This window comes from Dermochelys coriacea, chromosome 20 (genome assembly GCF_009764565.3).
Source record: "Dermochelys coriacea isolate rDerCor1 chromosome 20, rDerCor1.pri.v4, whole genome shotgun sequence".
Classification (NCBI taxonomy): Eukaryota; Metazoa; Chordata; order Testudines; family Dermochelyidae; genus Dermochelys; species Dermochelys coriacea.
Window position 1 is genome coordinate 12,705,090 of NC_050087.2, and position 65,928 is coordinate 12,771,017.

General features: G+C 56.5%; 2 protein-coding genes across 4 annotated transcripts; one reads left to right on the forward strand and one right to left on the reverse strand.

The window, feature by feature from the left end:
• Positions 1-6,836: 6,836 nt before the first annotated feature.
• On the reverse strand, positions 6,837-15,977 carry LOC119846130 (resistin-like). Of its 2 annotated transcripts, none has more exons than XM_038379339.2 (4): positions 15,885-15,977; positions 9,693-9,830; positions 7,641-7,718; positions 6,837-7,217 (listed from the first exon to the last, which is right to left on the reverse strand). In XM_038379339.2, the coding sequence occupies exons 1-4, from the start codon at positions 15,898-15,900 to the stop codon at positions 7,084-7,086; spliced, it is 366 nt and encodes a 121-aa protein (XP_038235267.1). In that variant the 5' UTR covers positions 15,901-15,977; the 3' UTR covers positions 6,837-7,083. The 2 variants fall into 2 exon arrangements, with proteins under 2 accessions (XP_038235267.1, XP_043362233.1); XM_043506298.1 differs by lacking the exon at positions 15,885-15,977 and adding an exon at positions 11,202-11,312.
• Positions 15,978-20,080: 4,103 nt separating this feature from the next.
• On the forward strand, positions 20,081-57,884 carry LOC119846126 (syntaxin-binding protein 2). 2 transcript variants are annotated; one of them, XM_038379332.2, is made up of 19 exons: positions 20,081-20,188; positions 41,198-41,247; positions 42,239-42,320; positions 42,919-42,995; positions 43,966-44,044; positions 44,734-44,837; positions 46,208-46,356; positions 46,637-46,721; positions 49,993-50,123; positions 50,266-50,373; positions 51,157-51,214; positions 51,760-51,825; positions 52,265-52,345; positions 52,669-52,807; positions 54,018-54,124; positions 54,627-54,716; positions 56,539-56,624; positions 57,007-57,164; positions 57,715-57,884. In XM_038379332.2, the coding sequence occupies exons 1-19, from the start codon at positions 20,152-20,154 to the stop codon at positions 57,792-57,794; spliced, it is 1,767 nt and encodes a 588-aa protein (XP_038235260.1). In that variant the 5' UTR covers positions 20,081-20,151; the 3' UTR covers positions 57,795-57,884. The 2 variants fall into 2 exon arrangements, with proteins under 2 accessions (XP_038235260.1, XP_043362225.1); XM_043506290.1 differs by having other exon boundaries at positions 20,098-20,188; positions 42,902-42,995.
• The last annotated feature ends 8,044 nt before the right edge of the window (positions 57,885-65,928 follow it).

Consider the following 65,928-nt stretch of genomic DNA (forward strand, 5'->3'; position numbering starts at 1 on the left):
CTGGCTTCTGCTCCTGGGATTTCCCCTGTGCCAAGGTTCAGAGCAGCTGGGTGCTGGAGAGCCTGGTGGTCAGTGCAGGACTCCTGGGTTCTCTTTCCTAGCTCTGGGATGGGGTTGAGGTCTAGTGCAGCGGTTCTCAAACTTTAGCAATCCAAGGACCCCCATTTTGATTTAAAATTTTTCATGGACTCCCAATTTCCCGTTTAGCCCCAGGCCCTGCCACCACTCCACCCCTTCCCCAAGGCCCGACTCTCCCCCACCTCTTCCTGCCGCTGCTCCACAGCTGTTCTGCGGCATGCAGGAGGCACTGGGAGGGAGGGGCGGAGTTGATCAGTGGGGCCAATGGCCCTGGACATGAGTCACAGACCTCTAGCGTACCCTCACGGACCTCAGTTTGAGAAACCCTGTGCTAGTGCATTAGAGCAGGGACCCAGGAGTCCTGGGTTCTGGCGCTGGTTCTGGGAGGCCACCTGTGTCTGTTGGGTTAGAGCAGGGGGCTGGGAGCCAGGACTCCTGGGTTCCATTCCCAGCTCTGCAAGAAGAGTGGGGATTTGTCATGGGCCAGCCCCCCAGGAGGTCCTGCTCTTCCTCAAGCATAGACCACATATCCTCAGTGCCTTTAGGGCTCCAGTGAATCCAGCTGAGACAGACACCTGGTCAGAGACTTGTCCGCTCCTCAGGGCCCAACACACCTCAGCAAGGATTTGCAGTGACACCAGGAGCCTTTACAATCCATCAGGTTTATTAGCTAGAACCAGCTGAAGAAGTCACCAGGTTAGCGCAGAGAAGCAAAGGCTAAGACACCGTCCATCCGGGCCACGCCAGCGCACCACCCAGCCAATCCACTTTTGGCCCTCTCTCTTTGTCAGTCCCAGGTGAGAGCTCTGCATCTCCCCAGAGGCCAGCTCTTATCCTAGCCTCCTGCCACCCCTCAGTCCATTCACCTCCTCCCCCAGGCCTATGCTGAGTTCACATGTTCTGCCTGCGGAGAGGTGTCAGTTGTTCAGGCTTTGGGGTCCCATTGTCTTTCTGGATCCTCCACTGATACCACTCGGTTTCAGCCAGTCCTCTAACGCCCAATTCATTCCACCCCAGACAGCTACGTGACCCATCACCTCATGGCTTCTGCTATGCCCCAAGAGCAGATTTAACCCTTCTGCACCCACTGAGGAGCAAGGCAAAGTACGGGGGAAAACTGAGGCATGCCTAGGAATTATACAAATATTACAGAAAACTCCCCTTTGTTACAGGGTTAGAGCAGGGGAGGCTGGGAGTCAGGACTCCTGGGTTCTAGTTCCTGCTCTGCTGTAAGCTCACTATTACAACACATCTATATTATCTCTCTGAGGTATTTGTTTAGCAGCCAGAACGGCAGTAACTAGACACCATCTGTTCAGCTTGTCAGGCTGGTGATGTCGCTTAGATTTGTACTGTGTGACCCTTGGAAGGTCCCTGCCTCATCATTCATTTCCCTATGTTTGGAGGCACCGTGGTCTAATGGCTAGAGCATCAGGCTGGGACTCTGGAGCTCTGGATTCAATTCCTTGCTGTGCCACTGCCCTGCTGGGTGACCTTGTGCCCATCATTTCCTCTCCACCCCTTTGACTCTTTAGACTGTGAGCTCTCTGGGGCAGTACCTACCTTGTCTGCACACAGGCCAGTACAGTACATTGGAGCTCAGGCTAATGGCTTCAGTATGCCAGTGGCCCAGCGCTACCATGAGAACAGCTGTGATTCGTGCAGTGGTGGCTTGAGATGCCACCTCAGGACTGGGAGGATGGCGCTCAGGTCTGTGGCTGGTGTCTCTTGTGCCCATGCTCAAGGTCACACTGACCTCAGGTTTGGCAGGGACCTTGGGGTGTTTTTGCAACATGTTGCGTGGATCGCTTGCTGGGAGCAGCTGGGCATCTCCCCTAATCAACTCTCTGTCTTGCAGGGGCCTCAGCTGTTGGCAGCACCTCGATTTCTCCTGTTTTCTGCACTAGTTGAGTTACCCGAGGGCTGAAATGCTTTTGTCTAACAGGAGTCACTAGGCTCAGCATTAGGGACATGTGGGTGAGGTGCAATGGCTGTGCTACACAGACTGGATGGTTTGATGGTCCCTCCTGGCTGAAGCTCTGAGACGGGGCCCACACTAGCAACTAGAGAGAGGTCAGAAAGCTGGGCTCTGATTGCATGTCTGCCTTCCATGCCCAGCCCCCTGCTGGGCTACAATTACTAATGGTCTCAAGTTGCAGTGGGAGAGGTTTAGGTTGGATATTAGGAAAAACTTTTTCACTAGGAGGGTGGTGAAGCACTGGAATGGGTTACCTAGGGAGGTGGTGGAATCTCCTTCCTTTGAGGTTTTTAAGGTCAGGCTTGACAGAGTCCTGGCTGGGATGATTTAGTTGGGGTTGGTCCTGCTTTGAGCAGGGGGTTGGACTAGATACCTCCTGAGGTCCCTTCCAACCCTCAGAGTCTATGACTCCTGCTGTTGCATTGTTAGAATATAGATATTTAGGCCTGCCTGTAAAAGCCTCTACTTTAATAACTTAGGTGTATTTTTATCACTTAGCTAGTTACAGGGGTATAAAAACAAAGACTCAAAATCACAGTCCACCTGTGTATGGGCCTTCTCTCCCTTGGGAGAGTCTGAGGCTTTGTTCTTAGGCTAAGGCCTTTGGCTAGGCAGCAGGGGCAGCTATAAGCTGGGAAGCGTATGGTCACATCTTTACATCCCAAACCAGTCACACTGAAATAAGGTGCTATTGGGCTGTTAGAAAGACGATCCTGTCCTGATAGTGCCTGTCACCACCAGACAAAGAAACAGATCTTAAGCTGGTTGAAGAAAACTTAGTTTGACAGCATCCTGTCTGGCAAGAAATCACTTATCAATGGTTGTGGTTGTGAAACGCTCATTTCTGTGTGTTTTATCTTTATGCCCCCCACTTTTCTATTGTTAATCTGTCTGGTTCTCTAATTGTTTCTGTCTGCTGTATAATTAATTTTGCTAGATGTAAGTTAATTAGGGTAGTAGGATATAATTGGTTAGAGAATTATGTTACAATATGTTAGTTGGTTAGTTAAATTTCAGTAAAATGATTGGTTAAGTATAGCTGAGAATATTACTATATAAACTGGGGTCAAACAGGAAGTGAAAGGGAAATTGGAATCATGTTTGCTAACGGGGGGAACGGGAATAAGGAATGGGGAACAGGGACACAGGCAATGCTATGCGGCATCGGAGCCGGGAAGGGGGACACAGGGTAAAGGCTCTGCGGCGTGGGAGCTGGGAAAGGGAACGTGGGGTAAAGGCTCTGGGGCGTGGGAGCCGGGAAGGGGGACACAGGGTAAAGGCTCTGCAGCGTTGGAGCTGGGAAGGGGGACACGGGGTAAAGGCTTTGCGGCGTGGGAGCTGGGAAGGGGGATGCGGGATAAAGGCTCTGCAGCGTCAGAGCTGGGAAGGGGGACATGGGGAACAGACTCTATCGGCGTATAGAGATAAGCCCGACTGGTGTGAAGGGCTTTGGAATATGCTTGCTTGGAAACTAACCCCAATAAACATCACATTTTCTGTGCTTCGGACTTCTGGTCTTTTGCTGCTTGCTGTCTGCGTGACAAGAACCAGGGAAGTGGGAGGGTTGAGGGAAAGCCCTCTAATATCTTGGTGCCATGACTGGGATGCATCACCCTGGACAGGTAAGTAGCAGCCACGTAAGACCCCCTCCCCAGTTGTCGGCACAGCTGCTTGGAGGGGGCATGGCAGGCTCTCATGATGGTAGTTGCAGGTCTTTGGAAGCTGGGATAATGTCTTTTTGGGTAAGTGGATACGGAAGAATCAGAGCCCATTGGGTCACGGGGGTCAACCTGGGATGAGATTAAGAAGGAAATGGGAGCAGTGTTAGGGGACCCAGAGGGATGGGGGCTGGCTGAGGAGTTCACCCTCTTTGGTAAATGGGTAGCGGAAGAAGGTCCCTGTCAATGGGGACAAGATGCCTTCCAGGGAAAGGAGGCACTTCAGTCCGCTTGTAAGAGCTTTGAAGTAAAGGAAACATTATGGGAAGCTGCCAGTAATCTTTCAAGTTTGGTGCTACTCCAGCGAAGGGGTGGTTACAGATGATTTGGCACAGCAGGGTTTGGAGTCAAAAGCAGAGTTAACAGACCACCTTAAGAGACAGGAGCTGGGACTTGGTGCTAGAGGAGTGGAGAGAAAAAAAGTTTTGAAGTGAAGGCAGGGTTTGCAGGAGTGGGTAACAACCCCACTTTTCTCCCAGAGCCAGGATAAAAACTTGGGGGTAAGGGTCCCAGCTGTTTAAACTTCGGGAGCCCTACCCTTTGCTCAGAGCTAATGATATCCTTTTCTTCTTCTTCTTCTTCTCCTCAGTTTATTCAATTTGGTTGGGAGTTGTGGAAATGTTAAAAGGTAACCGTTGTGAAGACGTTAAAGAGGAACAGTTGTGGTGTTATAAGAAAGAAGTTTTTGATTTGATGATAACACCCAGTTATGTAAATGTAATTATTTGTGCAACTCGGTACAGTCACATTGGGAGGAACCCAGGTAGTTAAACAAATTATACCAGGGGGTCAGGTGGCTACTACCACCACTATGTTTTTGTCCCCAGGAGCCTTTATAGCTATTCTGAAGGAAAATGGGCCCTTTTCTCACAGAAATGGTCTGTAAAGAACTGCTGCAGGCAGTCAGATACTCTGATCTATATTATTTAACAACTGGACGAGTTAATCAAAATCACCAAAGGAAAGTGTCATAAATATAAAGGGAAGGGCTCTCCTTCCCCCCATGTGTTCTGTGGGGAGTTCATCAGCCCCTCAGGGCACCCTATGGGATTGGGCCCCACTCCTGCGAGGCTAGCAGCTGACTGCACAGCTGCTGTGGGTCGGTGGCTCACTAGGAGACAGGCACCGACCTGCAGGCTTAGGCCTGGCCGACACTTCGAAACTCAGCTGACACAGCCCTGGAGCTCAGGGGGTGAAAAATTCATGCCCCAGAGCAGTGGTCCCCAACCTTTCTCGTGGGAATAGCATATTGCCAGACATCCCATCGCTGAAATGCCACCGCAGAGAAGAGGCAGAGGCAATAAGCACCGCCGCCGAAATGCCGCCGGGAAACGGCAACGCTTCTCGGCAGCATTTCGGCGGCGGGGTGTCCTGTGGACGCACCAAAATGCACCAGCGGGCGCCATGGCGCCCATGGGCACCACGTTGGGGACCCCTGCCCCAGAGCAACCCAGTTAAGCCGACTTAAGTCCCAGCCTAGCCGGCTGCTGTCCTCACTCAGGGATGAGCAGTTCCTGCAGCGAGGGAAACAGCACTGCCACCCCCCCAGGAAGTGTCCACACCATGGCGCTTCTCCGCCACTGTGCCTGCAGTGTAGACATGGCCCTGGGCCCTGACCTCCGGGAGACGGGCGGGGCTTAGCACACAGCCTTCTCTCCCACATTTCCCATTAGCTGGCTCCCGCCTAGCTCGCTGGCTCTTGTTACTCCCATTCTCAGGCACCTCTCTCCCCCATCCATCCAGGGGTCAGCCTGGGCGCCTGACTCAGGCCTCGGGGATGACCTCGTTATTCCAGCAAATGTCTAGGTCCTACAACGCTCAGCGTCACCACCCACAGTGCCTCCATGGAGCTGGGCCTCAGTTCCCCTCTGTGCACCGGAGCCAACCGCCCTTCCTCAGCTCCTGTACCGAGTGCAGCCTGTCCCAGCACCACCCAGCGTGCTCTACTGGGGCAGGTGGGTTCTGAGCCGTGTCAGGGCAGAGCCTGTGCTGGCCCAGCATGAATGCTGCTGGCCCGCATGGGCTCTCTGGGGCTGGACTCCTTTTTGTTACATGTTTCACTGGGGCCTGTACAGCACCTGGCGTAATAGGGGCCTGGCCCATGACTGAGGCTCCTGGGTGCTACCATAATACCATTCATAACGTCCCCTCTTGATTGAAGGACCTCAGCTGATGTCACTAAACCCAGACATGCGTCGTTCCAGAGGCCCAGATCCTACTGGCCTCTGCCCTAAAGCAGATACCTGCATGTGCAAATGGGCCAAATCCTGAGGGTTGTTAATTCGGGATGATCCTCTGTTCTACTACAAATACCCTAGCCACTAGACTGGCTCCCAGGGGTTTGTCTGGGCAGGGGGTAGCCTGTCCACAAAGACACCTGATCGAGGTCTGGGATCACCCGGAGAGGCTGAGGCAGGTGACAGCAGGGCTGGAAGGTTACAAAGGGCCGGGGCTGATCTATTTCCGGTCTTCGTACATTTTCACCAGCTAAAGAGGAGGGGCACCCCAGAGCGATCCCCCCGGCTGCTGCAGGATCCTGACGAGGTAAAGGGGACCTTGTGACCTGAACCCAGACAGACCCCGAAGGACTCCCAAGGGAAAGGCAAGCTCACAAGTGACATTGGAGTGGGGGATGGTTGTTTCCTTTATGACCTGGGCTCTCTGGGCTCTATTAAGTGAAGAGCAATGGGGCTAGAACCCTGTGCGCAGTGTCTGTGCGCGCCAAGCTACACTGGCCACACGGTCCCTGGAAGAGGGAACCCAGCTAGCCCATGTCTTCAGAGGGAATTCTGGGAGAAGGGGGGGTTTAAGCTACTGGGCTACTTGGGGTTCAGTGCTGGGTCTGGGGCCTAAGGCAGATGGACCGTGGGGCTCTGTTTCTCTGAAGGGGTAACAGAGTCAATGCCCAGGAAATATGCCCCAGAGCCCACAGGAGACATCAGCGCTGCAGCCAGCCGGCTGAGACCCAGACAAGCTCAGAGCACACGAGGCGGGGGCGTGTTCAGTGTCTGGACCCCCTTAGCGATCTGGTGAGCCACCAGCAGGGGCAACCCAACATCATCTGGGACAGAGGACTGTATGGGGGAAATAGGAGGGAGGCAGAGTTGTGATCCCTGCCCATGCTCTAGCCCTGGGTACCAGAGACCTGGAGTCAGGGGAAGAACTGAGCCAGAGAAGCATCAGCAGACCCAGATCCAAGTTTATTCATTGCACTGAGAACAAGAGGCACAGCATGGTTCTGTGCCAGGGCCCACGGCAGGGGCAGCAGGCCAGATGGGGCTCTCCGGTGCCCCAGGCTGGGTCTGGGCATCACTCCAGCCCTATCTTGCAGCAGCGCGCGGCCGTCCAGTCGATGCCGCTGCACTGGCAGTGGCAGGTGGAGTCGGTGCGAATGTCCCAGGAGCCACAACCCATTCCGCAAGCGCAGCCCGTGGGCTTGTACCCTGTGGGGGGATGGTGGGAGGTGGGGTTAGGGGAGCAGCTGGTGGCAGGATGGGAGTTGTGGGCGGCAGCAAGGTGCCCTGCTCTCTCCTCCTCCCCAGCACCCAGGGCATGGCCCTGTGGCTCCCTTGCAGCCAGGCCATTGCCCAAGCAAGGGAGGTCAGTGAGACGTCCCAGGGGTCTGATCCAGGGGCCCACATTGGTCCCAGCTCCACAGCATCCAGTGCCCCCCAGGGACTCAGGAGTGGTGCGAATGCCATTGCTCCAGGCACCTGGCAATGTAAGTGCAGGGAGGCCCCAGTCAGGCTTGTTGTTCATCGTTGCCCCAGCTCAATACCCCCCCAGGACTGCAGAGCGGGTGGGGTCTTTGCCCCAACGGCCCCTCCCTCCTTGGGCCTGCAGGGCACTCAGGAAAGTGCTCTCACCTGCTGGGCAGGAGACAAGTGCCCCGCGCGCCGAGACGTCCTGGCAGACTAGCTTGGCTTTGGCCAGGGTGGCGGACACTGCAAGGCAAGAGGCAGAGTTGTAGCCAGCAGGACCCTGGGTGCGGAAAGGCTGCCCCGCCCCCCAGGCTCAGGTGGAGAGAAGTTGCCTCTGCCCCAGCTGTTACCTGGGCAGGTGGAAGCCACCCAGCCTCACTCCATGTGGCGCTCTGCTCCCCGGGGTGGTGGCTGGGCTACATACAACCTCCGCCCCCGGAGCAATAGAGGCTCCTGGCCTGAGATCTGGAGGTCTCATGTTTGATGCCAGTTGCCCACAGCCTCCCAGAAGAATGTTACCTGGTAGAAGCTGCTGGGCATTCAGCAAGACCTCCCTGGGCTGTGAACAAAGGGCAGGGATGGAGGTAGCAGAAATAATTCCTGGCTGCTTCCCACAGCCAAGGCACCCTAGGTGCTGGAACTGGGGGCGCTACCATACTCCCTGGCTTGAAGAGGTTTCCATCATATACAGTTTTTACAGTTTGGTTCTCAGCTCCCCCTATACAAATTGTTCCAGCCCCACTGAACGCAGCCATATCCGGGTGAGCAGCAGCCAGCTGAGAGAGATGGGTAGAGCCAGCCCTGAGAGACCTGAACCAGCCCCACTCAGCTCCTGGGTGAGGTGGTGCTAGCTGTGCAGATGGCACCTCATGGACCCAATCTCCAGAAACTCCCATGGGGTGATTGACCAATCCAGCGGGTCTGTGGCTAAGGTATTGGGCTGGGCTGCAGGAGATGTGGGTTTAATTCCTGCCTCTGCCACTGACTCCCTGTGTGACGCTGAGTGAGTCAGTCCCTCTGGGCTTCGGTTCCCCTCTGTGCAATGGGGATGATGATCCATCTCTTGGGCAGCTCTTTGGGGCAGGGAGCATCTCACCATGGTCTGTGCAGCGCTGTCATGACAGGGCGCAGAGCGCAGCCACTGGAACAGAACTAACACAAATGCCGGCTCTGTGCTGTGCTCAGGCCTGAACCCAAGCTGAGGAACAGCAGGAGCCCCAAGGGTTCCAGCTCCCCCTCGCCCCGTTTACACACTGAATGGGGCTTGTGGCACCTTAGAGACTCTAAGGTGCCATAAGTACTCCTTTTCTTTTTGCGAATACAGACTAACAGGGCTGCTACTCTGAAACCTGAATGGGGCTTGTAGCAGATCTGGGATGGGCAGTCAGAGAGCTGCCCTGGCTGGATTGGCAGGAACAGAGATTGAACCTGGGACCCCTGGCGTCTCTGCCTAAGTCAAAGCCCCTATCAGTAGCAGAAACTATGTGGCTCTATCACTAGAGAGCGATAGAAAGCCACCATGTGGGGCACAGATAATGTTGCTTTATATATGGCTGGTTGTCTCTCCCACTCACAGGCTTTTCCAGGAAATTCCACTCAGTGGTTTAGTTGATCCCATTACTCTTGGTTTAAAGAGCAGGAGAAGATTGAATCAGTCACTGATGCTGCCTGTGTCGTATCTAAACAATGCACAGCTGAGCAGGGCACTTGGGCAGGATGGTGCAGTGGTTAAACCATCACCCTTGGTCTCGGGAGGACTAGATTCAAGCCCCTGCTCTGTCACAGACTCCCTGTTTGATCTTGGGTAAGTCACTTAGCTTCTCCGGCCTAGATCTACAAAAGTCCCTTGTTTCTAGACACCGTGAGAACCACGTAACTCCCACTCGGCCGCTGCCAAACACCTCAGACACCTAATGCACCTGGCGCCTAAATATTTGCAGTAAGAATACACTGGAGACGGTGCAGGGGTCAGATGCTGTGTGATGGGCAAGAGTAGAGACAGATACAACAGAGAGTGTAAATGAGCCAGTTTGGGAGGAAAACCACAGTTTTGGCAGCTCCCAGCACATGACGAACTGCAAAACCAGTTCCCTCGCCCAGTCTGGTGGCTCAGACCAGAGACTACCGGAACTTCGCTTTTTGCTGCAAAGTTCCATCTCCCAGCCTCCACTAGCTGTGAGCTCCCATCTCTGGGGGAGGAACCCCTGGATCAGTTACCTATGGAGCTAATTGTTCCCTGCACCTTCAGATCAACCACATTGTCGATGATGCACTGAGCCTCTGTGTGGCATCCGGGCACCAGGAGGGCGAGCAGCAGGAACACGGCAGCCTTCATCCCGCTGGGTGCTGAGCTACCTGCATGGGAGAGACCCGGCCAACATGTGAGACCCCAGGACAGGAGCTGAGGTGCACACAAGGCAGCGGAGTGGGGCACAGGCAAGAGGGAAAGCCACAATGCCAGGGAAGGGGGTGAGGGTCAGAGGGGAGACAGGCAGGCCCATGAATGCAGGGGATGCGGGGAGGAGAATATGGGCAGCTGGAAGGGATACTGAGGGGTGGGGGAATGTAATGGCAGCAGATGGGGGAAAGGGAGGAAGGATTTGGAGCAGGAGATTAGGAGCGGTGGGTGGGTGGGGAGGCAGGCAGGATGGTAATGGGGAGGGGGTTATTGGGGAGAGCTGGAATGGCACCCCCATCCTAGGGGCTAGCAGAACAGGACTGCCTCCATGCTACCAGTGGGGACCATGTTCACTGGTCGTTGCATTTTCAGGCTGAAATCCACACACACACACACACACACACACACACACACGTGTGAGGGAAGGGGGTTCCTGTTAAAAGTTTGGACCCTTAGAATTAGCTCCTTAGATAACTGATCCCCCCCAACTGACCCCTCCCCAAAACAAAATTAAAGCACCCACAAAAAGAGCCTCGTCTCTCTGTTCCAAGCTGCATCTGTTTCACTCAGGGCATGACTGTAAACCAGTTCGGTGAAAGCCGTGCGAGTTGCAGTGCGGACGCTCTTACTCCAATGGAATCGCCATTTGGTAAGGGATCGACTTAAGCAAAACTGACAGACGCCTGGTGTGGCTCAGGTTAGGGCTGGGCTACACACCATTTTGCACTGAGTTATCCATTACAGACTGATCTAGTTCGTGCCATGCCCCACTGGGGTGGATGCAGCTAGAAGTGTATAAAAGCATTTATAGTTAAAGAGTTTTTTAGTAATCAGTATCGTTAAATCGGTGCAAAACTGGGTTTAGACCAGGCCTCTTGGGATTAAAACCAGATTTACATTGATTTTGTTTGAGGGTAACACTTTCACATGATTTAGGATTCTAACTCCCAATGACTTTCAATGAGACGAGGCTCCTAAAGGCCAGATACCAAAGGCATTTAGGCACCTAATGATGCACATAGGCAGCTAAGCCATTTTTGAAAATGGAACGTTGGCTCCTAAACTCTTTAGCTGTTTTTAAAAACTTTATCCCAAGCTGATCCCTTGGTACATGGAGAGGAGCTCGGTTCACATTGGATTAAGAGTGCCTCCACTGTGCCTAGAACCAGATTAACTCCATCAGTTTTGAAAGCCATTGAAAATTACATCACAACCACCCTGACTATGGCCAAGGCCCTAGGGAGCTGGGCACATACAGGAGCTGTGCCCCAAATCCTGCCCCAAGGCTCAGTCTGGAGAATCCCACCCGACCAACGGTACAAACTCACCTTCTGGCACAATCTTGCAAGATGCCCCTGTAAATAGGAGCCAGCTGGAGCAGAGGTGGCAAAATCTTCCATTTGACATTGACAATTGAGTCTCCCATCACACAAATGTGGGGAAACCCCAGAGCTGTTCCTAACAAAGAATGTTTCTTTTGCAACTTCCCCGTTTGCTCAACCCCTGCCCAGTTCTTCATTGCCAGGGCCAAATTCTCCCCTGGTGTAACTCCATTATGTTGGTGGCATTACAACAACGTAGGCTTTGGCTCTGAAGGTCTGGACAGCCCAGGGGCTCCCCCCCGTGGGAATTTCCCGGGTATGTAAGGGGGTTGCTGGAAGGCAGGGCCACTCTAGGTTTGGCACCAGCTACCTGCAGATTGGAGACGAAGGGGCGGGCTGCGTTGCAGCTGGAGGTGTAATTAACTTTGCTGGAGCTAGCGAAGTGAAAATAGCAGTGTAGCCTCAGTGGCGCAGGAGGTGGGATGGGACAGCTGCCCCGTGCATGCACCCTGGGTCCCGGACAGGATCATACTCTGTGTGGCCAGCCCATCCCACCTCCCGTGCTGCCGTGACTACATAGCTGCTCTAGCCTGGTAGCTCAGTCGGTTCCTGAGCTGGAAATTACACCTCTGGCTACAGTGTAGAGGCAAGTGCCAGAGATGGGCTGGAAATGCACCAGCAGGAATTGTAGCCCAGCACGGGGCTGGGCATGGTGGGCAGACATGCAATCAGAGCCCAGCTTTCTGACATCTCTCTAGTTGCTAGTGTGGGCCCCGTCTCAGAGAGCTTCAGCCAGGAGGGACCATCAGACCATCCAGTCTGTGTAGCACAGCCATTGCACCTCACCCACGTGTCCCTAATGCTGAGCCCAATGACTCCTGTTAGACAAAAGCATTTCAGCCCTCGGGTAACTCAACTGGTGCAGAAAACAGGAGAGATCGAGGTGCTGCCAATGGCCGAGGCCCCTGCTAGGCAGGGAATTAATTAGGGGAGCTGCCCAGCTGCTCCCAGCAGGCGATCCACGTGACATGCTGAAGAACAAGCAAAACCAACCCAAGGTCTCTGCCAATCTGACCTGGGGGAATTGTCCTGAATAACCCCAAACCTGGGGTCAGCGTGACCTTGAGCATGGGAGCAAGAGCTACCCTCCAAAGACTTGAGTGCCATCCTCCCAGCCCTGGGGTGACGGGCACCTCTATGCACCACTGCACAAATCACAGCCATTCCCAGGTAGCGCTGGGCCACTGGCACACAAAGCCACTAGCCTGAGCTCTCATGGTCTAATGCACTGTACTGGCCTGTGTGCAGACATGGAAGGAGAGACAGTCCCTGCCCCAGAGAGCTCACAGTCTAAAGAGAAAAAAGAAAAGGAGGACTTGTGGCACCTTAGAGACTAACAAATTTATTTGAGCATAAGTGAGCTGTAGCTCACGAAAGCTTATGCTCAAATAAATTTGTTAGTCTCTAAGGTGCCACAAGTCCTCCTTTTCTTTTTGCAAATACAGACTAACACGGCTGCTACTCTGAAACCAGTCTAAAGAAACAAAGGCCTGGGAGAGGAAACTGACGTAGAGAAAGGAGAAGTGACTGACACAAGGTCACCCAGCAGGGCAGTGTCAGAACAAGGATCAGAACACAAATCGCCAGAGTCTCAGCCTGGTGCTCTAGCCATGAGACCACAGGGCCTCTAAACACAGAGAAATGAATGATGAGGCAGAGATCTTCCAAAGGTCACACAGTGCAACTTTAGGGAGACAACATCGGCATAGGGGTGCACAGCACATTTCATTAGGGTGTGCACCGAGGAGATTTTGTTTATTTTTAAGGTGAACATTTATTGAATACTCAATCATAAAGGACATTATTTTTATTCATCAAACAAACTAAAGAAACTAAAACTGAACTAAACTTAATTTTTTTTAAATTAACAACTAAACTTTACTTTAAAAATGAGACACAAAATACTAAATTTTTGCTGTAGTGATAACCAGGCGTATACAAAGATACAGTCAATTTTCATGATCTTTATCTTTAACCAGATAATGAGCTAACCCAAATTGACCAAAACAGATTAAGGTTTCTTCATCTTCCTGTCCTAGAGAATGAGATGTCGCTCACCCGGTGTTATGGACTTAAATTCCTCAATCACATCATTGATTAACTGATGAAGCCAATTCTTGTTCAACGTACAAAATCATGAGTGAGTCGAGGCGCTGTTGGGACATTGTACTTCTTCGTTTGTTTTTTACATGTGCTAGTTTCGAAAAGGCTCCGTCACATGAACAGCTTGTCTGCTCCTTTTCTTATCTTAACAACGAACCGATCCATATTTTAAAATTAAAAGGGTACGTAATCATACGATTGAATTAAAATGTAAAGCCATGGGCTTGTTATGCTAACCCCTGTTCCACGTCCCCTGACTGTTCCAGGGATTCCCTGCCCCAAAGGCCCCTGGAGCTCAGGCGGGCGGGGCAGGACGAGCTTGCCCACCCCTGCATTAGGGTGTGCCTGGGCACACCTGGCATGCATGCCTATGATCACCGGCCTGACAAGCCAGACAGATGGTGTCTAGTGACTGCCATTCTCGCAAAACAAGTACCTCAGAGATAATATAGACGTGTTGTAATAGTGAGCTTGCAGCAGAGCAGGAAATAGAACCCAGGAGTCCTGACTCCCTGCCCCACCTAACAGACCCCGCTTTTCTCCCAAAGGGGGAAATAGAACCCAGAAGACCTGCCCCCCTGCTCTAAACCTGTAACAAAGGGGAATTTTCTGTATTATTTTTATATTTCCTAGGCATGCCTCAGTTTCCCTCAGTACTTTGCATTGCTCCCCAGTGAGTGCAGAAGGGTTAAATCTGCTCTTGGGGCACAGCAGAAGCCATGAGGTGATGGGTCACGTAGCTGTCTGGGGTGGAATGAATGGGGCGTTAGAGGACTGGCTGAAACCGAGTGGTATCAGTGGAGGATCCAGAAAGACAATGGGACCCCAAAGCCTGAACAACTGACACCTCTCCGCAGGCAGAACATGTGAACTCAGCATAGGCCTGGGGGAGGAGGTGAATGGACTGAGGGGTGGCAGGAGGCTAGGATAAGAGCTGGCCTCTGGGGAGATGCAGAGCTCTCACCTGGGACTGACAAAGAGAGAGGGCCAAAAGTGGATTAGCTGGGTGGCGCACTGGCGTGGCCTGGATGGACGGTGTCTTAGCCTTTGTTTCTCTGTGCTAACCTGGGGACTTCTTCAGCTGGGTTCTAGCTAATAAACCTGACGGTTTGTAAAGGCTCCTGGTGTCACTGCAAATCCTTGCCAAGGTGCACTGGGGCCTGAGGAGTGGACAAGAGTCTGACCTGGTGTCTGCCTCAGCTGGATTCACTCCAGCCCCAGAGGCTCAGTCGCAGAGGCAGTGAGGATACGTGGCCTATGCCTGAGGAAGAGCCTGCAGGACCCCTTGGGGGACTGGCCCACTGCAGAGATTCCTTTGAGGGACTGTTTAAATGCTGGGGCATAGCACAGATCCTGTGGACCAGTGACAGATCCCCACTCCTCACCCAGAGCTGGGAATGGAACCACAGGGCACTGACCACCATCCTCTCCAGTGCCCAGCTGCCCTGAACCTTGGCACAGGGGAAATCCCAGGAGAAGAAGCCAGCCAGGATTGACACAATAAGCAGATCCCCCTATACCCAATCCACAATGGCCTTCCTGAGAGCAGTGGGTGTGTGCAGGGGAAGCCCCTGCCTGGAGCTGGGGGGGAAGGGCGGGGGGGTGGGGGGGAAGGTAGGTTCCCCAGGACATCCCTTCACTAGTGCTGAATTCACACACCTCATTGACACTGATGGGGCTCCTGCTGGGCACGCGCAGCCCCTCTTGGCAAGGCACAATCCTTCCATTGTCTCCAGCCCCAGGGCAGCCGCTCACCCAGCCCCACTCCCTCAGCAAACAGACTTCGCCCACATTGGAGCAGCCACGGATTGGTTGGTGCAGACATGGCACCGTTTCTGCCAAGAGCCGGGGTCAACCAGCCAGGGGACCGTGTTAAAACTGACACACGCCAGGCTCCCCCAGGGACCTGGGAAAACTGAACATTTCCTCTGGGCCCCCCAGCCAGCAATTGTTCCTCACCCACGGCACTGAGTCCGTGTGAAAAACACTGAAAACTTCATTAAGGGGACCAGGCACAGAGCTGGCACCCAGGAAAGCAGCAACCACAACTCATCTCAATAGGTGCACTCCTCCTCCTCCCCCTCCCCTGTTCTGCGGAGCATGGAGGGCCTTGGCTCTCTCACATTTTGCCCCATACAAAGTATGTCTACAACTAATAACTAAACCACCCCCCTGCTCTCCCACCACGCAGTGCCTGTGGCAGTGCCCTTCCAGAGATTGGTGCCCAAAGCCCTGTCCTTGGAGCCCGCTGCCCTGTGGCTGAGGCTAGGGGTCGGTGCCTATGGCCAGCACCTGCCACTGCATGGTTGGAGCCTGGGACTGGAGCCGGGAGCCAGCGCCTGCTGCCAGCTGGAACCAGGGGCAGGAGGCTGAAGCCCTTCAGCTGGACACCAGGGTTGCATGGCCAGAGCCAGGGGAGGGTTCAGTACCTGCTGCCCCGCGGTCAGAGCCTGGGGCTGCATTGCCAGGTCCCTGAAGTCCCGCCACTGGAACCTGCCGCCCAACCCTCCCGGGTTAAGAACTCACCTTGCTCCTGCAGCATTGTGCCCCACTTCTCTCCAGAGGCTGTGCAGAGTGGTGCATCCAGGAGCAACAAGGTAAAAGGGGGCAGGGCGGAGACTTCCCCCTGCCCCTCCCCCCCCATCATTGCCTAAGAGGCTGTTGTGGCCGCACGAAAAGCCTCTGGGTGGCCTCATTTGAGAAATGTTGCCCTAGAGTACAAGGCAGAATATGCTGCTCTGTTCCTGTCAATGTGGGGCTATGTATGCTGGTTTGTTATTGTAGGGTCACACAGGAGTGCTGGGGACTGCATACACTCGTAATTATAGGGTAGCTCAGTAGAGCAGGGAGCTGCATACACTGGTTGTTATTGCAGGATTGCTCCTGAGTGCAAGGTGGAACCACCTTCCCCGTCCCCAAGTCTGGGGCCTCGTAGGCTTTCCCATCGGCCACTTGATTTCACCAGCGTCAGTGGGGGATAAAGCCCAGAGTCTGAGCTATTCTGACTTTAGCCATCAGGGGAAAGCAGAGGACAGCAGATCCCCCTGCCTCCTCATGACCATACGGACACTGGCAATAAGATTTCGAATGGCCCCTAACTTTGGGTGCCCACCTTGAGACACCTGGAGCCTGGATTTCAGAGGTGCTAAACACCTGCAGCTCCCAGCGGGGCTCGTGGGCACTTAGGGTGTGTCTACACTGCAGTTATGTGCCCACGGCTGGCCCGGGCCAGCTGACTCCGGCTCATGGGGCTGGAGCTGAGCGGCTGTTTACTTGCAGTGCAGATGTTCTGGCTTGGGCTGGAGCCCGAGCTCTGGGACCCTCCCACCTCAAAGGGTCCTAGAGCCGGAGCTCCAGCCTGAGCCCCAAAGGCTACACCACAGTTAAACAGCCCCTTAGCCCGAGCCCCGGGAGCTGGAGTCAGCTGGCCCGGGCAAGCCGCGGGTGTTTAATTGAAAATCAGCCACCAGCCGTCTCTTGGTGAACACCAAAACCTGAAGCATCCAGTGCTGGCCATTTACTCCCTACCAAATCCCTGGACCTGAACTCCATGGGTGAGGCCACCTTGCCTGGCCTGCATTTGGCTCTAGGCTGCATCTACTGGGAGCCTAGCAGGTCCTCTAGGTTTCATGTATCGTGAGGGCAGCACCTGGTTCTGGGAAGGCTCAGTAATTGGATGAGTCTGTTCAATTACACGGATCTGCTTCTAGCCAGGCCAGCATGAGGCGGTTGCCGATTGTGTTTTGCTTGGCTCTGTAAAACAAAACTAAATCAAAGTGGCTGGTGGAAGCAGCGCAATGAACATTTAATAAGAATCAGTGTCAGAGCTAATAGCGGGCCAGGGGGCAACCGCCCCCCTCGGCAGCCATTAGGTATTCGTGACTTTTCAAGCCAATAGGTATAACTGAAGGTGGAACCACCAATGACCCAGCTGCCTCCTGGTTCCACCACTGCTCAAAATGTAGCTCTGCTGATGCTAAGAATCCGGAGTCTATTGAGCAGGAACATGGGACAGACAGCGCCCTTGCTTGGAGAACCCATGCTTTGCAAAATGAGACATGGACTTTCATTCACCCTGCACTGAATTGCAGCCACTACTGAGGTGGAGTACAACAGCTGCATAACAACACACAGCAACACTGCACAGGGATTGCTTGCCCAGCACTGAAATGCAGATACCTCTGGGGTAAGATGCAGCAGCTGTTGAACAGCCACAGAGCGACACTACTCACAGTTTAGAGCAGGATGTGAAAAAGACTCTCACTTCTGTTCGAAAGCTCTGGGGGAGTTTACAGAGACAGACCATGCTGTTAACCTGAGCTGAACAGCAGCCAGGACACAATAGATTGGGTCTGCACTGCGGGTAACCAGACAACAGCTCTGCCACGAGGGCATTTGTTCTGATTGACTGAGGGAGGGATGGGGCAGGGAGCCAGTCAAGCCTGGGGAACAAATTCCTTCTCCAGGACGCTTTGCTCCAGGATCTTGCAGCCCAGGCTCTACGGCCATTAATTCCTGCACCACGCAGCTGGAAGGGAAGGGCTGGGGCAGGTCTCTGCGCTCCACATGTCACAAGCAGACAAGGCAGAACGAACCATGTCACAGAATGAATCAATTGCAGAGCCTGGAATAGAACCCAGGAATCCTACCTGCCAGCTCTCTGCTCTGTTAGACCCCCACTCCACTTGCAGTCAGGATAGAACCCAGGAGTCCTGATTCCTAGACACCCCCCCACCCCGTTTGTCTAACCTAGTGGTTCTCAATCAGGGTTACGTGTGTCCTTGGGGGTACGCAGAAGTCTTCCAGGGGTACATCAACAGGCTACATAAAAAGCATTAGCAAAGCAGTACAAACTAAAATTTCATATAGACAATGACTTGTTTATACTGCTCTCTATACCATACACTGAAATGAAAGTACAATAGTTATATTCCAATTGATTTATTTTATAATTACATGGTAAAAATGAGAGAAAGCAATTGTCAGTAATACTGTGCTGGGACACTTATATGTTTATGTCTGATTTTGTAAGTAGTTTTTAAATGAGATGAAACTTGGGGTACGCAAGACAAATCGGACTGCTGAAAGAGGTACAGTACTCTGGAAAGGTTGAGAGCCACATCTCTAACCCCCTAGGTCTCCCACCACTCCCAGTGCTCCGGATAGAACCCAGGAGTCCTGACACCCAGCCCCCTGCTCTAACCATTAGACCCCACTCCTTTCCAGAAGCGGGTGATAGAACCCTGGAATCCAGACTCACAGCTCTGTACGTTGTGTGGACGTGTTGTGTAATTGGACAGAGATACTTTGCAGTGTGCAGCTTTGCTTGGCTCATGGGGCCTTAATGGAGAAATTCTGTAGCCACTGGGTGCCATCTGGTGGCTAGAGGTGGCTCAGTGGGACTTAGACGTACAGTCCATGCTGTGATATCCAGGGCTGGTGGAGGCCCTTACTCTGGCAGAGCTCACTCAGGGCAGCTGGACAGTCAGCCCCAAGGGCACACCCTGTGCCCGAGGAAGTTGAGCTGCGGACTCTGGCCACCGGGATTGGATGCCTACAGGGAAACGTGACCAGGAGTTAATGAGGCTGGGAGTGACCTTAGCTCCGGCAGCATCCCCTCTCCTGCTGCTAATGAGCAGCGGCAAGGGGCAAGACTAACAATTGAGCCACGTGTGGATCAAACCTGAGACCCAGGCCTCTCTCTTGAGCCAAAGGAGGAGATCCCTTGGCTGGAAATCAGTAGCAGGTTGTTATCCTTAAATTGGCCACTATGGGGACACATGCACCAAGCCAGAGCAGCCTTAGGCCAGCCCAGGGTAGAGGTCCATGTAGGATTTGCCCCAGCCCTGGTAGAGTTGCATCAGAGGCTGCCAAGTAGCTGCCAGCTCCCAGCAGCCATGATGCCCAGCAAGGCACTGGGCAGTGCATTGCTAGTGCCCTTTGCAGCTGTTCACTAGGCTACTGGGAAGGGAGGGAAGCGTGAGGACGAGTCCTGCACCAGGGGAAGGACTGGGCCGGCTGGAGGGGCCTGGCTGGTGAAGTTCTGGTTGAAATGATTGATGGTTTCAATGCTCCTGGGATTTTCTCGGATTCGAAATGTCGGCCCAGGTGCCTGGAGCCTCATTACGGGAGGGTCCCACGCAGTGGATGTGACCAGAATCCATAGAGCTTGGATCAGAGTGAGGCGAGCAAGGGCCCTGGCTCGGGGGCTGGAGTTGGAGAGTGAGCAGCCCGGGGATGGGGAGCTAGTTGGAGTTGGGGACGAGGGGCCTGGTGGGGGGCAGTGAGAGGCCCAGGCCCCCGCCTCCCTCTGCGCCCCACGGGACCAGGTGGGGGTTCAGTGGGGACCTGCGTGGCGCTGTCACCAGGCGCCTGCCCATTGGTGCCCAGGCCTGGCCCCCGCAGCGCCAGAAGTGGGGGGCTGGGGCGTTGGGCCGTCATCCGCCTTCAGACATCGACCCACCAGCACCCCAGGTGCTTTATACTGAAATCCGTCACGGGGGGGAGTCTGTCCATCCGTGACACTGGGGGCCCAGCGCCACGGACACGCCCCAGAGCAGGGCGGGGAGAGGCCAGGGCGCGCCCAGGGGCAGGAGCAGAGCCGGGGCAGAACCCAGGAGTCCTGACTCCAGCCCCGCCCCCCCCTCCGCGGGCGCCGCTGAGTCCCACTTCCCCCGGCAGGGCTCGGGGGGGGGGGGGGCGCGGCCACAGGCTGGGGGGCGGGGCTCGGAGGGGGCGTGTCTCGGGGCGCGCAGAGCCGGAAGCGGCGGCCCGGGAGCAGCGGGAGGCGGCGATGGCCCCGTCCGGGCTGAAGGCGGTGGTGGGCGACAGTGAGTGCGGGGCAGGGCCCGGTGGGGGGGGGCCGTGGCGCGGCGGGGGCGGGGCCCGGTGGGGGGGGGCCGTGGGCTGTCTGCCCCACCCCCAAGGGCCGCCCCTTCCCTTGGGCTGGCGGGGGGGCGGCGGCGTCTCTTTCCATCGGGTGACTCCCGCCCTCCCGTCTCCCGTCTCCGTCTCTGCCCCGTCACCCAGCCCGCTGCTCAGCCTCCGACAGAGGGGGGGGGCAGGACTCCCTAGCGGCCAATGCTGCCGGATGCCCTGTGTGCGTGAGGGCCCCAGGGCCGTTTGTGGGTTTCCCCCACCTCCGCCCCCCCAAAGGATGATCAGGGAGCCCCCCCCCCCCAACGACGCCCAGCCCCGTATTGGGTGAAAGCCACCCCAGCACAAAGCCGAGTTGCCCCAGATCCTTTAGCAGTGCCCAGGAGCGCCCCTGTGCCAGCAGGGGCACTTCCGGCTTCAGAGCTCGCTTGAAGTCAAAACGAAAAGGAGGACTTGTGGCACCTTAGAGGGACTAACAAATGTATCTGAGCATAAGCTTTCGCGAGCTACAGCTCGCTTCGTCGGATGCACTTTGAATTAGCTTCTTAAACTCTGACCCCGTCCCAGCGACAGGTCAAGCCGCTGAGCTGGAGGGATCTCGGCAATAGCTAGGCAGGATCCAGGGACTGACATCCGCTTCTGTGCACTGTTGGGTTCCTTGGCCCAGACCTCCGTGTCTTAGATTGATGGCTGGCCCCCATCGCTGTGGTATCTGGGTGTCTCACACTTTTTAGTGTATTAGCCTAACCATCCCCCGGCTATTATCCCCTTTGTGCAGAGGGGCAATTGAGGCACAGAGAGACTCAGCAACTTGCCCAGGGTCACACACAGAGTCTGTGGCAGAGCAAGGAATTGAATCCATGGTGTCTCAGATCCAAAGCTCGCACCCTCAAATCCTCACCACTGGGCCATCCTTGTTCTCTTGCAGCTGCCTCAATCCTGTCTGCTCTGGGTGGATGTTAAATGTCCTGCTGCGCTTTGTGAGGTTTTGTCCTGGTGTGCTGTGTGGAGGTGGTTGTGCTGAGCCCCAGAAGTGGCTGCATTTTACATAGTTCATAAAGAAATATAGCCACGTTTATAATTATTAAAGTCTCAGTCGCGCCAGGCCAAGAGGCAAGAGATTAGGCAAGCGAGCCGTAGGCTGTGTTTTGCATTGCTCAAGGCCGCACGCAGGCACACTAAACTCTGCCGATTTCCCCATTGCTGAAGGGAAGGTGACAATTACCCTTTCTGGGTGATGGTGGAGATTTAATCAGCTGCTTCCTCAATCTGTGTAGCGTTTTCCATATGCAGGATCCTTTACAAGTGCTGGTTCTTGTTGTTTTCACTTCCACTTGGTAGTGCCTGTCCATGATGGATCAGCCAGGTGTGGTTTCCCATTGATATAACCTCCAGGATACAGGAGGGATAAGGATCTGTCCTCCTTATGTCATCTCCTTAAGCTCTCCTGCAAACTGTGTCCTGCTTGGTTTTGGACTGGGGAAGCTCCCCAGGGCTCCAGACACAGGTAGAGGGAGACATCTGGTGCTTTTTACAGGCTTTGACCTGGTTTAAAGCACCACTTGGGGGAAAGAGGAGAAACTGGCAAGAAGTTATAGACTAGCACTGATCCCATAATCGATTATGCAACAGATGCCTGGACAACTCATTAGTTCATCTGATGCCCTTGTGAGGGAGGTGGATAGAGATTAGAGCTAGGCTGGGCCAGGCTAGGCAGAGAAACCACCAGGTGAAGTTAGGGTTTGTGTTATATTGAAAGCTGTGTGAGGTAGGGACTCTCTCTTTTGTTCTGCATCCAGTGCCTAGCATAATGAGGGCCTGAGCCAGCTCTGCAGCTCCTGGGCTAGATGCTACTGCAATGCATGTAGTAGGTATACCAGGCAAGGCAGCTCCAGCTGCCAGGTCTCTTCCAAAGAGCTGATTCTGACATAGCTGTGCAAGGCCTCTTTCCAAAGGCTTTGCACTGCGGTAGCCTTGTCTTTCCTCTGTAAAGATCCAGTAAGACCAGCATCAGATGCTCCATTTAAACAGCCATCTGGGGAATGCCTGAAGGCAGAACTTTGCTGTCTTGCGTGCTTTATCACCGGCATCAAATCCAGCAGCCTCTCCTTTCTTCTCAGGAGAGACGGAATAGCTGAGCAGCTGAGATTGTGCCCTACGTTGATGTAGAGAGGTGTCATGTCACTAAGGCCTTGTCTGTGGTTGGGATTCAGTTCAGCAGCCAGTGTAGTGATCCTAGTATAAATCTCACAAATGAGGAGGAAAGCTGTAATTTGCACTGCTTGAAACACAGGTATAGCACAGTTTGCTCCCATGCAACTTTTCTTGGCTACTTTTGTATGTTACCCCCTTTTCCCTTCACCAGCTGTCTTGTCTCCTTAGACTGTCAGCTCTCTGGAGCAGGGACTGTCTACTACTGTCTTTATACAGTGCCTAGCACAGCACCAGTTCTTGGTCGGTCCCCAGGCACTACAGTACTCATGATCCCTAGCTCTCGTCTAGTGTTTTTTGTGAGTAGAGCTCAAAACGCTTTGCAGAGGAGATTAGTATCATCTGCCTGTTACTAATAGGGAAACTGAGGCACAAAGAGGGCAATGTGACCGGCCCAGGGTCACCCAACAGGGTAGTGACAGAGCCAGGAATAGAACCTGTGTCTCCTGAGTCCCATCCTGTGCTTTCTCCCCTTGACCACACTGCCTGTACTTGGTCTTTGCACTTGTTGCTAGTCACCAGTGGCTGAATCCCAAGGATAAATCAGGCCTAAAACTTTATTTTCCCAAAATGTCATAGAGCATTTACCCTGAACCCCCGACCAGTTAAAATAAGCAAAGAGTAAATGATGGGATGCCGTGGGCTTCAACTGTAGGGTCTCTGTAATGTTGATCTTGTGCAGTGTAACAATTAAGCATGGTACAATTTTCTGCTTGTTTGTAATGGGTTAAGGAGAAATGGGTCACACTTTGTTTTAGGAATCCATTTTGAAGGGGTTATAAATAAGATATTTGAATGAATGGGTAATCAATTACAGAGTCTACTGGATGGGTAACACCTTTCACTAGTGCACTTAGCCATCTGACACTTGCTACTCATATCTAACATGCTTATAACTTCTGTTAACCCATTATATGTAGAACCTTAAAATCCAGCCTGTCTGATGGGATGATTTGCAGTTATCTGTTATATCCTTCTATGTTTTGCTCTAACTACTTTACTGTAGAAGAAAGAAGGGTTTAGTCACAAGCATTAACATTAAGTGTATCAGTGAGATCTGCTGCTAAGAGAGGCAGAATTCAGCTGGAGAAAAATGAGTAATCAGCAGACAAAGTAATCCACATAGCTTAGGTTCTTGAATAACGAGAATGGGCTGTAACTTTACATTCTCTCTGTTGGGGAAGGCTCGGCAGTTCTTGTAGAGCTGGGGAAAATCTTTGTTTTTTCAGTTGTCTGTTCCCTTTGGAAAATTCCATAACTTGCAAACTCTGCTGTGTTTGCTTCCAGCAGCTGTTATCAGAACTAGGTCGCAAAGGGAAGGAGGGGAATGGAGGGAGCGTTCGGAGAGAACGTTCCTTCCAGGCGGGGGTTGGGTTCGGCATAGCCCAGCCTGCCTTTCAGTAGTACCACATTGTAATGCAGGATGTGATTGGCACCTCCAGGCCTAGGATTCGGTGACTGTGCTGGCACACTGTGGGTCATCCTTTCCCATCCCTGCCGCTCTTCTCTGCAGCGGGAGATGGTTTGGGGTGAACTTAAACATGGCTAGAGACTGCAGAACTTGGGAGTGTTAGAAGAGTCTGGAGGCACAAAACCAAATCCCCAACCAGGGCAGGGTCAGGTGTGTGGCCTTTTTCCATTCCATGGCACTGAGATCACAGTATATCAAAGGCAGCAGTGCCGTCCCATCCCTACTGACGTACAAGGTCCACCTTGTTATGCTGAGAATAAAGGAGGCTTGAATGGTTCTGTATCTACCTGCCAATTAAAAAAGATGTTCCTGTGGCTAGCAAGCAGCAAGCCTGCGGGATTCCTAGCAGCACTAGACCCTGGAGTCGGGAGCACGGGCTGGGTATCTGCACAGGGAAGAACATTTGTAGCCAGCCGCTGACAGAGGACAATATGACGATGTGGAAGTCAACAAATGGCTGCGCCGGTGGTGTAGGAGAGAAAGCTTTGGATTCTTTGACCATGGGATGGTGTTCCAAGAAGGAGGAGTGCTAGGCAGAGACGGGCTCCACCTAACAGAGAGGGAAGCGCATCTTAGCAAGCAGGCTGGCTAACCTAATGAGGAGGCCTTTAAACTAGGTTCATCGGGGTAAGAAGATCAAAGCCCTGAGGTAAGTGGGGACGTGGGATACTGGGAGGAAGCAGGAGAGCGCGAGAGAAAGCTCCTGCCTCATACTAAGAAAGCAGGACAAACGGCAAGTTTTCTCAAGTGCCTATACACAAATACAAGAAGCTTGGGAAACAAACAGGGAGAACTGGAAGTCCTGGCACAGTCAAGGAATTACGATGTGATTGGAATAACAGAGACTTGGTGGGATAACTCACATGACTGGAGTACTGTCATGGATGGATATAAACTGTTCAGGAAGGACAGGCAGAGCAGAAAAGGTTGGAGGAGTTGCATTGTATGTAAGGGCGGTATGACTGCTCAGAGCTCCGGTATGAAACTGCAGAAAAACCTGAGAGTCTCTGGATTAAGTTTAGAAGCGTGAGCAACAGGGGTGATGTCGTGGTGGAAGTCTGCTATAGACCACCAGACCAGGGGGATGAGGTGAATGAGGCTTTCTTCCAGCAACTCATGGAAGTTACTAGATCACAGGCCCTGGTTCTCATGTGAGACTTCAATCACCCTGATATCTGCTGGGAGAGCAATACAGCGGTGCACAGACAATCCAGGAAGTTTTTGGAAAGTGTAGGGGACAATTTCCTGGTGCAAGTGCTGGAGGAACCAGCTGGGGCAGAGCTCTTCTTGACCTGCTGATCACAAACCGGGAAGAATTAGTAGGGGAAGCAAAATTGGATGGGAACCTGGGAGGCAGTGACCATGAGATGGTCGAGTTCAGGATCCTGACACAGGGAAGAAAGGAGAGCAGCAGAATACGGACCCTGGACTTCAGAAAAGCAGACTTTGACTCCCTCAGGGAACTGATGGGCAGGATCCCCTGGGAGAATAACATGATGGGGAAAGGAGTCCAGGAGAGTTGGCTGTATTTTAAAGAATCCTTATTGAGGTTACAGGGACAAACTATCCCGATGTGTAGAAAGAATAGTAAATATGGCAGGCAACCAGCTTGGCTTAACAGTGAAATATGGCTTGCTGATCTTAAACACAAAAAAAGAAGCTTACAAGAAGTGGAAGATTGGACAAATGACCAGGGAAGAGTATAAAAATATTGCTCGGGCATGCAGGAGTGAAGTCAGGAAGGCCAAATCACACCTGGAGTTGCAGCTAGCAAAAGACGTTAAGAGTAACCAGAAGGGTTTCTTCAGATATGTTAGCAACAAGAAGAAAGTCAAGGAAAGTGTGGGCCCCTTACTGAATGAGGGAGGCAACCTAGTGACAGAAGATGTGGAAAAAGCTAATGTACTCAATGCTTTTTTTGCCTCTGTCTTCACGAACAAGGTGAGCTCCCAGACTACTGCACTGGGCAGCACAGCATGGGGAGGAGGTGACCACCCTCTGTGGAGAAAGAAGTGGTTCGGGACTATTTAGAAAAGCTGGACGAGCAGAAGTCCATGGGGCCGGATGTGCTGCATCCGAGAGTGCTAAAGGAATTGGCGGATGTGATTGCTGAGCCATTGGCCGTTGTCTTTGAAAACTCATGACGATCGGGGGAGGTCCCGGATGACTGAAAAAAGGCTAATGTAGTGCCCAGCTTTTAAAAAGGGAAGGAGGAGGATCCAGGGAACTACAGGCCAGTCAGCCTCACCTCAGTCCCTGGAAAAATCATGGAGCAGGTCCTCAAGGAATCAATTCTGAAGCACTTAGAGGAGAGGAAGGTGATCAGGAACAGTCAGCATGGGATTCACCAAGGGCAAGTCATGCCTGACTAATCTAATTGCCTTCTATGATGAGATAACTGGCTCTGTGGATGAGGGGAAAGCAGTGGACATGTTGTTCCTTGACTTTAGCAAAGCTTTTGACACGTGTCTCCCACAGTATTCTTGCCAGCAAGTTAAAGAAGTATGGTCTGGATGAATGGACTATAGGGTGGATAGAAAGCTGGATCGATTGTCGGGCTCAACGGGTAGTGATCAATGGCTCCATGTCCAGTTGGCAGCCGGTATCAAGCAGATTGCCCCAGGGGTAGGTCTTGGGGCTTGTTTTGTTCAATATCTTCATTAATGATCTGGATGACAGGAAGAATCGCACCCTCAGCAAGTTCACAGATGACGCTAAATGGAGGGAGAGATAGATAGGCTGGAGGGTAGGGATAGGGTCCAGAATAACCTAGACAAATTGGAGGATTGGGCCAAAAGAAATCTGATGAGGTTCAACAAGGACAAGTGCAGAGTCCTGCACTTAGGACAGAAGAATCCCATGCACTGCTACAGATTGGGGACCGACTGGCTAAACAGCAGCTCTGCAGATATATCACATTCACCGTTTTCCCCATATCCACAGAGCCAATTATCTCATCATACTCTCAGTGATTCTAATAACTGTCATGGTATCACACTTTTATTTGTGCCAAGCAAAGTATTGTATAAGATCATAGTCAGCGTATATCAGAGGCAGTTGTTAGTGTTCTCAGAAACGAGCAAGCTGGTTTTCAGAAAGGGTGTAGATGCACAGACCAGATCTTCATTGTATGAAACACTAATAGAACAGTGCTTAGAATGACAACGGTAACTCTACATAAATTTCATAGACTTTGAGAAGGCTTTTGATAGCCTTCACAGGATCAGCCTGTGACGGGTTCAGTCACAGAGATCCCCTTGGGACTGTCACCTGATGTGCAGAAATTACCTCTGAGCCCATTTTCTGTGACAGCTTGGGACTCCAGAACCCTGCCTTGTTGAGCCAGACATGCTAGCCTGCTATAACACAGACCCAGGGTCTGGGCCACGCCCCCAAAGCTGCAGACTGTAACTAAAAACAGCTCAGCAGCTTACCTGTCTTCAGGACCCAGACACCCAGCTTCCAATGGGATTCAAATAAACATTTTACTCTTTATAAAGCGTATAAAGGGTAAATTTGTAAATTGTTGGCCTTCCATATCACTAATAGAGAGAGATGCACAACTGTTTGCTCCCCCGGGTATTAATCACTTACTCTGGGTTTATTAATAAACAAAAGTGATTTTATTAAGTATAAAAAATAGGATTTAATTGGTTTCAAGTAATAACAGCCAGAATGAGGTGAATCTCAAAGCAAAGTAACACAAAGCACACAAGTCTAAGCCTAATACAATAAGAAACTGATTACAGGTATTATTTCGCCCTCAAAGATATTCCAATAAACTTCTTTCCCAGACTAGTATCAAAGGGGTAGCCGTGTTAGTCTGGATCTGTAAAAGTGGCAAAGAGTCCTGTGGCACCTTATAGACTCCAGACGAATTGGAGCATAAGCTTGCATGGATGAATACTCACCCATGAAAGCTTATGCTCCGATACGTCTGTTAGTCTATAAGGTGCCACAGGACTCTTTGCCACTTTCCCAGACTAGACTCCTTCCTAGTCTGGGCCCAATTACTTACCCTGGTACAGTCTTTGTTAGATCCAGCAGACATCTCAGGTGGTAAGCAGGGGTTTTCTCATGACTGGCACCCCCTTTGTCCTGCTCCACCCCCTTGTATAGCTTTGGCACAAGGCAGGAATCTTTTGTCTAAGCTTGTTCCCAGCCCCGCCTCATCAGTGGAAAAGTACAAGGATTAAGATGGATTCCAGTAGCATGTGACATGGTCAAATGTCACTGTAAGACCCCTCGTCTACATTCTTCCTGAGTTGGTCCACAGGTACATAGGAAGGTTTGCTGGTAAATAAACCATTTACAACCAGTTGTCCTAGTCAGTGGGAGCCATCAAGAATCTAAACCACCATTAATGGCCCACGGTTTTCATAATTACAATAGGACCTCAGAATTATAGTTCATATTTCTAGCTTCAGATACAAGAATGATACATGCATACAAATAGGAGGAATATATACAGTAGGTTATAACCTTTGTTATGATACCTTACAAGAGAGCTTTTGCATAAAGCATATTCCAGTTACATCATATTCACACTCATAAGCATATTTCTATAAAACATATGGAGCACGTCACACAGCCTATGGCGCATTCTGCGGGCATATGGAATTCCTTTCCATATAATCAACATCATTACAAGCTTCTATTTCAACTTTACATGCAGTGTTGATCAGTGACCTCAGTTTTGAAGTCAAAACAGGAGTATGTCAGGGGTGTGTCAATGTCATCGCCTGGGTAATTCAGCGTACAACAGAAGACATGCCAAGAGGGATTAAATGGACACTCTTGAAGACCTGGGCTCCGCAGATGATGTCGCTCTCCTGTCACATACCCAACACCGTATACAAGAAAAAACAACTCAACTCAACACATTCAGCCAGCAAATTGGACTGAAAATCAATCGCAATAAGACAGATATCATGACCTTTAATATTGCCTCACCATCACCAGTACGGATAGAGGATTATGTTCTCACCAGTGTAGAAACGTTCACATACTTGGGCAGCACCATCAGCCAGGACGGTGGAACAAGCCTGGACATCCGGAACAAAATTAAAGCCAGGAACACCTTCAGGAGCTTAAATACAGTCTGGAAATCATCAAAATACAACACCAAAACCAAACCCAAAATTTATCAGAGCTGCGTTCTTTCAACACTACTTTATAGTGCAGAATGCTGGGGAATGAGAAAGTGTGATATGTCCAAACTGTCTTCATTCCTTACAACCTCCCTCAGAAAAATTCTCCAAATCTTTTGGCCCAGAACAATCTTAAACCAAGATCTATTGACACAGTGCAGCTAAGAGGATCTGAGCACCATCATTGCCTGGAGGCATTGGAGATGGATCGGTCACGTGCTTCGGATGGAAACTGATTCCATCACCAGAGTAACAATAACACGGACACCTGAAGAACAGTCTAGATCCATTCTCTTTGGAACCCCCTTTCAGGTAGTTAAAAGGAGCTAGCAAATCCCCCCTCATTCTTCTCCTCCTCAGACTAAACAATTTATATTGGCCTTCTCCAATATAAACACAGAGCAGAACCCTACCAAAACAAATCCCTCCCGGGAACACCCAGCCCTCCCCTGGGGAGGGAGGGAGAGGATGAACTACACGTGACCGTTGTTAGTCGCAGCTCATGCAGGTGCTGTGGTGTTGAGGGTGGGATAAGAGCCTGAATAGAACAAAGGCACATGAAGATCTGGAGTGGAGCTGGCCTGTGATATCACTAATGGCTGACGCTGATGGCTGTTCACCAGCTCGCGGAGCTGGGCGAGAGGGATCAGGACAAAGCTGGGGAGATCATTATATACGTTGCAGTCAGAATGAGAGCTGAAAAGGGCCTGCTCAAAGGACAAAGGCAGCTGCACTCCAGCAGCCAGAAGAGAGCATTAGCTGGGGCTAGTTACTGGAGGTGGAAATTGTTCAATTTTACCTGTTGCGGTGCAGGGGGGAGGGGAATGTAGTGCCTACCAGCCCCTTGTGCACAACATCCTGAGCCGTTAGCGAGAACCGAGGGGTAGTTCTGGGCCTCTCTCTGCCAAGCTGCCTAGCGTTTGGGAACCTTTGTGAACTCCCATTCCCCTGGCCTTGCTTTGATGGGAACCGCAGATAGCGTCACTGTCGGGAGGGTGGGGCCTGGGGACAATGCCCTAGAGGGAATCCCAGCCCCACTGCTGCCCTGGAAGAGGGAGGGTGTTAGGATTTATGTGGACGCCTGGCAGATCAGTGGCTGATATGTTTGAGCCGCTGGGAGGCAGAGCGAATGTTCAGAGAGCTCTGTGTCTGTCCTCCCCCGCAAACAGTCCTGGGTGCAGGAGTGTGAAACTGACTGCATCTGTGATGGTCTCCCTGATTCCCACAGGCTGCCTAATAGCAATGGTGAAACTGGAATCCAGCAGCAGCATAACAAAGCCCTGAGCAGCTGTGGAGGTGTTAAGAGCTGTCTCTGCAGACTCAGGAAGATGGCACTGCCTCAGGATTGGTGTTTGGGATGGGACATCTTTATCACCGCGAGAGCACAACTTGCAAGGCTACAGAAATTCATGGCTCAGGCCCCAGGTTTTCTGGGGAAAGTGTCCCCTACCCTGCTGGAGAAGGGGGTTTTCAGTCTCTGCCTTAGATATTGATCAGGCCCTGGCTGTGATGATGATCAGAGACCAGTACCATTATCCCCATTTTACAGATGGAGGAAACTGAGGCATGGGGGGGGTGCACAAGGTCACCCAGCTGGTTAACAGATGAGCTGGGTCTAGAATCTGGGTCTTCCAAGTCCCAGTCAAGCACCGTATCCACTAGGACATGCTGTACTGGTGATTTCCTGAAAACGTCCCACTGGAGCAGGTGCTAGTACAGGTTGGCCACTGACACTTCACCACAGTGCTGCATAGACCTCCTCTGAGCAGGAGAAATGCAGCTGCCAGCTACACTCATACTCCCGCCATCAGTGCTCCCTTACGGATGCCTTCAGAAGATCAGCAGGGCAAGCAGAGTCTGCATCACGCAGCTCACGAGGGGGCTCACAAGGCCCTGTGACCACATCCCATCTCCAGTGCGATCATGCCTTGGCAGGGCTGGTGTGGGGGACGCTCACAGAAGGGCAGCAGTTTAGGGAGGCTGATGGCTCCAGGGACAAGAGGGGTGCAGAACGTGCAGTTAGTTCAGCGAGTCTCCCAAGTAAACAGCTCTTGGATCTAGAAATGATGTGCCACCTGCATGACGAGCCAGCTGCCTGTGCTCCTTTAACTCGCCTTCGGGAGCGGAGCAGGGCTACTGAGAGGGCTGATGCATATGATCAGAGGACAGCTGCTCTCTCCTGAGTGCTGCCAAGGGACCCAAGCCCTGGCTTCCCTTCCCGCAGAGCCTGGTCAGCCTGGGGATTAAGGCTGGAGCTGAGAGAACGGCGCGCTGGAGTTTGAGCAGCAGGATGTTGTTTTCCCCCGTTATTGATGTGGCCGCTCAGGACAATGTGGACGTGATGCCTGCCTGCTTGCTCGGCGCGGGGGACCCTCTTGCACACACTGCTCAGGTGATTTCCCAGAAGGCCCCAGGAAGGGACGAAGGTGGCTGGTTTAGAGACGATGAAAGTATGATTTGAACTTGAGCCCCTTACCAGGGCTGGGGCAAATTGTTCCTCCCATTAGAGTTGCTCCCTGGAGCCAGCCTGTACTAGCATGAGGAGACGCTGTCATTTGATAGCTCTGCCTGCGCTAATTGCTGGGTCCACCCTGTGTTCCAGCCGGGTGGTGCTCAGGACACCTGGGTTCTGTTCCCAGCTTTGCCACCAACCTGCCTTGTGACCCTGGGCAAGCCCCTTCCTCGCTCTGTGTCTTAGTTTCCTCTCCTGCCCTTTGGCTGTTTGGGAAGGCACGGTCTCATTGTGTGTAGGTAGAGCACCTAGTGCAATGGGACTCTCCATCTGAAGTGGGGCCTTGGGGGCTACTAATAGCTGCCTGGTAGGAGACACTCTTTAGCTTATCCTGTCCACGCTGTGAGGGCAGAGGGGTCCAGTGCAGAATGACCCGGGTCAGATATGATAGCGAGGATTCCCCTGTCGTTAGCTGCATGATGCTACTTTGCTTCCGCCTCCGAACGACACGTGGTGTTGTTTGTAAAGGCCACAGGATAGCAGAAAAGTCCCCGGTGGGTGCCATGGGGCCAGCAAGTGGTTGCTCCCTAGGCACGTGTACAGGGCTTGATCCCATGGCCTGATACGCAGGTTCCATTTCCATCTCGTCCTCTGGCAGCAACAGCCCGTGTGTTTGATCCCAGAGCAATGAGGGCCATGTAGATACCTAAGAGAGAGCTTGGACTAGAACAGAACCCAGGAGTCCGGACTCCCAGGCTGGTGCTCGTCCCTCTGGAGGCTGCTTTGCGGCCTGCTGGATCTGAGTGGGAAGTTCTGGATTTCATACGAACCCTGTTGCTCCTTCTGATTGGCTATTTCCTCCTGCTGCTTTGTCTCCTTAGTGTTTTCCCGTTGCCCTAGAGCATTCTATGAGCTGGGCTGTGCAGAGCCAGTCATTCCATCTGCTAGGAGATGAGTTTGCTAGGGCTCAGGCCAGTCCACAGTGGAGAGGGGGTCATGTGGCATGTTCTGTTCTCATCCCTGCTGTATTTCAGCACCTCCCAGTCGTTCACCAAGCTCTGTGACTAACCTCTGTCTCGTGAGGTTCATTCTTTCATCCTCTCCTTCCGGGGAGAATTGTGTGTGCTGTGGAGGGGTTTGCTTTGTTGTTTAACTGTCCACACTGCTCCGTGTTTATATCAGAGAAGGGCACCTGGCACTTGGAGCAGGAAATGGGGACGTTTGGGATGGTCTCTCTAGTTCATGTGGTGGGTAGTTCCACTGTCTGGGACTAGCCCCTAGGGAAGCCCTGTCTCTTGTACAGCTTCACCCTCATGGAAGAAAGCGCCCTGGGGCCTGACAAGCGATGCTGTCGACCTTGGTCCCCATCCCGGGGCTTTAGGCTCTGGTAGGCATCCCAGGCCAAGGCTATGGAGAGCCTTGGAGAGAAGGACCAAGCCCTGGACCTTGACTCGATTAACCCCCAACCTCTGGGGTGGAGAGCAACAGCCTGGAGGAGAGGAGAGGAGATTCAGGCTGATTGCTACCAGTACTCTGCATAGGTGCCCATGCCGTGGGTGCTCTCGGGCTGGAGCACCCATGCCAAAAAATACAGTGGGTGCTCAGCAGCGCTGCCAATAAGCTGTTTGGCGGCTGGGGGAGAGGCATGGGGGAGGGCAGCGAGCGGCGGCGGGCGAGGACCTTGCAGAAGGGTGGAGTGGGGCAGGAAGAGGCGAGGCATGGGTGGGGCGTGGGGAAGGGCCTGAGTGGGGGCGGGACCTATGGTACTCTGGGACTTCCGGTGTCCATGCAGAATGGACGGGGTGTCAGGGTAGGGTCTAATGCAGGAGACGCTGTCAGTGGCAAGGAACTCTGTGTCCGTAACGGCGACGTTCCTGATTCCTGGTTACAAATCTGCGAAATTCCACAAGTGATCTAGGAGCCTAAATCCCGTGGCCTGAGGCTCCTGAATGACTTAGGCTCTGTAGTCACTAAGTGCTTTCCAGATGTGTGCCCCTCCTGGTCATGCTGGTCTCTGTGAGCTGGGGGCCTGGCTGGCCCAGGGCAGTAGGACGGGAAGTGGAGCTGTGGAGAGGAGTCTGAACCCGGCAGGGGTGGCAGCGCCTCGGAGATTTCCCTGCACGTGGCTCTTGGCTGACCTGAGTGAATGCATTGGTGGGGGCAGTTCAGTGGCTCTCGGCAAGAGATCCAGGGTGTCAGGCTTTGGTGGGGCTGAGGCACCAGATCCTCAGCAGCAAGTACAGGCCTAGGCGAGCCAAAATCCGGTGAGCCAGGGTGTTCCTAGCAGATGATGGGGTGGCTGGAAGAAGCAGCGGGGCTGGTCGTTAATCCCCTGGCCCAGCCCTGTGCCAAAGCCATTAGTGCATTAGCAGCTCCGCTCTTCTGTACACAGCATCTGCGCGGCATGACGCGTGGGCTGGCCTTGACACCGGCACTTGGCATGCCCCAAGTGCTAGGTGCCCCAGGGACTCGCCAAGAATGAACCCGTTCAGCCGAAAGCCTCGGGGTGACACTCTGGAGACCAGCACCAGTGTGCTCTTCCGAACCCTCTCCTTCCTACACAGCTAGCTGGCGGCTGCTCTCCTCCCCAGAGGTGGCTGCATTTTGACCAGGCAGAGAGTGCACCCTGAGATCTTAGTGGCTGTAGAAAGGGACCTTGGGGGGATAGCCAATGATTGTGTGTATTCAAGGGCTTCTCTCACGAGAGTGGGGGCCCAAGAGAATTAGACGCTGATCTCTGTGCATCGTGGAGGCGACTTTTGGCAGGGTGGATGTTACCCTGGAGCTTGTAGTTAAGTCGCTGTTTTCACGTGTCCCCTCCAGGCTGTGGCGAGAATTGTGCCAGTCCCATGCCCATCTCGGGGTGTCTGAGAGTGTGTCTGCTTCCAGCAGGCGGTGGGGGCCTGGCTGACTCAGGGGCGGGACTGGCCATCGATCATTCAATCTAGGCTAGTAATGATTAGTGAGGTCTGTTCTGTTCTGCTGACAGCACCTTCTCTTGGAAGCTCCCTGGAGATTTGGGGAGCATGATGAGGGGGGCAGCAAATGATCTCAATGGGTGCCTGAATATGGCCAAAATGGTTATACCGCATCGCTGTGTGACCTCAGTGAGTCCCCACCCACCCCCTGCCTCAGTTTCCCTATCTGGAAAAATGGGTTCTACCTCCTTCCCAGGGGCTGGGTGAGACATTCTCTGAGCGAACCCCCCTTCCCTGTTCTCCAACCTTGTGTTGAGGGATTCAGGCTGAGCTGAAAACTCAGGGAAGGGAATGGGCCCACCGGTCTCTGGCTTCTGCTAGGTCACATCAGGATTCCAGGAAGTCCCTCTGGATCCCACTGGAGCACTGAGCATGGCCCCTGCCATCCCAGGTGTTTGAGTAGTGGGGGAAGAGGTTGCAGCTCTGGGATACTCCAGTAGCATCCACGAACCCGTCCATGGAGCATGCAACTGCTGGTCCCTCTCCCCCTGCTGTTGGTCTGGATCTGTTCTGTGACCCTTCTCCCACCACCTCTGTGCTGCAGCAACTGGTTGTTGATCGTTGCCTGGGCTTACAGGGCTGAGCCATCTGCCCTCTCCCTAGGCCCTTCTCCAGAAGTCTGCATAGTTGCAGGGCCAGGGGGCAGCTTGTTAGATCTTAGCCTCCCATGACTCTGGAAACCATGTCCATAGGCAGTTGCCCGCTGCCTTTATCTCTGCTCTGCTCTGCTCTGCCCAGCCGCGAGTCGCCCCCACGCAGGAAGTGACTTGCCGATACAAACATGGGTTGTGCTGCAAAGATAATTTGTTCCCGGGACGGGTGCAGCTCTATAGCCGCAGCCCCAGGCCAGCCCCGTGAGCGCTGGTGGCTCCTGTGCTGGCTACTGGACGTTAAGAAGAGCAAACCCAGTCCTCTCGTCTTCTCAAGTGGGGCAGGTCGGAAGCCCAGGCCAGGGGTGGCTGCAGCTCCTTTGGGCTTACACTTGATCAGCATGGCCTCCACTGCCTTGTGCATGCTGGACTCTGAGGCGTTAGTCGCTATGTGCTAGTCATTGTCTTCTGGCATGACCCTGACCCGCTGTGACAGCTGTGTTACTTCAGAAGCCCAACCTACTGCTGAATCTCCAGCCCAGGCTGCAGTGGATGGGGCCTGTAGCTAAATCCAGACCCCAGACCTGGGGTTTAAAAGACGCTTGGAAAGTGGATTCAGTTCTGATGCTCCATGGTTGCCCCCAGAACTGGGACAGAGCAAAAGTGGCCCACAGCTCAGGATGGCAGGTGATGCTAATAACCCTTAGCTCTTCTCTTAGCTTTTCCTCACTAAATTGCACAATTAGGAGGGCCTGACACGTGACTTTTGAACACTTGGGCTAGGCCATACTGCCCTGGTTCAAGAGGGGTCTCTGAACAGGAATAGCAGGGGGCTGTGGGTCAGGAGTGAGGGGCATCTGCAGAGCCATGGGGGGGAATCCAGGACTGGAATAGGTGCGGGTCAGGAGTGAGGAGCACTGGAAGAGCTGGTGGGGGACAGACCAGAGCTGGGATAGCAGGGGGCTGCGGACGGGAGTGAGGGCAGCCCAGGGCTGGCGTGGGAGGTCGTAGCTGCAGTTCAGGGTCCAAATGCCTGGGCGGAGTTGCGTGGAGAAAGCAGGTTCGTGTCTGCCTTTGCCATGTCTGGATCCGGTCTGTGCTGCCAGCCCCTTACCGTGCACTCAAGCCCCAGCGAAGGGGGCGTCTCCGTGCCACAGGTGTAAACAGAGCCACTTTCAGGAAAGCAGCAGGGAGGTCAGCGCGTCCTGGGGCAGAATAGCCCCGGGAGCCTCATTAGGACTGAGCAGCCAAGTCCTGATGGGCTAGAGGTGGGGTAGGGAGAGGCATTGCTTGGGGGAAACATAGTGTGCTGGGCAGTGCGCTTATGCACACCTGCTACTGGGAGTGGGAGTGAGAGTGAGAGGACAGGTCAGAGTTTCGGGGCTATTGGGTCCTATTCCCAGCTTTGTCAAGAACTCACTGTCTAACCTTGGTGAAAGGACTTCTGCTCCCCAGGTCTCAGTTTCCTCACTCTAAAATGGGATAATGCCCATTGCCGAGGGGGCTGAGGCTCACTTTGTTAACACTTGCATAGCTCTTGGCAGTGTTACTGCATCCATACCTATGTCCTGACACCTTCCTTCATTGGGACGGCTGCTTCTGGGGTGACTTGACCTCCATGTCGCAGCTCGAGCAGCAAGGCCCAGTTGGGGAGCTTGCAGGGTGGTTTAGCTGCAGCAAGCCAAGGCCAGAGCTCTGTGTCGTCCCCCATTTCCCTACCCCCCGGCCGCAGGAGGAGCTGGGTTTATCCCTCAGGGCTCTGTGTCCATCCCCCCTGGCTGCAGGGGGAGCTGGGTTCCTCCCCCGGGGCTCTGTGTCCTGTCCCCCTGCCTCCAGCTGCTGGGGAAGCTGGACTGCAAAGGGGGAGCTGAGCTCCTCACCTGGGGCTCCTTAGCCTCTAAATTGTTCCCTGAGCTAAGGATCCGTGCATGCTAGTGTCCTGCAGCGTCTCTGTCTGCAGTGTGACCATCCAGGGCTAGGACCGGCCTGTAGGTTTTGCACCAATGCAATAGGCCCCGACCACGGCTTCTGGCTGATCCATAATGATCTGGGCTGTGGGCACTGGGCCATGTGGCCAGAGCTCCAGATGTTTCTGCTTCTTTGGCAATGCACCATGTTGTGGACGGACACTTCCTGTAGCCCCATTTGAAGCACATCTCCCCCGCGTGGCAGCAATTGGAGAAGCATAGTGTAGATACGGGGGTCACCAAGCTCTTACTGCCACGTTGGTCCTGCCCCACTCACAGCAACCTCCATGCCGTAGCATTAGATGTGCCAAGAGCCCAGCGGAATTACTCTCACTTTCTTTTGTCCCCTGAATGTTGGCAGAAGTGTCCCCTGCTTTCCGAGCTGCCCTTCCCTCTTCCCGGCTGCTCCAATGTCACTAGCTGGCTCCGTTCTTCCAGGGACGTGACTTGCACGTGCTGCTGCTAGTTGCTTAGCTCGGCCTGCCCCTTCTCCAGTGCCTGGCCTCCCCCACGCCCCCAGCACTGTGGCCGTAGCCTTTCAAACTGATATGACCGGTTTTTTAAAGGCTTTCTCACTATCCACACTAGCATGGTCATGTGTGTTGGAGGCCGTGCTGACTGTGGTGTTTATGCTGATTAGGGCATTCTTTAATGTGCCACTAACTGGCAAAGCCCCAGCATCTATGGGCTTGTCTGCACATTCCACCCCAGTGCAGCTGTGCCGCGGTAGCGCTGTAGTGAAGACGCTTCTGTCGGCGTGGTTAAGCCACATCCGCGAGAGGCAGTAGCTATACTGACGGGAGAAGCCCTCCTGTCGACATAGCACTGTCTACACCAGGGGTTAGGTTGGTCGAGCTGCATCGCTTGGGGGGCAGGGTGTGTGTGGATTTTTCACACTCCTGAAGGACGTAATTATCCCAGTATAAGGCTGTAGTTTAGACCTGGCCTAATGAACCTGTCCTGAACAAGTGAAAGGCTGTGATCTGAACATCCAGCCCCTTCTGTGGAGCGGTCCTACTGAGGAGCAAGGAGGTGGATTTTACCCCAGTATATGACATCAGAGAGACAGAGACTGGCATGCTGCATCCAGTTCTGGTGTGCACATTTTTAAAAGATGTTGGCAGCTTGGACACGGTGCGGGGAGGAGCCACAGAATTGATCCAAGAGCTGAAGCAAAGGCCAGATGGGGAGAGGCCTAGAGCTCAGTCTTTTTAATGCCTCGGGGAGGAGAAGGGACTTGATTTCGGTGTCTGAGTCTTTCCAGGGGAAAAGAATACTGGGTGCCAACGAGCTTTTCAATCTAGTGGGGAAGGCAGAGCAAGAACCACTGGCTGGAAGTTAGAACCGGACCAGATCAGATTGGAAATAAGGCACTGATTTTGCAGTGGGAGGGTGATTGATGCCCCGGCGAGGGGTGGATTCGCCATCTCTGTGGGGTTTCAGAGCCAGCCTTTGTGGAAGAGGCTTTAGCCAAACACAGGTAATTGGCTAAGTGTAGGGAGACCTGGAGGAAGTTCTCTGGCCTGTCAAACAGGACGTCGGACTGGATGATTTAACGGTTCCATCTGGCCTTAAGCTCACTCCCACCTGTCTCTTCTTTTTCCTGCTAGTTGTTGCATTTTTAACATCCCAAATCCAGATTAGCAGCAGGCGGGGAAGGAAGAAGGCAGATTATCTGGTTCCATTCCCAGCAATTGAGTTAATTTGGTTTTAGGTCCAGATTTGGAAGGACTCATTCAATGGCACTGGCTAAAGAGGCTTGTTCTAAGTGGCATGAGGCTGCATCGCATGGAGAGTTTTTGGTTTGGCTGCGGGGAAAGTTTAACGGCTTGTTGGAGTTGGGGGCAGTGTGGTCTAGGAGTCAGGACTCCTGGGTTCTACCCTTGCCTCTGGGAGGGGAATGAGGTCTAGTGGTTAGAGCTGGGAATCAAGACTGTGGGAGGGGAGCATTCTCCAGTGCAGCGATTCTCAAACTATGGGACAGGTCTCCCAAGGGAGGCATGAGGATGTGTCATGGAAGGAGTGAGCTGTGTGCTTTTTAAGAGTACTGGCTGTCGGCCCCCAGTGACAGGTGCTCATGCAGAAGGGCTGTGCCCTCCCGGGAGGCGGGAATAAAGGGGACAGTCAGAGCCCTGCCACCAGGCTCGGGCTCTCCGTCCCCCTGTCTCAGTCCCTCTCTGGGGAGGTGGTGGGGCTCCAGCTGCAGCTCCAGGGTGGCAGCAGCAGTAAGGGTGGCGTTGGGGTGCTAAGTCTGCTGTGAAAAGAGATATTGACGAATACCATTTTTTCACGTCGCTGTTCTTATTTCTGTACAGCCGCGGCTCTCCACTCTGCCTTCAGAACGGGGGGGGCGGGCGCAGGGGGGTGCTATATGTACTTGAAGGCGGGTGGGGGCCTGAACAACTGCAGACACAGAGAGGAGTTCACTGGAGCAGTAGTTCTCAAATGGGGGTTAGGGCAGGGGTGAGGGCTGGTAGTCAGGACTCCTGGGTCATATCCCAGGCTCTGTCACTGCCATACTGGCTACTCCTCAACCAGCTTCCTCTAGGGACTCCAGGTAACACCAATATCACCTGATGTGGTACTCAGCTATTACCACTCTGTGCCTCAGTTTACCTGCCTTTAAAATGGGATCACCCATCTCAGTGGGAGGCTGAACGCTTCTGTTGTGAGGCACAGATAGCCTTTGAAAATCCCTTGCGGAGCACATGGTCGCTCTCCTAGTGCCCTGTCCAGCCAGGGTCATGGCTCAGTCCAAGCGAGGATGCAACATTAATTACCCAAAAGCTATAAACCTGTTCTCTGCACCACTCTCCTCCGGTGCCACTGATGTGATTTGCCTGTATGTTGTATCCCCTTCCTTCATGTCTCTAGGCTGTGAGCCCGTCAGGGCAGGGATCAGCTCTGATCTGTATCTGCACAGCACCCAGCACCCTGCCAGTTCATCCTAGGTACTTTTACAGCTACTATGACCGCAGTGGTCGTGTGCTGAGGCATGGCCAGACTTTTATATCCATTGTACAGAGACCGGTGGTAGACTAGGAATGGAACCTGGGTCTCCCACGTCCCAAGCTCTTGTCACTCACCACAGGGCCAGCCTTTTCTGAAGGGCAGCTGCCTGCAGAACCAATATGGCCTTTGCTGAAACTGGGCTATTGCTTCCCAAGTGCCTCTAGTTGGATGGCTACGGCCCCAGAAAGCCAGCCTGAGCTCCTGTTCCAGAGATGTCTCGTTTGCCTCCCACCCGGCACTGGCGTTCAGCATGGCCCAGCTGCCCTGCTGTTGTCCATTGTGTGCTGTGCACGTGATCCTGCGGGAGCAAGGTGCTCCTGGCGCTGGGACCCTCTGGCTGCAGAACCTCCACTTGGCTTGTACGTGGAAGCTCTTTGGAGCTGGGGCCATCTTTGTGTTCTGTATTTGTACAGCGCTTGGCGCAAAGAGGCCTGGTCTGACTGGGACTCCTAGGCTGTACCATGACGCCCCTAGTAAATAATGTACAGCTCCAAGCACAGTGGGTCCCTGGGCCATGACTCGGGGCCCTAGATAGGATTATAAGCTTGGATAAGGGAGCTCCTGAAGGGTCTAACTAGTATGATGGGATCTTTCCTGTACAGGGCTAAATGGCTACACAGATAAAATAGCAGCAGGAAAGTTAAGAGCAACAAGCAGGAGAGCGGTGAGATGCAGGGGGCTGATCCAGGCGGCAGCAGCTGCAGGGAAGGAGGCTCTTGTCTTGTGCCTGCTGGGAAGGGAGTAGAGAGACACGAGGGTGTCTTTGACCCGGCTTCTGAACTCCCAGGGGGGCGGAGCAATGCCTGGAGAGGCTGCCTCGAGAGGTGCTGGACAGGATCTGTTCTCTTGCTGCACGGGGCCAGATCCTTAGTTCAGCTGCACTCGTATCCAGCCTGGCAGAAAGTAAGGGGGATCGGAGCCATGGCCCATCTAGCCTGTTATCGTGCCCCCTCCCTGCCACCCCACCACTATCACTGATGGGGGCTCTGCTAGGAGCTCATTGCTAGCTGGCCTGGAAGCAGCCTCTGAGCCACTTCCCCGAGGGGTCCTTCCACCAGTCGGTGGGTCCTGGCTCAGGGCACAGCCGTCCCGTCCAAGCCCCATCACTAATCCCCATCTCTTTCCCTCACAGAGATCCTCAGCGGCGTCATTCGCAGCGTGAAGAAGGAAGGAGAATGGAAGGTAAGCAGGCTGGACCTGCTTCCCTGATGTTCCCCTGGGGATATGCTGAATCCATATATTCTGCTCCTCCCCTTCCACCCTCTGGGATTCATTAGGAACCTGTGGTTTCCCAGGCTGGATCAGATCCCTGCTCTGTCTAGCCCATCATTGGTCCCCAGCAAGGCTTGGGTATGTCTGCCTTCCCGCTGCGCTGGATCAGACCCAGCTTGTCCAGCTAGCCCCATGTCTCCCCACGCACACCCTGGATCAGACCACTGGGCCCAGCAAGCCCGGTAATTTCCCGCCTCACCCTCCCCCCCCCCCCCTTACACCGGATCAGACCACTTGGCCCAGCAAGCTAGCCTGGGTGGGAGGAGGAGGAGCATGGGGGCAGTATGCACCATTGGGCAAGCAGGTTATTGAGCCCCCCGGCATGAACTGGGCTGGGGGATGTGGAGCAGCGGGTTAGGCCAGTGCAGCAGAGGGAGCATTCGGCACGGCAGGAAGGTGGTGGAGATGTTGGGCCAATGGCCTACAGAGCTTTCCTAGGGGAACACAGAGACTCCCCTTGTTCCATTTCTCTGTGCCCTGATCCTGTTCTGCCTGAGGGCAGGGGAGCAGGTATCTGGTGGATCAGAGCAGGGGACTGGGAGCTAGGACTCCTGGGTTCTGTCCCTGCCTCTTGCACTCACCCTGTCACCTGGGCAAAGAGGCTGATCTCCTCCAGGCTAGGAGGATGGAACCATTCTGAATGGCCGGGTGTCCCAGGTTTGTCTCCTACATCTCGTACCAGCCTCTGTGCTCGGAGCCGCTCTCCCTGTAGCTCCTCACGCAGTCGTTAGCATGGTCAGCTCAGCCAAGTGCAGGCTTGGTACCGGCCCTGCTGCTCTGCTGTGGAAGGGCTGTGCTGGGAGCCGTCGGCTCTGCTCCCTTGGCTGTGCCGTGGATGATGATGGGCTCAGGGCAGTGACTAGCTCATCTGAAGTGGAGCGCTCCCCTCTCGCTGCCCCAGGTGCTGATCATGGACCACCCTAGCATGCGCATCGTCTCATCATGCTGCAAGATGTCAGACATCCTGGCCGAAGGCATCACGAGTGAGTGGCCCCTCCATCCCGTCTGCTCTCCCCGCCAGGGCTCCCCTCCCCTTGGATACACTTTGTATTCGGGGAGTTGAATTGGCTACATTCACGTTTGCATCTAGTTTCCCCCCTTTGCGGCCCCCTAGACGCCCTCCTTGCTATTGGTACCTTCCCAGCCCGGTCAAGTTCCCTTAGCCCAGCGCTTTCAGCCCCTGGAGCCTCTTCACTGTTTTCCTCAGACTCCGGTTAACTCCTTGCTGTTCCTCCCTCATGCTGTGGGCAGGGTCCTGGCTGGGGAGGGGGAATGCTGGCTCCCTGCTCTAGGGTGGAGGAGCCCTGGGGTTGAGGGGCACAGAGCTGAGCCAGCACTCTAGCAGGGTGCCCCCAGCACAGTACAGAGGGACGTTCCCTCCCTGCTCCAGACTGTGGCAGCATCGCAGCCCTTGGCCCCACATCAAAGCGGCTGCTGCACTGTAGCCTGTGGAACACCCCGGCCTGCTGCCAGCGAACATGGCTGTGCCCCTTGGCTTCCCCTCCCCCCATGCCGGTGGAGAGGGGCTGGGGCGGGTGGCTAGGACACACTGACCCATGCCCAGTGTCTGCTCTCTCTTAGTTGTGGAAGATATTAACAAGCGCCGGGAGCCAATCCCCAGCCTGGAGGCCATCTACCTGCTCAGCCCAGTGGAGGAGGTAGGAGCTCGGGCCTGGGTCAGCTGGATGGGGAGCAGGGGAGACCCCGGGGCAACTCCTAGTGCTGCCTGGAGGTGGCGCTGTCCGGGGGGATGCGCAGCACAACGTCAGGATGGGAACGGGTCGTCGGGGCTCCCCAAGAAGTTGCTTCCCCGGTGCTGGGCTTCGTGTTCTTTGCCACGTGAGGCACAGACTGTCCCCCAGACCTCTCCGCACTGCAGTCCTGTGGGGGTTGGATGGGCAGGTGCCGCAGGCGGAGAGAGGCGACCTCAGCTGAGACTCAAAGCGAAGGAGAATCGCTGAGGCAGAGGCTCAGGGAGCAGGGACGGTGGGGAGGAGGCTCCTGCGTCTGCAGCAGCGAGGCGAGTGGAGGGAGACCAGGGGCAGGGGGCGCTGGCGGAGGAGGGTGAAGCCCAGAACCCGCAGGGGCTGCCCGCGGAGGGAGAGCTGTAGAAGAGGACTGCGAGCTGGGGCCTGGGGCTCAGGACAGGGCAGCCAGGTTGTCACCTGTCACACTGGCCGGTCGAGGAGTCCGAACAGCTTCCGAACAGCCTGCCAGACTAGCTGGGGTGGCGAAGCTGCAGGTGCCCAGCGTGGCGCCCGGGGAGGAGCGGGCCCTGATGGCGGCTGCCTGGGATTGCTGCTCAGCCGGCTGTTCCCTGGGTACTGTTCAGAGCCCACTTAGTTCAGCAGCAAGGCCAATGCCAGGCGGCCCCATCTGTGGCTGGGCATGGACACTTTTGTGCTAGTGAGAGCCATGGCTGGGCCCTGAGGATGTCCCGGGCACATGGGCACAAGCCCTGCTCCAGGCGGGGAGGGAGCCCAGAGCCAGGGGGGTGAAAACCAGCCCACCTCCCGATGGCATCATGCTAGGCCCCGAGTCCCCAGGGGATGGGCATGGGCTGGGCCATTCGAGCAGCAGGGAGGGGCTTTGGCTGGTGCTGACAACCCCCCTCTCCCCGCTTTGCAGTCAGTGCAGGCTCTGATCAATGACTTCCAGGGCACCCCCACCTTCAACTACAAGGCAGCTCACGTCTTCTTCATCGACAGTGAGTATCGGGGGTCGGGGGATCCCCCAGCTGGGAGTCTGGCCAGCGGCACACTGGAGCCTGGGGGTGGGGGAGGTCTCTCTCTGCCGGCAGGCCAGTGCGCAGCCCCCTGATGATGCTCTGTCCTCCTGCAGAGGGATGCAGCCTCAGCAGGCCAGAACGAACGACCCCACCTATCCCTTCCCCGCCTTCTTCCCCATGGGCCTGACTCCAGCCAGCACGGCTCTCAGATACCTGCAGCGTGCGCCCAGAAAGGCGGCCTCTGGCTACCATTCCCAGCATGCATTGCTCCATCAGTCCCAAGTGGGGTGGGGGGATGGGACACCACCAGAATACCCAGTGTGTCAGGGTCACATCTGCTTCTCCCCATTACAGCGTCAGGGGAGCCCAAGTCCCCGTTCCTCCTTGTGCATCATCCTGAGTTGTGCACTCCGGTCACTCAATCCTGCAGGGGGGCTGAGGGCAGGGTGTGAGACGGGCTGCATAGGGGATGCTGCAGAAGGTTTGGGGGGGTGCTGGACTCCTCGTTGACTCCTGTGTGGCCCTGCTGGCTTGCCCAGGTTTCCCACGGGTGTGCAGCACTACTGCCCCTGCTGTGCCCGTCCTGGCCCTGTCCATGGGGGCTGGCGCTGTGCTGGGGGTCCTGAGCCCTGTGCCTGTCACTCCCACCCACTGCCTTTGCCTTGCAGCCTGTCCTGAGCCTCTGTTCAATGAGCTGAGCAAGTCACGGATCACCAAGGTCATCAAAACCCTCAAGGAGATCAACATGGCCTTCCTGCCCTATGAGAGCCAGGTGAGGGGTGGCCGGGCTTTGGAGGAGCAGGGCCGCGGGGCGGATGGTGACGTACGACACCCCATCCTTAGTCTTTCATGTGGCTCGGCGGGGGAACCTTTCCCTTCTAGGGCCCCGGGTTTGACGCCAGCACAGGGCAGCAGGGACTAGCCGGCTGCTCACACCCTGCGAAACCTGGAATCGCCGGCTTGCACCTGGTGGGGATGGTAGATGTATGGGGGAGGAGGGCCCTGCCTCCCTGGCTTTACCAGCTCTTACTGATGGTTTATACCAAGCCTGCAAGACAGCCCGATACTCCACACACCTGCCCTTTACCCAACTGCCCCATCCCCTCCTTGTGTCATCAGTGGATTTCCCCCCTCATGCCCCTGAGGGGCAGGGCTGTGTTGTCAGCCCCGTTGCATTGATGGGGAAACTGAGGCACAGAGAGACATGAGCCTGGTCTACACACACAAGCTTTGTTGGTATGGGTTTGTTACTGGGACATGAGAGGAAAAAATCCTCCCTGTAATTGATGCAGCTGTGCTGGCAGAGCCCCTCGGTAAATGCCGTTATGCTGGCAAAGCAGTCCTTTCGCCACTCTTGCTGATTTCATCTGGGGTACCGGTGCCAGCTGTGCCAAGAGAAGTTTTGGCTGGTATAAGCTGAGTGTCCACCCTTCATGGGCCGATACTGTTTTATTGCTGTCCAAGCACGTTTGCCCCAATGGCTCGTTCTGTTCGGCCAGTGAAATAAGCGACAGCGGCAGATGTGCCTTGATGCCGGGTTTGCCCGTGGCTATGCTGGGGCTTTCGCCAGACTAGAAGCGTGGCCAAGCCCCCTCCCCCAACATTGACTTCTCCAGGGCAGAGACAAACCCCTGAGGGCACCCGGGAGTCTGCAGCCAAGTAAGGACCTGAACCTGGGGCATCTTCATCCCAGGCTGGTGCATGAATCTCTGGGCCGCTATCCCTCTACCACAAGAGGAGTGGCACTGGCAAAGGGATCTCTCCCTCACTAGGGGCTCGCTATGGCTCCGCTAGGCTGGCCTGGTCCAATAGCCCATCTTAAGGGCGTGGTGTGGGGCACAGCTGGCCTGGCTGCCAGCAGGTGGCACCAACCCAGTCTTGGCCACTAAGCAAGTGAAGGGCACTACTACGGGGGATGGCATGCCTGGCAGGGCTAGTGCCATGGGGAGGATGGTCAGAGCCGTGCCATCATTCGGGGGCAGTCAGGCCAGGAAGAGCATATCTGGGGTGAAGGCTGCTTTCCGCTGCCCATGGTCCCTCCCTGGCACCCCAGGCACTGGAGGTTATGGGGTAAGTTAGCTGGAGTGTGGGGGGAACACAAAGTGCCAGGGTCTGATCTCTGCCTCACCCCCTTACCCGCAGGTGTTCTCCCTGGATGGGCCCCAGACCTTCCATAACTGCTTCAGCCCCGTCCGCTCCTTGGACAAGAACAAGCAGATGGAGATGCTGGCAGAGCAGATTGCCACATTGTGTGAAACCCTGAAGGAGTATCCAGCCATCCGCTACAGGAAGTGAGTGTGCCCAGGGGGAGGGAAGAGTACCTGGCCATCCGCTAGAGGAGATGAGTGTGCTCAGGGGGAGGGAGTACCCGGCCATCCCCTACAGAAAGTGAGAAGGGGTACCCAGCTATCCCCTATAGGAAGTGAGTGTGCCATGGGGAGGTACCCAGCCATACCCTATGGGAAGTGTGTGTGCCCGGAGGGAGGGGGTACCTGGTCATCCCTGACAGGAAGCGCAGGTGCCCCTGCGGGAAGGGCTGTTTCTCACCCTTAGGGTTGGTCTTTGCTGCAGGGGCCATGAAGATAACTTCCACCTGGCACACGCTGTGCTGGCCAAACTCAACGCATTCAAGGCAGACAACCCCAGCATGGGCGAGGTGAGCGAGCTGTACCGGCCACGCCCCTGTGGTGGGGGGAGCACACGAGAAGTAGAAGGAAGGAGGAGTGATTTAGAACCTGCTCGGAGATCGTGGCGGGGGGAGGGGTGGGGTCTATCCCCCCTTGGAGATCCTGAGGGGTTGGCAGAACAATAGCATTCCCTGTGTGGCTGGACTGATGGCCCCAGCCCTTCTCTAATGCTGGCCATGGGCAGATCTTAAAGTGCTCTACAAAGGCCAGTGTCCTTATCCCCTCGGTACAGATGGGGAAACCGAGTCACTGACTGGGGAAGTGTGTGCCCAGCACAGTCTCTCTTTGTTTATAAACAGGGCAGTTCAGTCACAGAACTAAGCTTCGCACACAGAGCCTCTTCCACACCTGGACACTCCTGCCTGTGTGTGCTCCTATCACCCATCACCATGGTATTTGGAACCTCACTAATGAATTCAGCCTCCCGGGGAGGCAGGGTGGCCTGTGTTACAGATGGGAAACTGAGGCACGCAGGGAGTCTATCAGAGCAGGAACAGATCCCACCTCTCCCGAGCCTTAGCCACAAGTCAGCCCTGGCCTGTGGGCTTCCCCCAACTCCTGCCATCCCTGTCCCACCCCCAGCAGAGGGGAGCTGCAAACCCACCCTGCCCTGGATTCTCACATGGGAAACCCAGTAGCTCCTGTCCCCCTAGGAGAAGCAAAGTGATGTAAAATCCAAAGCCTGCCCAGATCTCTCCCTCCTGTTGCCTCTGCTCTTGCTTCCAGCCTTTGCCGAGCTGCTGGGAGACTGTGCACCTGTGACCAACTGGGAATGTTTGTAATATCTTTTATGAATCTGATGCATGCCTCAGTTTCCCTGTATATTTCATGGCTTCTCTGGCAGGGGGTGGAGGGGAAGGACTCTTGGGGAAGGTAAGAGTCATGCAGGGATGGGGAGGGTCACCTCCCTGTCTTGGTGAAATGAAGTGACTCCAACCCAGATCAGCCTGGGGGCCAGAAAGACCGTGCCGGCTCCAATGGCTCCTGGCTGGATGCTCCCAGCAGGGAATTGGAGCAGGGCCCCCAGCTCAAGAACACAGGGTTGGGAAGGTTTGAGCTGGGGGATAGGTGGGAGAAGCTGGGAGCTCTCGCCTGAGAAGTGACCAAGGTCAGGCCGAGGCCTGGTCTACATGAGGAATTGGGTCGGTGTAACTGTGTTGCTTGGGGATATGAGAAAGGCAGCGTCGCTGAAGCAGTGCAGCTGCTGTAGTTTTGAGGGGAGCCTGGCACACACCTGGCAGCCCAAACCATCGGCACTGGGAAGGGATTGACAACCTGCTTGTTAACCACTGGAGCTACTTGCTGCAGCAGAGCTGGCTCCAGCCTACAGCCCCCGTCTGCCCTCCCCACCTGCGATTAGCACAGATCAAAGTCCTGCTCCAGACTCCTGCTGCTGTTACTCTTGTGAGTCCCCCCAGGGATATTCCTGAGGCTTTTGCCAAGCCTCCCTGTCACAGGTGAAAGCACTATCCCCATGTTACCTGGGGGAAACTGAGGCGTGGAGCAGCATGCCAGGAGTAGGTGGCAGAGGCAGGAATAGGAGCCAGGAGTCCTGCCTGCCCAGCCCCCTTCAATAGAATCCAGACAGCACCCCCCTTCAATGCCCCTCAAGCCCCTGCTCTCAATGCAGTGCTGGCTCCATGCAGCACAATCCCGGCTGGCCAGTCCAATGTGCCCCTGCCTTGCCAGCTGGCGCAGAAAGAACCCAGGGTCTCTTGTAGCATGGCCTCTAGCAGTCAGGTCTCCAAAGCCGCCCAGCCCGCCATCCCGGCACCCTGGGGCCTTGTCTGCACTAGTCCCTCTTGCCTTGATGTTTCCCAGCTGCCAGCCCTGAGGGGTAGCTGGCACAGGCAGTGCTGTGGCACCCACCAGTGCACTAACCACCCCTCTGCTCTGGGCAGGGTGGGGTGATCTGGTGGTTACGCCAGCCCCCATCTGCACGCGGGGATCCCTCCAGCAGAGCCGAACTGGCAAAGGTGTGGCAGAGTCCTGGGGGTGGGGTGGGGCGGGGCTGATCATAGCAAGCCACCCAGGCTGGGTAGGGCTGGAGAGGAATGATGGCGCCAGCTCTGGGTTCATGTCCCTGCTCTGCCACAGACTCCCTATGTGACCTTGGGTGAATCACCCAGCCTCTCTGGGCCTCCATCCCCCTCTGCAATGGGATGACAGCCCTGCCCAGCACCACATGCTTGGAGGGGCAGGATGCAGCAATGATAGTGCTACAGTGGTGGGTGCCAGATACTCGTCCAAGAGAGGCGCTCCCCCGTCAGCCTCAACCCATTCACCCAGAGGCTGTGGAGACCTACCAGGAGGGTGGGTGGTGGCTGGTCCGACGTTCTGCTCCCGAGCGTGGCTGAAAATTGGGCCAAGTACTGAGGTGGGACAGCTGGGGAAGCATCAGGGTCTGTACGTCCCCGCCCCACCACCCTCGACTGTCTGTGCTACCCAGCGAAGAGCAGACGAAGCCCCTTGCTGAGGTGCTCCTGGGTGGGCTTGGGTTCCAGCAGAGCCGTCTGCCACGGGAGCCGTCTGCAGGGCTGGTCTCCTGTCGCCACCTGCTGCACAAAGAGGGCAGGGCATGCTGATCAGTCGGGAAGCGGGGGCTGGGCCATCCCCCCCCCATGATGTGGGTCTGAGATGCTGACCATTTGGGTGGTCTCTGTCCAACTGGGTGCTAGGGGACCACCAAGGCTGGGATTGAGAAACTAGAACCTCATATGGGGTCCCAGCTCAGATGCAAGGTGGGGCATAGGGATAACATCCCATCGTCCCCCTCTGGGACCTTGTATCGAAGAGTCTCTGGGCCTGGTGTTGGTTAATGATAGACTAGCCAGGCCCTTGTGGTGTACTTTCCCCCCCCCCACGCAGCATATGGGGCAGTTGGGGGGCTGCCTTGTAAGGGGCATGCTCCCGTTGGTGGAGAGGCATGAGCAGAGAGCGTGCTTGGGGGAGGGGGGCATTGCTATTTGCACGAGGGGCAGGTAGCCTGTCCCTGCAGGGGGTGTTTCAGTGCAGCTGGGTGGGGAGCTCTCTCTGCCGGTCAGGGCGGGACCCCAGGCCACGTCCCAGCTAGCTTAGGGGGTGTCTCTTGGCTTCCCCCTGGGGTTGGGGGCTGGGCCACAGAGAGGGTGGGTGGTGAAGTTTCAGGCCACCAGGGCCCATTGGATTGTGCCATGTAAGCCAGGCCAGGAACCCTCCGCCAGAGCAGCAGGTGACGGGTTTCTCTCTCCTTTGCCCCAGGGCCCCGACAAAGCCCGTTCTCAGCTGCTGATCGTGGACCGGAGCTTCGACCTGGTGTCCCCACTGCTGCACGAGCTCACCTACCAGGCCATGGCCTACGACCTGCTCAGCGTCGAGAAAGACACCTACAAGTAGGGCCTGGCTGCCAGCAGGGGGCGCCCCACACTCCTCCTCAGGCAGACGGGGGGGATGTGACCCAGGCACCTGCACTGATCCGCAGCCCCCATGCTCGGGCGAGGGGTGCCGCAGCCTGACCCCATCTCCCCCCTGCAGGTACGAGACGACGGGCATCAGCGACTCGCGGGAGAAAGTGGCGCTGCTGGACGAAGATGACGAACTCTGGGTGCAGCTACGCCACATGCACATCGCTGATGTCTCCAAGTGAGCATGCTAGGCCCCACCCATGGACACATCCCTCCGTGCCCTGCCTAGTGCTGGGACCTTTGGACATGCCCCTCTGTGCCCTGCCTAGTGCCGGGACCTGCTACGCACCCCCCGCTTCGGCACACCTCTGCCCTCCCTGCCCAGTGCCGGGACCTTCTATCCCCACTTTGGCACAGCTCTCTCCTCCCCACCCGCTGCCAGGACCTCCCCCCTCGGACACACCACTCCCCCTTAGATACACTCCTGTCCCACCCAGTGCAGGGACCCCCCCTCACAACACACCCCTCTCCTGCTCAGTGCCAGGACTCCCCCTCCCCCTCCCACCCAGTGCTGGGGCTTGTCCCTCAGACATACTCCTCTCTGAGTGCTGAGACTCCCTGGACCCAGCCCCTCTCCCCAAAGGACCCCTGAGCGCTCCCTTCCAGAGCCACTGTCCACATCTCCTCTCGGGGATCCCCCTGGACACTGTCTTCCCCGATCCCAGGGTCTCCCCATGCACCTTACAGCTCCCTTGAGTGAGTCCCTCACCGAACTCCTGCTGGGCCTGCCGCTGCCCCCAGGCTCCCCCAGCAGGGCACCCAGAGCCCCCAGAGATGCACTGAACTCTCTGCCTTGGGATAACTTAGGAAGAGACACCCCCCCCCACCCCGTCTGAGGCTCTCGTGGCAGAGAACCCTGGTGCCCGTGGGGCGGGGGCTCCATCCCCTGTAGCATAGGACAGGGCACCCCCTACCTCCAAGGCAGTGCCTGGCTCCAGCCTGACCCCTCTCCCTGCTGCAGGAAGGTGACGGAGCTGCTGCGCACCTTCTGTGAGAGCAAGAGGCTGACCACGGACAAGGTGTGGCGGGGGCTGGGGGGAGATTGGGGAGTCCAGGTTGGACGGGGGGGACCCATCCCACTGCCACTGATCTGGAGGGGAAGCTTCCCTGCTGCCCCAGGAGGGGTTGGCGGGGGGGGGGGGCTGTCCCATTGCTCCCAGGGTTTGCCTGTAAAGGGCTAAAAGGTGTATGTGGAGTCCCCTGCCCCCCAGCCACAGATCTGGAGCTCCCCACAGTGGGGGAGGGCAGAGGCCCATGGGGCAGGGTCAGACAGCAGGATCGGGACCGTGCAGGGAGAGCTGCAGGGAGCCAACGCTGGCATCTCCCCGGCCCGCTGCTGCTTTACACCTTGAGGGGCGCTCGGGTTGCGGGGCTCCCGTCTCGTTCCAGCTGGCCTGGGAAGGGCAGGTCTAACCCAAGCCGCAGCCACGCGTGGCCTGAGTGACCTGCCCTGGCCCTGGCACGCGTGGCTGGGCTGCTGTGGCTGTCCCCAGGCGAGGCCTCTGCCCTGCAGGGGGCTCCAAGCACTGGGAGCGGCCGGGATCTCACCACCGCCTCCCTCCAGGCCAACATCAAGGACCTGTCCCAGATCCTGAAGAAGATGCCCCAGTACCAGAAAGAGCTGAACAAGGTAACGGGGCTGAGGCTGTTAGTGGGCGGGGGCAGGGCATTCAGTGGGGCTGATGGGGGCGCAGGGTGTTCTGTGCGGCTGGTGAGGGACAGTAGGGACTCTCTGGGGGGTAGGGCATTCTCGGGGGTTCTGTGCAGGTCTAGGCAGGAGCCTGCCCCAGTGATGGGACTGCCTGATGAGAGCTGCTGACCTGTCCCTTCAGGGAGAGCCATTTCCCCCCCAGGTGCTCTCCTGATCCTCCCCTTCAGCTGCTCTATTTCATCCCAGATGTGGCTGCACGTCAGTGCTGGGCAAAACAATCCCTATATACTCTGCTTATACAGCCTATTGGGGTTGCCCCTCTGGCCGAGGGGCCCTCCTTGGGGACTGGGGGGTGCAGGTGCTCTGGACCAGTCGGTGATGCGGTAAACTCCCCCCATGCCCCGGTCTCTCTCTGCAGTACTCCACGCACCTGAACCTGGCTGAGCAGTGCATGCGGCACTTCAAAGGGACGGTGGAGAAGCTGTGCAGCGTGGAGCAGGTGGGTCTGTGGGCAGAGCCTGGCTTGGGGGGAAGAGTCTGTCTCATGGACTCAGCCCAGAGAGAGGGGTCTCAGACCCACAGGCTCGCTGGAGCCAGGGCCAGCCCCCCCCATGCAGCAACAGGGGTACATGGAGTTTGGGTTACTCCCTGGGGGCCCATTACTCACCCCAGGAGGAGCTGACCTCAGGGAGGAGGGGGCCCTGGCACAGGGTAAGCGAGCTGTGGGTCATGGGGCCGTCACATCTCCCATCTTGCTGCGGGGGCGGGAGGAAGCAGAGTGGCCTGACCTGGGCCTTGTGTGTGCGCCCCCTCCCCCCCCAGGACCTGGCCATGGGGACGGACGTGGACGGGGAGAAGATCAAGGACCCCATGAAGATCATCGTGCCCGTCCTGCTGGACCCCAGCGTGCAGGCCTATGACAAGATCCGCATCATCCTGCTCTACATCTTCCTGAAGAATGGTAACGCCACAGGCCTGCAGGGGAGCACTGGGGGGCTGCTGCTGCAGGGGGCGCTCCTGGAGGCGGGGCCCAGGCCTGTGGGGCTGGTGGGGAATAGCACTGCTCAGACTGGCAAGCCCGCCTGCCATGCAGGGCGCCTCCTGGCCAGCCGCTTCCCGGGGCCTGTGTCCAGCCTGGCTCTACAGCCCTGTCTCCCCTCTGCCCACCTCTCGGTGCCTGCGAGCCTGCCAGTGCGCCGCGCCCACGCTCCGCACTGCCCCCTGGGGTCGGACCTGGCGGCCTTTGCTCCCTGCTGCTGCCTTCCGAGCAGTGTCCGCCCTCCACGCTCCCCCCAGCCCATTCTCTGCAGGAAGGGGGGATGGAGACACACACCCAGAGCGGCCCCCCAGCCTGTTCTCTGCAGGGAGGGGGGATGGAGAGACGCACACCTGGACCAGCCCCCCGGCCCGTTCTCTGCAGGGAGGGGGGAGATCCCTCCCTTCCTGCAGGCTGTTCAGATACCATCTTCTGCCTCTGAGCCTCCTGCGACCAGTCCCCTGCCCACCCCTTGTGTCATCCCTGTACCAGCTCCCTGCTTCTTGCTGCATTCAGCCCCTTCCCCAAACTCACCAGGGCCTGGGGAACCTCCCTGACCCCGATACTTGGCACAGTCCCTCTTCCCCCGTCAGTTCCTGCCCCATGCTGGCTCGGTGGGGCAGGGCCCTGCTCCGGGGCCCATTGCCGAGGTCAGGGTGCCCTCATGTGGCTCCTCTGGCTGCCCAGTTTCCTAGCCAGGGGGCACTGTGCAGTTGCCAGGCCTCCCTGTCTGCACTAAGCAGCAGTAAATGGTTTGGGGGGGCTGGAGGGGGCGGGAGCGTGTTGCACCTGACTGGCCGCAGGAGGGGGAACCCAGATCAGGGGGACGAGGGCTCCCACTGCACTGCCAGGGGGAGCTAGAGAGACCCCTGCCCCCAGCGCCCGAGGGAACCTGTGGAGGGAGGAGCAGCAAGAACCTGAATTCAGTCATTAACTGTGTGGGGTCCAGTGGGTTAGAGCGGATGGTGCTGGGAGCCAGGACTCCTGGGTTCTACCCCCAGCTCTGGGAGGGGTGGGAAGAGCAGGATCTCAGGATTTGTTTGGGGAACTGGGACTCCTGGGGCCACGGACTGATGTGCCTGGGCTGTGGGTGCGTCCCAGGGGTGCTAGCGCTGACCTGTCTCTCCCCGTGCAGGTGTGGACAAGGAGAACCTCACCAAGCTGATCCAACATGCCAACATCCAGCAGCAGAGCGACATCATCCACAACATGCAGTTCCTGGGCATCTCTCTCACGCCTGGGGTAAGGGACTGGGGCCAGGGGCCAGCAGCTGCACCCATGCCAGGGGGTAGATCTGTGCTGCACAGGGGAGCCCAGACCATCCTGGAGATGCCCCCCTATGGCAGTGACCTACTCCCAGCACAGATGTGGTCTCTGCCCCTGTACAGTGGGGTGATGCCCTCCCCATATGAGGGGGACCCCCGAGTTACTCCCTATCTGGGGTGACTTCTTCTGCCCCTGCAGAGGACCCTGGGGGTCAGGACCTCAGATCGCCAGGGAGCTGGAGCTGGTGACCACTGCATGGGGTGGCCACGTGGTGAATGGGGGGAAGCAGCTCTGTTCTCCCATCAGTCTCTCTCCCCTTCTCTCTCTCGCTCAGTGATCCATTCTGTACTTTTCTCTGCCTCTCCCCTGCCAGCCCGGCTGGAGCAACTCAGGTAGGCTGCGCTCTCCCTGTCTGCCCCCGTTCCCACCCCACACCTCCTCCCTGCTGCCTCTCACCCCCTCTCCCTTCCTCCCCCAGAGCGGGCAACTGCGACCGGAGAGGAAGGTGCGGCTGGAGTCCACCTACCAGCTCTCCCGCTGGACCCCCATGCTCAAGGACATCATGGAGGTACCGAGCCATCTGCTTCCTGACCTTGGGGGTGGGGGTCACAACTGGCAGGCTGGGCCCCAAGGGGTGGTTTGGGGTCAGCCATGCATAGAGCACTGCATATCCGTGCCCCATTTCTGCGGACAGAGGATCGGCTGCAGATACAACCGTGCAGGGCTCTACTCCCCAGCAGCGCCTGGCCTGCGGCATCCGGCTTAGGCAGCCCGGGGGACGCAGGGCGCTCGGGGCCGCCAGCCCGCAGCCAGTGGCTGGGCAGCACGTCGGAGTCGGGGCTGTCCGGCACCCACTCGCCCCGCACTGTGATGCAACGTGCTCTGCTGCTGCTGTGTACGCTCGTGACCCCCCAGGAGCAGCACGTGATGAGAAACCCCTTCCCCCCAGCCCCACCCCCTCCACACTGCCCCTGCTCGAAACCCCGCCCCCTCCATGCTGCCTCTTCCCTGCAAGACCCCTTCCTCACCCACGCTAGCTGCTGCCGGTGAGGATGCGGATACAGGTAAGAGGCAGCTTGTGGATCGTGGGCTGATGCACATCCACATTTTTGTATCCGTGCAGGGCTCTAGCCATGTGAGGGGTTCATCAGTGAGTCCTCTCCTGCTGCCATCCTTGGGGGTCTTAAATCATAGACACGAGTGCAGGGGAGTTGTCTTACCCGGTGCTGAGATGCTGCCAGCTCTGGGGTGGGCCATGGGCGGTTTATACAGGGGTCCCTCACCGGGGCTGAATTCTTTGTAAGAGCGGCAGGCAGCTGTTAACAGCCTCCCAGCAGCGCTGCCCCAGAGTCTAGGGCAGGAGGCGATCAGTGTGTGGGGCTGGAGGTGCAGGGGATCCAGGCAGCACACTGTCATGACTGGCACTGGACTCTGAATGGCTGGCAGGGTCCTTGGCCTAACCTCCAGCGAGGAGCAGCTGTGTGACGCTCATCTAAATGATGAACTCCTGCTGTACAGTACTGGCCACTGACTGAGCGGGGAGAGCGCCCCCCGCAGAGCCCCCCGCTGCTCCCTGCAGTACAGCGCCCCCTAGCGCCGCACTGGGTCATAGAGCACCCTCTGCTGACTCACTCGCACCCCCCAGCACCCAGTGGCTTTTCCTCAGAGGTCTCCTATCCAAGCACTGCCTGGGCCCAAACCTGCTTAGCTTGTGAGAGGTGACATGGTCGCTCCTTCCCTTCACCCTTGCTGTGGGGCTGAGCCCCTCATCACCCTGTCATGTGGGGCACTCCTCAAGGGGGTGGGGGGCACACTTAGTTGCCTTCAACTTACTGGCTTGGGGCTCCTCCAGGCCAAGAATTAACCCCCCGACCGGAGCTCCTGTCCCTGGCAGATCACAGGTGGGAGGCTCCCAGGCCCCTGCTCCAGCGTGGTGATGGTTCCTCCTGTGGCATTTTGGGGAAGGCAGTTGAGGCAGCCTCAATCCCATGCCTAATCCAATCGGGGCCCCCCCCTGCGCCAGCCACAGCTTGGCAGGCCTTAAGCTTCCCTGTACAAGACAACGCAGCGGACTAATGTAAAAGCTCCTATTATGTGGCATTAGGATGTATCATAGCCTGGGCCCCCTGAGTGGCTGGGACACACCTCATGGAGCAAGAGGCAGGGCCTGGATCTGCCCGCAGCAGGGAAGGGGCACTGAAGGCAGCCCCCTGTCTCCCCCGCCCCAAGTGAGGGGCCCTGGGTCCAAGCTGCTCCCCCCACGGACTGTCAATCATTCAGTGAGGAGCCGTCCCAGCCCCTCCCCAGCAATGGGGCCCGGCTTGGCCCCCAGGTCAGAGGTCCCTGCTGCTTAGCCCCTGCTGACCTGTCCTCCCCCCATCCCCCACCAGGACATCATTGAGGACAAACTGGACAAGAAGCTGTGGCCCTTTGTGTCAGACCCGGTCCCTACCACGAGCTCCCAGGCTGCTGTCAGGTAAGGCTGAACCTGGCTGGGCTGTGGGGGGCAGAGCCCTGACACCCCCGCCCTCCCAGGGTATAGCCTCTGTGCCTGGGAATGTGTGGAGAGGACCCTGCCCTCTACGCAGTGGGGGGTGCCCCATGGCTGGAGCCCTGGACCCCTCTTACCATGTCCCCCACACCCCAGCAATCCCTCAACACACCAGGGCCCAGGATGGAGGGAAGGGACTGGCTTAGCTCTAGACACCACCCTCCCCTACTCCCTCTTGCCTGCTTTGGGACTCCTGTCCCACTCCCTTAGGCAGGGCCTGGAGGAGGCTGGGGGGCAGACCCTGCCCCTCCGCCTGGCATCCCCTCAGCAAGCCCCTGGTATCCACACAGCCCCTCTCTCCCCCCAGCGCCCGCTTCGGGCATTGGCACAAGAACAAGCCAGCGACTGAGTACCGGACGGGCCCGCGCCTCATCATCTACGTGCTGGGTGGGGTGTCCATGTCTGAGATGCGCTGCGCCTACGAAGTGACCCGGGCCACCGAGGGCAAGTGGGAGGTGGTGATCGGTGAGTAGGGCGAGTCCTGGGGGGAAGGGCGGCTGGAATGCCCAGGTCAGGGACAGTTGGGACCCCCTGGCAAGGGGAGACCCTAGAACTGCCTGCCCAGCACCCACAGGGACCTCTGTCCTCCCGCACCCAGGGGCCTGGGAACAGATGCACTTTTCCCAACTGCCAGCAGCCCCACATGGCCTGTATCTAGCCACTTGATCTCCTGGTCCTTGGCTCCCCACGCTTCGCATTGCCTGGGACCATGTGTGGGGGCCCAGTCATACACCCCCAGTAACACCCCCTAGGGATATGGCTCACTCCCTGCACACACCCCTCTAAGACCCAAGGGTCAGGAACACTATCAATGTGTTGATTCTTGCCTGGCCGTGCAGGGTACAGCAGGACTAGGGGTGTGGTGCCAGGCCATGGGGGGTAGGAGACAGCCTCTCCAACCCCCCCCACCCTACACTAGAGCAGGGTCCAGCTGCAAGGATGGGGGAGATGGTGTTGCCAGTCTCATGCCCGCCCCACTGTGCCCACCGCTGCCAACCACCTCTCTCTCCCCCAGGTTCCAGTCACATCCTGACTCCCAAGCGCTTCCTGGATGACATCCAAACCCTCAACCATGAGGCACCTGGGGAGGCCTAGAAGGAGCCCCCTCCCCCCAGAGACTCTGCCCCCCACAGCTCGCTGTCCCCAGCTCCACCTGCTCTTCTCAACAAGGCACCTTCCCCCCTACTCCTGGCAGCGCTGTCAGTTCTTGGGGGAGGGATGGGAGAGGGGATGGGCCCCCCAGGCTGTTAGGGTGGGGCAGGCCAGGCTCCCTCCCTCTAACACAGCCTCAGTGCCTGATGGTCACCCCTCCCCCCAATGGGACAGGGGAAGAGTCAATCTTCGTTATCTATAGCTTCAGCCAATCCTACCTCCCCTGCCTGGGACCCAAAGCACAGCCCCTCCCCCTCCCCCTCCCCCTCCTGTCACACCTCTGCCAGTGATGTGGGGCGCGCAGAGGCTGCTACCAGTGTCTGGCTTTGGGGGGGATGTGATCCAGCCACTGAGCCCCAGGCTGTGTCTGTCCAGTCTGCAAAGGGTTAAAGAGACCCCCCCTTCTGCCCCCATATCATCCCCATTCACCGCCTTGGGGTGCTGGCCCAGCCCTGGCTCTCTGCACCCCTCCCATCACAGCCTGGCACCCTGGCCTCTTGGCCCTGTCCCCTAGGGGGGACCTCGGCTTTTGAAGGGGGGAGGGATCCTAGCAGGAGTTGCAGTCAGAGTCCCAAGTGGGAGTGGAGCCAGGACTCTGTAGGAGGCGCGGCCAGGGTGGGTCAGCAGTGGGGCAGAGCCAGGCTGTACCTAGGGCCCTGCAGGACTCAGGCTGGGCTCGTTACCCTGATGGGCCTGGTTCAGATGCCCCTGCCCAGTGGCAGACACCTCCCCAGTGCCTTTCCCTGGGTATCAGAGCCACGCCCTGGGCACCTGAGCCAAGCCTCAGGCCCTGCATCCCACGGGCCCTAGAGGTCCCCTCCCTCTTGCCCGCCAGCAGGGCTGTGCTGGGGCAAGCGCTGGCAGGAGTGACCCCAGGTGAAGGCAGTGACCTCCTTTACCAGGAGTGACCTTTGGGGGGTGGGGGGAGAGCTTGTGTGTTCGCAGCTCTGAGCCCCCCCCGCCCCGCCCATTGTCACACAGTCAGTGCTGGCCCTGCCCCCGGGGACTGCCCGGCTGGGCATGTGTCTGGGCCAATGAAGTGCTTTGCCAAAGGCTGGCCGAGGTCTCTGCTGCTGTCACAGGCGGGGAAGGGAGGGGGCAGGACGGGGCGGGTGGCTGAGGGCTCGGGGAGCGGGATCTCCCCAGCTCCCCCTCCGGCCCTGCTGCAGGTCCCAGGCGTCCTGGCTCCGAGTCACCCGGCCAGCGCTGCCTCCCCGCACCCGGGAGCAGGGGGGGGCAGTGGCTGCTCCTTTCACTGTTGGACCAGGGCCTGGGGGCAGCTCTGCTCTGGCCTGTGGGCGCCCCCTGCTGGTGCAGTGCTGGCTCAGCCAGCCGTGCCCCAGAACCCACACAGTTCCCCGTGTCCCGCTGCCCCTACTGCCTTGTTCTGCCTCCGGTCCGTGTGCCAGAGGGACCAGGAGGGAGCCCCAGGAGTCCCCCCAAGCCAGCTATAGCGTCCCCATCAAGTGTGGGGTTGGGGCAGGCACTGAGCGAGCACCAGGGCCCAACCCCCAGGCTGGCCCCCACAGGGAACCGTACCCACCCAGCCCCTGCCCCTCCCAGAATCAGTGCTGGAACCCAGCCCCCTGCGTACCAGCCCCTGCTCTAACCATTAGCCCCCGCTTCCCGCTCAGATCTGGGAGAGAACACAGGCCTCCTTGCTCCCCCTCTACGGCCTGGCCTTTGCCCCAACCCCCACCTCCTCCATCCTCCTGTGCCTAGAGCTGCCCCAGAGCCCCACCACCCCGGCTGCTGCTGGCCCCCAGTCCTTGGGGCCCTGTTCCTGCGCTGGTACCTGCATTGTGTGAGCAGCTGTGTAGGCTCGTCCCACCAGCCAGGCCAGGCCTCCCCTCTAGCCTGTGCCAACAGCTGGGGGTGCAGTGGCAGTGTCCCCAACCCCCCCGCTCGTTGGAGGGTGAAAGGAGACAAGGAAGGGCTGTGAGAGAGCCCCATTCTCCTACCCTTTCCGCACCCCGCTCCCCCGGCTCAGCTCGGAGGCTCGTCCTGCCTCTGTAGTCACTGGGCATGGGGGTTAGCGCCATCAGCAACCCCACCCCCCACCAGCTGGAGACAGTGAGAGACCAGTGCCAGGTCAAGGACCTGCCCCAGGTCCCGGAGGGGTATGGGGGATCAGGGCCCAGACCGGGGGTGACCATGGTGGGGGATTAGACCCATCCCTCATGAGGGTTGGGGGTTGTCTAACTTCTCTCAACCTGCTCACAGCCTGTGACGACCCCCCCCCCCGAAAGCCCATCCCCTGCTCCCTTGGTGCCCAGGGGGCACTCAGCCAGCCACACATGGTCACGCACCCCATGAGGTGGGAGGGAGGCTTCAGGCCTGTGAGCTGTGCTGTGCCAAGGACCAAACCCACTTACCCAGGTCCCAGGAGATTTTGGTGATGCACAGTCACTGAGTGGCTCTGGTTGCCTGTGCCAGGCCAGCGTGTGGGGGAGAGCAGCACTGCTATTGCATGCAGTTGTGTGGGAGGAACGGGGGGCTGGAGGGCACTGACTTAGCCATGCAGCCATGGGTTGGGGCCTGGGCTGAGCCAGGTTTGGCGCATGGATGACCTGGCTGGGCGTGTCCTGTTTGTGATCAGCTGGGCCTGGCCTCAGCCACGTTAGGCTAGCCCCCCTTCAAGCCCAGTGCCCATGGCTGGTTCACAGAAGGGGTGGGGAGGGCAGGTGGCAGCTTCCCCGCCCAGCTAGGGGATGCCCTGGCTGGGAGACAGGCAGAGGGACAAAAATGACATGAAACCTCAATAAAGGGCACCAAGAGCAGGAGTGACTCATAGGGATTTGGGGACAGAGCTGGGCATGGAACCCAGGAGTCCTGCCTCCAAGCCACTGATCTAACCCTTGGACCCTACTCCCCTCCCAGAGCTCAGCACAGAACCCAGGAGTCCTGCCTCCCAACTCCCCCTGCTCTGCCCATCCTTCTCTCCCCTCGTGCTCCTGCTAATTGCACACGCAGCCTGCTGGGGAATGTGCTCTGGTACCCGTCAGTCCCTTCGAGCCCAGCAGGCCCTGTTTCCCCTGGGCCAGCTCCTGTCTCCTGCTGGGCAAACGAGCACTGCCAGCGCTGCGTGCCTGCTGTGGACGGGGTGAGAGACCCTGGCACCTCGGATCTGCTGCTCGGGCCCAGCCCCAATCTGCTCAGCTGTGGAGCTTTCCGTCCCTGATCCCCGTGGGGAATTATCAGCCGCAATTAACAGCCATTTAAATAATTGATGCGCAGCTGCCAGGCAGGGTGGGCGGCGGATTGGGGGTGCAGAATTAAAATGCTCCAGCAGAGACACCTGCCCAACTGTGGGCTCGCCAGCTCCCACCATGGCTGCCCTTACAACTGGGCTGCCATTGGGGCTCCCTATGGACCCCGGGCCTGCACCTTGAGCAAGGGGGACCCCAGCCACACATGCAGTACCCCTCAGCTTGCCCCCAGAAGCATGAGGGGGGTGCAGGCCTGAGACAGCCGGCCATGGTCCTGGTCAGTGCTAGGTGGGAGGGTGGGTCCAGCACACAGGCCCAGCCTCCAGCCCCTCTCAGGGCAGAGTGCAGGATGCTGCCCTAGCTCTGCCATGCTCTGCCCCAGGCCCTGGTGAGGGCAGCTGGAGAGGGTTGCACACATCAGCCCATGCAGTGGGCCTGGGGGAGCTGATCCCAGCCCTGGGGGCTGGTGGGAATGGGGTGCCAAGATGCCCCTGTCTCCCTGTGCCAGAGCCCCCAAGACCTTTGGGCCTGGATTGGGTGGATCATGACTAAGGCGGAGCTTGAATCCAGGGCCAGGTGAGGCTGTACCAGGCTTGCAGAAGGGCTCAGCCTGCAGAGACCTGCATGCAGACCCTGCTGGAGGGAGAGTGTTTGGGGCAGAGTGGGGTGACATGGGGGGCTTACAGCAGGGCTGGGGAGAGGCAGTGGGGGTAGCAGGGAGGGGGAGAAGTTTACAGTAACTGCAAGCTGTATACAGTGCATGGGTGGGGGGGTCAGGAGGTGATGAGGGGTGGGGCAGTGGAGGCAGGAGGTGGGGGTGGATGACACCCCCATGCAGTGGCAGTGCCCCCTGTAGGCAGCACTGGTGCATCCAATGGGCCCTAAAGCAAATATTGTCTAAAGATCGGAGTTAACCAAACCCAGGCTGAGCCAGCCCTGCCCCCGACCTGCCCATCCCTTGTGGGTGTGGACTGCAGCCCGGTGCCCCCTGCCCTGGGCCTGGCCATGCTGGGGGCTGAGTGATCCCAGAATGATGCCCAGTGCACACCCCTTCTCCCGGGCAGGCACCCAGCACCTCATCCCCCAGCCCTCCCCAGTCGGCTCCCAACCCCCGGGGCTGGCAGGGAAGGCGACTGCCCTGAGCCAAGTTCACAATTATGCAACCAGCCCATGTGACACTGTTTATCATCTTATCGGGCAGCTCAAAGCCGGCTCACCCGCCACTTTAGTGGCATTTCATTGCCTGAAATTAAATCTCATTTCCTAACTATTGGGTGGGCTCCAGCCGCTGTGCAGGGTTGGGCTGGGCTTTAAGAAGGGGGTAGCGTAGTGTGATCAGTAACACTTACAGAGACAGGCTGTTGGAGAGAACCTCCCCAAAGCCTGAGACCCCCCTCATCATAGCCAGCCCTCCAGGCTGCATCTAACGAGGCCCACTCACCTCCCTCTGCCCTGCAGGAAACTCAGCCAGGCTGGTTCCTAAACGGAGCAGGGGCAGATCCATGGTCCCGTCCAGCCCAGTATCCCCTTTCCCTGCTACGCTGTCTCTGACCAGTGTCGTGGTGTGGAGCAGCTCACAACGTGGGAGCCAACCTCAGGGCAGCCCCAAAACTGGCTGGGTGTTCTCAAAAGAGCTTACAGCAACCAGGTCCTGGCTGTGAATTCCTCCAGCCCTGCAACGGCCACAGACAGTCCCCTGAGGCACCCGGTCTAGCAAGCCGGCCTTAGTGATAGACAGGCCCAGGTTTAGATTCCAAAAGGCAATAGAAGCTGCTGTAACATCCAAGCTCTGTTTCTCTTTCCGGGCTAACCCCAGCTGAGCTGCTTGGGGATCCCTTGCTTATGCTTCGAAATCTTGCCCTCCCCAAGTGCCAAGCTCGGCAGTGCTACAGCTCCTTCTGGCCAGGCATTTTATTCCTTTTTCCCAGAGCTCAAACTGATGGAACGAGTGTTGGCACCTGGCTCCCCTTCAACGGCATGGGGGCTGTAGTAGGAAGAGAGCCTAAAATAGAAGCCCTTGTATTAAAGGCCTGGTACAAGGCCTAAGCTAAAGTAGTGGCAAACTTTGCTAATATAAAGCAAAAGTCAGGCTGTGAGCAAACGTTAGGCTCTGCCCGCTTGCATGTTCCCAGAATCTGGCAAGCACAGCGCTGATATTGCAGAAAGACGCATTCCTAGAAAGTGTTAGGCACAAAGTACTCACACAAACACATTCCAGAAGCGTGGTACGAAAATCACAATATCAAGAATGGCACAAAAACATTCCCCAAGGATAACAGGAACACACTGAGTCTTCCTAAAAGATAAGGTCACATAGCAATGTAATAAATAAAAATGTTTTAATCAAACCAACATGTACAAAAAAGTGGATAATAACTAACCAGGTCAGAGGGCAATATCTATTTCAGAGGGGCAGTTTGTGTCAGGGTATTTCAGAGAGTGTCTTGGTCCAGCCAAGGGGGAAATGGAAAGTCCTGCCATTCGCTGAGCTGCGTCCATTGTCACAGGCATACATGTCTTAGTGTCCTCGTAGAGTCTTCCAGGTGCTATTACCATGCCTTGTCAACTATAAACCTGGCCGGGTGCCTTTGTCCTTAACGGATCTTGTGATCATTGGGCGGTTCACTCAAGGTCTGCTGTGCTGGCAGTCTGCGCAGAGCTGGGGCAGCACACAGGGAGAACACACACACGCAGTGAAATATCTAACAACAGAACAATCAGTAAGGTCTTTGATGTTTCGCAATGGCTCGTTTGGTTTCAATGGGCAGGCCCAGCACTTTACACTAATTCATGCTTCTCCCCTGTTGGGGGAGTTACACAGGCCATGGCTACACTACAAAATCAAATCGCCCTGCATGTGGCTGTCATAGTAGTTACAGCGCTTGTGTGTGTGCACACCTGGCTCCTTGTGTCTGTGGTGTGTGTGGTACTGTCAGTGTGGGGCATTGCGGGACAGTCGATGTAAGCAATGCAGTATGTACACTGATACTGCATTGACCTAACTACGCTGACTGGGGGAAGTGGCATGATTAAGTCGGCAAAGCAGGTGAGTTACATCAGCGGGAGCCAAATTTTAGTGTAGACGCAGTGTTAGGTGGACGTAAGCTGCCTTGCAAACTCAGTAGTGCAGAGCAGTTCCAGAGGGTTACGATGCAAACATTCTTTCTAACGTTATGCCACGGGCTACAGAGGTCATGGGAGAGATCAATCCTGCAAGCAATCTCATGGCTCCCCCTGGCGGTGCATGGAGGGAATGCCACTCCCGAGCTATGGCCACAGAGTCAAGGGAGGCAGTGTGGCTCAGTGGGTAAAGCACTGAACTGGGATGCAGCAGACTGGGGGTCTATGTCTGGCTCTGCCACTGGGTGACCTTGGGCAAAGTCCTTCCCTGTCCTCTGCCTCAGTTTCCCCATGTGTACAGTGGGGATGATGACACTGACCTCCTTTGGGAAGTGTTTTGCTGGACAGTTGCTATGTAAGATGAATAATAATATTCTGGGCTGGCGGGGGTGGGGGGCATCTCTCTTCTCTAGGGCACGGGTTCGAATCTGTCCCAGGGGAGCAGTGTCTGACAGTGGTTGGTGGCTGTGGAGAGGGGCTCAGTCCAGTTCCTGTTGGGACAGCACCCGAATTGCCTGCCGGCTGTGGGACTGGCACACTGGGGCTACAGAGCCTGAGCTCCGCTCTGCCCCTAGATGGGTCCCTTCAGGGCAGGGCCATTGGCGTGGGGGGTGGGGGTGTGATGCAAGTTGTGGGCTCTGGGGCAGTTGAGCTGGCCCTTTCCCCAGTTCTGGAGTCCCCTCCACACGGCCCAAAGCTCCCCAGGCCTGAATCCCAGCCCCACGGAGCCCGGCTCGGGGAGGGTTCCTGCAGCCACACTGCCTCTCTGGTACAGCCAGTGGCCTTGGCACTCTGGGGCAAGACAAGTCACTTTCCAGCCCCCACCCCTGGTGCCAGGGGGCACAGGCCAGCCCAGGGCTCTGAGGAAGATGGGGCGCGCCCTCTGCCCCTCTGGTTTAAACGTCTCTCTGTCCCATCCCCCCACTCCATGGCCCTGTGCACAGCTCTCCTCTTTCTGCATCTTCCCCTCCTGCTCTTTAGGATCTAGTCCCCTGGGGTACCCAGGTGTCAAGGAAACCCGCTCCCGGCTGGGGAGCCATGGTTGGCTTTTGGGCCCCAGGCTTCTGCATGGCTCTGCCTAATGAGCCCCCTGGGAGGGCAGCGCTGCCCCACATGGGCCCTGGGGCCTCAGCAGGAGCTGCCACAGAGTGCCAGAGGCAAAGCTGCTAATGGAGGCTTCTCCAGTGCCCTGCAGAGTGTAGGAACTGGGCTAGAGACTGAGGGCCTGGGCCCCATAGCAGATCACTCTGCACCCCACCCCTTGCCCTGCCTGAGAAGGGGAGGGCACTCTTGGCCAGTCCTTGGCTGCCAGCTAATGCCTGTCACAGCACGGACCCATCCCCCTAGGGACAGGGTTGAGACCCCCAACCTCATGTCACACATAGGCCTGCTGGGCGCGGGCAGTGGGGCATCCCTGGCACAGCGGGGGAGCAGGTCTGTAGTCCTGGCCTAGAGAATCCATTATCCACCGCTCGTTACCCGCTGCCCAGTTAAGGCGCCAAAAAGAAACCATGTGATTTTAGGTGACCTATCGAGTGGCACATAGTGCGACTCAGAGCGACATGGCTGGCACGAAGGGCTCGGGGAATGGGGAGGGCTGGCTGGGGGCGGGGCACTGACTGAGTCACTGGGCTCCCACGGCCAGAGGAATTTTGGCCCTGGCCTTGCACCACCCCAGGGCCCCAATCTCTGGTGAGGCCTTGCCCACCTCCCCGGCAAGAAGCCCAGCAGCCCTGGTCACTCCCAGG

Excerpts from the sequence above, each read along its gene's own strand:
- LOC119846130 (XM_043506298.1), bottom strand. The coding sequence starts at position 11,280 with ATGTCAAATGGAAGATTTTGCCACCTCTGCTCCAGCTGGCTCCTATTT. Across the intron at positions 9,831-11,201 it reads TTGCAAGATTGTGCCAGAAG|GTAGCTCAGCACCCAGCGGG; the intron begins GTGAGTTTGTAC and ends TCTCCCATGCAG. Across the intron at positions 7,719-9,692 it reads GGGAACAATTAGCTCCATAG|TGTCCGCCACCCTGGCCAAA; the intron begins GTAACTGATCCA and ends CTTGCCTTGCAG.
- LOC119846126 (XM_038379332.2), top strand. The coding sequence starts at position 20,152 with ATGGCCCCGTCCGGGCTGAAGGCGGTGGTGGGCGACA. Across the intron at positions 42,321-42,918 it reads CCTGGCCGAAGGCATCACGA|TTGTGGAAGATATTAACAAG; the intron begins GTGAGTGGCCCC and ends GCTCTCTCTTAG. Across the intron at positions 51,826-52,264 it reads ACCAGAAAGAGCTGAACAAG|TACTCCACGCACCTGAACCT; the intron begins GTAACGGGGCTG and ends CTCTCTCTGCAG.